The following is a 66,065-nucleotide window of genomic DNA, read 5'->3' on the forward strand; positions in this document are numbered from 1 at the left end:
TGGGCGCTCGCTGCACCCTCTGTATGAAGTCCCACCTCGCGCTCCGCAGCTGTGATAACCGGGGTTATAGAAGGGAAGAGCTCGCGTCGCCGCAGCCATAGTTGAGGCCGCAGTATGGATGACGAGAAGTCGGTCAGCCTGAAGGAGGCCAGGGATCGCCGTAGAAATGGAGACAGCGCGCTGAAGAGACTCAAGAGGAGCCAGCCAGAAAAGCGCAGCCGGGGGTCTGTAGCTATCGCTACTAGACTAGGTTTAACCAGAGCTAAACCACAGCCAAGTTTTATTACCAATAACCAGTCACTAACTACAATTTGTGTCCATTTCGTGTGCCAGAGAAAGTCTGTAATTCCTTTTTTTTTTTTTGTGAGACGTTGGAGCATCAAACAGAAGTGGGATACGTGTGATTCCCGGATTCGAACCCGACCGTGGCGCCCGCGTTTCGATGGAGGCAAAACGCAAGAGGCGCCCGTGTGCTGTGCGATGTCAGTGCACGATAAAGATCCCCAGGTGGTCGAAATTATTCCGGAGGCCTCCACTACGGCACCTCTTTCTCTCTTCTTTCACTCCCACCTTCCTCCCTTCCCTTACGGCGCGGTTCAGGTGTCCGCCGAGAATGTGAGAGAGATTCTGCTCCGTTTCCTTTCCTCAAAAACTAATTTAGCATTTTTTTATACGCGTGATTTTTTTCCGTAAAGTAGAAAATTAGTCATGATTGTTTTCGCAGCCTTAGCAGCGAGAATTAACTACCCAACGCACGATCGAGTCGATTGGCCTTAGATGCCGCCCTCTTAGCATTAAGCCCACGACCGGTGACCCTTCGGTGGATGCCTGGTCACATGGGCATCCCCGGCAATGAGCTGGCTCACCAGCTTGCCTGCGAAACTATACACCGGGCGCCGGGGATCCCATGGACGAGCCCACCGACGGAGCAGGCGGTCAGGGCTTACAAACGTACTGTCGACGAATACTACGCGCAGCAAAAATTAGATTTAGCTGATTTACCACCACCGCACCCATCCTTATCGATCAGTGAAGCTCGCATTCTTCGCCGAATACAGTTTAATCGCCTACATACACCAGCCAAACTTTACCTATACCGGTACACTTCCACACCTCAGTGCCCAAACTGTTCACACACATATGCAGACATAGAACACTGCCTTACACAGTGTAACGCAGCCTTCCAGTCCCCCGCCTATCCTTTCCCCCCACCCCCACCGTGGCCCATCTGGCTCGCCTCCCTGGAACTGAGACTGCAACGTGCCCTCGTCGCCTTGGCCCAGGATGTACTGAACGCCTAACAGAAAGGATGTTCGAATAAAAATGTCACACCACCACCACCCAACGCACGCACAGAAAATACGAAATCGGTTGCAGAAATAATTCTGTGTTACGTCAGATCTATCCCAACCACCAGGTAACAGAAGGAAAGAACACATTTGTTCGTTTAAAGTGAATTAAAAATGGAATGCATTCTTCAGATGCCTCAGTCGGTTATTAGAGCCCTATCCAAAAATCCAGCAGGTTGTAGATGTGCCACGGCTATGCGTAAATTGGGACCTTGTTGGTTTGCTGATCATTGAGCTATTGGCAGTGGACTAGTAGTATTAGTTAATGGTATTAGGCTACTCGTATTGGGCTGCTGGTTTGGTGGCCTACTAGCTTACTTGCACGATGGCGTATTGATTTATCAGCATGAAGCTGCAGGCGTCTGTAAACATACGACCAGCACCTTCACGTTGTTACAGCACACAATCCTGCCAATTTCTGTGCACAAGCTTCAAAGGGCTACCTGAGCTCTTAAAATGTCTGATCTTGAACAAACTAAAATTATTTTTAAATGCGCTGCAAAACAGGGCTGCGGTAAGTTTTTAGACCATTTTAAACCAGAGTTAGAATACTTACAACAAACGTGCATTAAACTGTGCCAATGATGAACGCTTTGCCCTGACGAAGACAAATCCTCTGGTCGAAACGTCGGCAAGCTTCCTGAGGCCGGGTGCTTGAAGCTAGTAGAGAGCGAAGCTGTGGTACTTTCAGGGTGTCTGAGTCATTCAGCAACAGGACAGCGGCAACACGAAAAAGAGGTCGGGATCACTGTGTTGTCGCTGTCACGCCGCATATATTCATGGAAGCCAGAGTGAACGAACTAACCCAGCAGCAGTTGTCATATGGGTAGCCCAGCTCCATAAGGTTCTACAGCGTTTCGAGAGCCGGAGCAACCATTGTCGTGACCAGGCCGCTTCGGCCGCATTTCGTTCATCCGGATACATGATTACAGCCGTCACTTTACGAGTTATGTATTTTTTTATTATTACAAAAGAGCCGCACATTTCAGAAACCGTTTGTATCGAAAGGCGTTCTTGCGTCCAACTGGTATATTCATCAATCGCTGCGTGATTTATGAGTGAAGAAGGCCGCGTGCTCAATGCATAATGCACGGAACACACGAAAACCCACGCCGTTCCGCTATCAGTCTGCGAACAGGTGGCAGCAGTAGCTGTGTCATTTGTGACGGCAGTTTGACGTTACAGTACCATGCAGTTGTAAGTAGTGTGACGTCATGATCCGTGTAAATTATTTGTGACCACCTCTGCGCCACATGGCTTATGACGTCAAGTGGTGCAGGTGGGTGTGACGTCATGGCGTATTCACATTATTAACTTTATTCCTTCACAGCACCACGCAGTACTGCGACTTCACCGCACTGTGAGGCCATTTTGTTTTTTGTTATGATCGCTAGCGATGCCGGAAAGCCTGTCTGGTTGATACAGCTATGTCGCTGTGCAGTGAAAGGTGTTGCGTTGGAGGGAATAGATGGGTGGTGTAGATTGTGATGTCGAATCGTGCGTACCAACTCGTCAGTGACGAGCTCGGTCTCGGCGCATTCTATGTCTCAAGGGCCGTATTGCTGAAAACGCACTCCTCTTGCTCTTTCCCTCCACACGCGACCAGCTGGGGAGACATGCCCGCTCGGATCCTCTGGAAAGAAAATAAGGCGGTATTTGAAGATCTTATCAGACGGTTCGTTATTCTGTGCGACAATTTATGAATTCAGTGCAGCAAAAAAAAAAAAAGGTTTGGTTTGGTTTGGTTTATGGGGGTTTAACGTCCCAAAGCGACTCAGGCTATGCGGGCCGCCGCAGTGAAGGGCTCCGGAAATTTCGACCGCCTCGGGTTCCTTAACGTGCACTGACATCGCATAGTACACAGGCCTCTACAATTTCGCCTCCATAGAAATTCCACCGCCGCGGCCTGGATCGAAGAAAAAAAGCATGTGCATATGCAAATTTGCATCAACCATTTTAGGAGACTTCCATTCGCCCTGGTCCATGCTGTTCCATTTGTGTACAACCGTTACTGTTTGGTATATATATGATTCAAGGAATATTATGACAGTTTATATCTTTTCTGATATTGCCTAGCTAATATATACCAAGAATAAAAGATCGTGTAGTATTGTTGGGAAGGCGAGCAGGTAGGTATAACGCAATTTTCGTTGCCTTGCAGACTTAAAATGTACTCAGTGCCCAAGAGCCTTCTATCGAACACTGGCTAGCACTTGTAAAAAGGCTATGGGAGATCTCGCAGAACGCCTTCCATCTAGGTGCGAAAATGGACGACAGACCGCTCGGCATACTGCGCGGTGTTCGGGGCGTCAGTAGCCTATCCGAACTGTGTGCACATAAGGAGGCAGCAGCCATCTAACCAGACAATTTAATTTGCTAGCGCGGATGACAACAAAAACCATTGCCTGCTGTTGTAATTGTAACCTATAGGGAACCATGCTGTATACTTAGTCCTAAAATCACCGCCCTTGCCAACCATATCCTGCCCGTTGCATGATTAAGGGCTCCTGCTTTAGCCTCGTCTTTTGCATGCCCACGCTGCGCACACCTCCTCCCGGCGCCTTTCGAATGTGCTTATGTCAGATGATATATCTCTCTTCTTTCTTCTTCCGGCGCCACGCAGTACCGATTTCGTTAGCACGTCCACCTGCTCTCGGTTTCACGCTTTACTCGCACACGGAAGCTATTGACGATCAACTTAAGGATCTGTCCTTCTCGTCGGCCGAGTAATAAGCTTCGCGACGTGGTAGTTGCGTCTCACCTGTCGCAGAGTGCCGGGGGTGGTGACAAGGAAGTAGATCATGTACGTGGGAATCATGATCATGGAGACGAGTGCCATGAGCCAGCCCAGCATCTCACCCCACCACGGGTACGTGTACGTCTTGGCGTACACGAGCGGTTGGTACATGACCACAGAGAACAGGAATATGGCCTGCATGAGAGAGAACAGTTGGCGACATCTGATTTCGGTGATCGCCATCTGAAAGCCCCTGGGTGTTGTACCCTTCAGTGATAACAGTCGAGCGAGATGCCGCCGTGATCGTGCAGTTTTAACCTCTTAAGACTACAAACGGTTGTCGCGGTCCTGCGTGCTTTGTTGCCTGGCATCGAAGCGAACCGGCAGGTGACGCGAAGCATCACCTACAATTCCCTATGCGCCTGTGCCACTTTGCTTCAACACGCGGCTGGGCCGGAAGCACTGGCGCTTCGGAGAGCGAGGCTACGCACTCGCGTGTTCACCTTAAGAATGGGCGACCCGGTATGTTCTGTTTCGTGGTTCTTTCTTTTGCCACTCTGGCCTTTTCGCAGAGGGGCCTTCGCGATACTCGTCCAACAGATCCGTATCCGTTTTTACTGCTTCGAGTGCTCGTCTCTTGAGCAGGGTTATTTTTCCGTCTTATTCGTTTACTCGCTGTTTTATGATAATTTAACTTCGCTTATTAGCGATCTTAGTGTTAGGCGACATTGCAGAAGGTGGAGGCAAGAATAAGTTATTATACTGAAATAAACTTATCTGGTTTGTTATCACGGACAAAACGTCCTTCCCTTGTCAGATATAGAAAAAGCGCACTTTGTTATATCGTCGACGAGGTATGAATTTTCTCTGTAAAAATGAAATTGTATTCTTAGTAGCTTCGAGGCCAGTACCCGCAATATTTTTAGTTTAGGATAATGCAACTATTCGCGACAAACTGGCCGTTACACTTATAATTTTAGTTACACTTCGATGAGTGACGTCAGCTAAACGTGGGAAATGTTCAAGGCAACTTCGTGAGATGATGGCAGCTCGCTTTAAGGTGTGATTATAATAATTACTCCTAGACCATGCAATTGCTGCTCACGTACCACGCATACGGCCGGCACAAGCACAGACCAGCAGAACCGGAGCAGGCGTGCTGGCCGGTAGCCGATCATCATTTTGATGTGATCGGATATGTTGTCTGTCCCTGAAAAGATAATCGATTTGACATGGGTTAACTCACGGTATCATCAGAGCAAGGGTACAGTATTCAGGAAAATTCTTAAAAGTTGATTTTCTCTGATTAAAGAAATATAAATTGCATGAAAAGTAAACTTAACATACATATTGGTTCATGTTGTTTAAAGGTCGTTGACGCGACCTCAAAGTTTAACATTGACTAGTGGATTCCAACTGCTACTTTTAAAAACCTTCCGTTCGAGCTGGATTAATATAAGGTGACACGGCACCGCGATTATACATCCGCCGCAGTGGCGCAGTTGCTGAGATGTTCTGCTGCTAAACAGAAGGTTGCGGGATCGAATCCCTCCCGGCAGAGGCGGGAGGAGAAATCGACCGTGTGCGTTGCGGTGTGAGTTTCGAAAATATCTCGTCTACTGACCCGGAGGACTCAAATTCAATCCCGGCCGCTGTGGCTGCGTTTCAAAGGAAGCGAAACGCGAAAGGCGCTCGTGTATTGTGCGACGTCTGTGCAAGTTGTAGGGTCTGCTCGCGGGCAGGTCAAATCTCGCGCCGCTCACCGCGGGTAGCCTCGGACCCCTTCTTCCCGAGTGGCGGGGCGAGGGGAGCGAGGCTAGGAGAAAGCCTTCATAAGGCGAGACCGGGAAGGCTCTCGCTCTTGGACCAGCCCTGCCAAAGGACCACCTGACCCAGCTGCCACGACGACGACCGGCCCCCCCTGATGTGAGAATAAACCTTTTCATACAAAGACCTGCCTCGAGTCACTGCCTGTGCGTCCCCGCGCAGAGGAATTGCCCACAAATAATGGTGCCCCACGTTGGGCGCCATTATTTGTGGGCAATTCCCCTGCCTCGAGTGACTGCCTGTGCGTCCCCGCGCAGAGGAATTGCCCACAAAGTTGAAGGTCCCCAAGGGGTCGACATTAATCCGGGGCCCTCCACTACGTCACCCCTGATGTCCCTCATAAACCACGTGTTGCTTCGGGACGTTAAACCTCACAATTTAAAATTTTCGATCAAGCACTGCAGCACGACATACCATCGTGGCGTAAGGTAGTGAGAGCGGCCTGCTTCTAGTAGTGTAAGAGGAGAGGTCGACTGACTGTGGTTTCCTTCGATTTGAGTGCCAACGTCCCTATTGAAAAAACTCTGCGTGAGTTTGCACGAGAACAGTGATTTTTGTACGATCACGTTCATTTTGCACACAAATGCGCAGAAATTGTGCGTTACCTGTACGCATTCTGTGCGTCCTGTGTGTACATATGCGCGTACTGTGAGCTGATAGACGTTCACGCACACTCTTTGCGTATAAAAAATCGTGGACTCTCGTGGAGAACTCTCTGTACGTGGACATCTGCGTGCTGAGAGGGGGCTTGCCGAAGCTGTGCGTGCTTATGTGCGTACTGAGCAAGCTCAGTGAGGCTGCGTGTGGCCATGTGTGCGTTTGCTTGCTTAGTAGCAACTTGTCGAGACTGTAAAGGCCCATTTAGGGTGAAAGCAAACAAAGTTCGAGCATTCAGTTAATGATTACTTCTCAATAATGAGCAATAAGCTCACGTTTTGCTGTTTTATAATTTTCGTCTTGGCGTAAGTACCCATTAATCATTTTCAACTTCAGCAAACAAATAACCAAAAAATTATCTTTTAGTGCAAAATGGTTTCCTTCGATACTGCAGGGACCTGTACATGACAACATGCACACTGAGCAAGAGCTTGTCAACATTGCAAGTTTATAGTAAAATAATGTAAAAAACAAGCTGCTAATGACTTTTACAGCATCCTTCAGTTCTTCCTTTAACCAATTCTGAAAGTTACAGATATCTTATAGATGCATGATGAAAGCCATCCAGAGCACTTATGTTGTTGCCCGTCATGCAGACAGCCATATTTCGAAATCAGAAGCAACACAACCATTTGTTGCTTGCACTCGAAAGGATCGAGTCAATCAGTGGAATAACTCTGAAAGGGCAACAGTGTTTGTTAGGTGCAACAAACAAGCTTGAGGATATAATCAGGTTCAATCAAACATGACGTGCAGAAAGCGAATTGTGAGCTGTAACAGGAATGTTACGAGGCAATTTCCAAAACCATTTCCAAAGCAATTTCCAAAGTCATTAGCATAAATTTACATACACGTATAAAGGCCATGTAAGCCTACACGAAAAGACAGTTTTGAATTCACAGTTGGTGTCAAAAGTTCAGAAATTAGTGCCCTCTCTCAAATTCAGTGACAAATCACAGATCGATTAATTAATTCCCAGTATGGCTCCAGAACAAATCCAATGAATCTCAAATGTGCGAAGTATATATACCACACATGTTGCCTGATTAGCACCAGCATTGCATGATGCATGACGAAGTATCACTCTCTTCATTGTTCTTCAATCTGTTTTGAAATTTGCACTACCACAAAGACCATCTGGATGCGCTATTATTCCGTCATAATGCTGAGAGTCACATTCGGAGACCAAGAGCAACACAACAGTGTGCTGCACATGAGTGGATATAATGCACTGGGACAACTGTGCACAGTAAGGAACGCTTGTAAGGCGTCAGGTATTTGCTTGGGGAATGTAATCGAGTTCAGTTAGTTAGTTATATTGATTTTAATGGCGCAAAAGCAACTGAGGCTATGATGCGCCAAACACAAGGTTAGAGTAATCGAGTTCAGTCATGTTTCATGTGTAGAAAGGAAGATAAAAGTTGTAGCAGAACTATGAAATCCAACATCCAATACTGAACTTCCCCAGGTGATCTACACACACATAAAAAGCACGAAAGGATAAGCTCAGCGGTACTGTTAAGTTTGATGCCCTTTGAGGTTTGACTTGCGCGTCTGTATGCAACCATCAGATACCATCTTGAAGTTACCAGAATGCCCAAAACAACTTTGTTGAACTGTTCTACTCTAAACTGAAATACTTTTCCTTAAAACATTTTTTTTTTGCGACATGCTGTGTAGCTAATTATAAAATAAAGAAAAGAAGCTGATAAAATTTTCTCATCTCAAACGTACTGATAAGTACACAAATCTGAGTGCTTTCAAGAGAGGTGACGCACCCGGTATTCAGTGTCCAGAAGCATACATAATGCTGCAGAATCCTATAGCAAGAAAATTTCTTTTAGTTGACAGATGGCTATGTCTGGTTACAAAGTCAATACCAAGTAAGGCACATATCCTAACCTGCAATTACAGGAAGCTGCACGTGCTTCATAGGCTGTAACTCCGCCAATAACTACTACATATTTCCCACCTCTAGCACGAGTGCGGAATCAATATACAGCATGGAAACAGCAGTTTTGTTGCTTTAGCTTCTTTACTATGCTGTTTAGGCAAGAGACGAGTTGAAATATTTGCATGGGCAGTTCTCGATTGAAGTAACGGAAAAAACATCCGCACTCCTTTCTGCTGAAGCGACTGGTGGACCACTTTTGCATGTCGCATCTCGTATGACTTGCTAAGGGTCCAGACTGACACACGCACTTCGTCAAACCTTCACACAAAACACTCTTCGCTTTTGCTATAAGCTCCGGCCACAGGCAGTAAGTGTCCCGTCACCGTTCACATCGCAAAAGAAGGCAGCGCTCGCAGGCGGTCAGTTTGAGCTGACAGCGACAGGCGTTGCAGGCACACCGCCGACAAGGAAGCCACACTGTAGAAGGGCGCCGTCTTGTACTCGAAACACACCACAGAAACAATGGCCACTGTCGCTGCTTATGAGCCAGGCATTTTTGCAACGAAGTTAGCAGTGCAATAGGCCGAAAGGTGCGACTCATCAAACGACGGCACCGCACTGCTGACCTCATTATCGTTGTCGACCAGACATCCATAACACATATGCCCCGACGGATCGCTTAATTGGGAGCTGCTACTACTCTTGGATGAGAGCGCGCCCACCGGCAGCACACACCGGTAATCCTTCTTCTTTTGCGATTCCAGCACAGTAACAGCGGCGCGCAAGCATAGCGCAAGACCGCCCAGCAGCAGCACGAGAAAACAAGCGAAGCTCAAGGCGGTGATCTCAGAAACCATGCAGCATGTCGGATAGGCTTTGGATTTGACGCGCTAGACTATGCCCACTCACGCACGCACGCACGCACGCATGTACCGACACGCATATTCATGCGTCCACGCGTCACAAATTTCTCAAGTTTTTAATGCTAATATGTGCACAAGAACTTAATTATTTTTGTAACGAAAGTTTCATTTGGTTTTAGTCCTTTGCTATCGCACTGCCCAAAAGCATAGAGCCCGAAAGAGACGACCTGGAGGAATGCCTGGAGGCGATGCCTTTCTAAACGGGCCGAAGGAAGCCGGAACTGGCCGAAGCGCTAGCCAACGAACGCAGCGTCTGGGGAGGGACAGCATGGCAGTCAGCGGCATGAGCCATCGCTGGCATGAGCATTTGTCACTCTTCCGATATGTGATGTGCCGACAGCAGTGAAATTCGCTGGTGCGATGTACGAAAACGTGGTAAGGTGCTGAGTAAACCTGCGTTTATAGCGTGCGTCAGCGGGCTCGGCGGATAGCGCGTCGTCCTTTGCGCGCCTTCACTGGAAACGCTATGCTGACGGCGGGGCTCATTTCCTCCATGGCGGAGCAGCTGGTGGGAGACCACTACCCGGGTGACATCTCGCATCTTTGGGGTAAGTTAATTTTCTTCGAACCTGTTCATTATTTCAAAGCCTTTGCGCACAACTGGCCACGTCAACACAGCTAGTACAGAGACGCGAAGACGCAGTGCCTATCGCGGCAGCACGCAGTGCCTATCGCGGCAGTACGCAGTGCCTATCGCGGCAGCACGCAGCGCTGAAAGGTTGTTTGCTGGCGGCACACGGGCATGAATGCGCGTGTAGTGTTAGTGGTCACACGGTCATGGTCAGTATGCCACGCAAATATGCACAGCTGATCCGATCGCGGGGTGCACGATATCGGCGCCGTACTGCCGCCGTACTGCCATTCATCTCTCGCCGAGAATGGAATATGTGCCCGCTAATAGATCTTCGGCCCGGGCTTTACATTCTCGCCGCATGTTACGCTGTAATTGAAGTAACAGCGCTCGAGCAGTTTAACTACGTAGACTGCGATTCAGCTGTATGCGTTAGGATTGAGCTTCCTCCTCTTTCACTTGTATTTCACTTGTACTTTTATAAATTGTGTATTTAAGGTGCGAAGCTCCGTATGATCCAGCTGCGTTCGCCAGTGTAGTCGAGCCTTGAATAGCAGAACGGTGAGATAAAAACAAATTGCTCTGAAGTTTTTCGCCTCTATTTTGGCATTCGCTTTTTCATACTTTGGCTCGGAGCTGAAATGGTACAAACAACTGCAAAATGCACACAGGTGCCCTAGCTCCATTTGCCCTAAATCCCGAAGTTGCAGTGAAATTTAAGTGTAATTGAGCCTTTAATATGTACGAAGCATAAACTTGATTGTTTCATGATTATAACCAATGGCGGAAATAAATCTGACTTTGACTTAAATGTGCTGAAGTACCTCTCCAATACCTTATTTGATGTTAAAGGAAAAAGTGTGGTTTTCCTGCAATTGGCACTATTAATTCATCATACCTGTGAGAATGTGAAATCAGTGCTAATCATGCCAGATTTCAAATTGAGGGACGCATGCAGAATTTGAAGCAAACCAGCCTTCTACTGAAAATATCGTTCTGCTGTGGTCTGTTCTTTTGAATGGTGGCATGTATTGTAGAAACGATGCTGGATATCGATATGCAAGTGATGTCTCGTCTGAGGCTAGCTTGTGAATGACTGCCGTGGTTATGAATTTCTTGTTGCATGGCCCACTTCGAAATGTGGTTAAACAGTCGTGTTCCATTCTGCGACCGGCTCCTTTTTGTGCTTTGCATTTTTATTTTTTTGTTTATTTTTATTTAAAAATACTGCAGGCCTATGTGGCCCAGGCAGGAGATTTTGCCTTACATGCTTGATTCTAGTCCATTTTTTGCACTGTGCTGCTGTTAAATGTGTCTTTTTACCTTGCAGCAAGCTCCACATAGCTTTACCAGCAATGCCTCTTCCAAGCTCTCCAGTATAGCTGTGCCAGCCTTTCACTTGGTGCTAGGATGCCCAGCAAGCAAGCAGGCTTTTGAGGTAAGCACTGAAGACATCTTCCGACACAAGTAGCTTTTATTTTCCTAGTCCAGTGCTACTTGTGTGACCCCTCGTTATGTTGATTTTGGCAAGTTAGGTTGCCTATTAAGGGCTCTCTTTTGTTTTTCACCTGCTGCTGTGGCCTACTGCATTGGTGTTCGGCTACTGAGCCCAAAGACGCGGGATTGAATTGTGGTGGCTTCGTTTTGACAAGGTGAAATGCATATTTGCTCGTGTGTTATGCAATGCCAGTGCATGTTAAAGAATCTTTCGTGGTCGAAATTTATGCACAGCCCTCCTCTATGAATGGAGCTATTGTTCAACTTTGAGGCATTAAAGGGACACTGATGGCAAGCTGAAGTTGACCTGTGATGATGAAGTTCCGCATCCTAACCACAAAGACGACACTTTTTCTGAAAGTGGAGCTTTATAAGCCAGAGAAAGCAAAACATACAATTGTCATCAGCACCGGCTGATTTCGGAGGTAAATTGCGATGCGCTGACTCCGTTTTTTTTTTGCACAGATTACAGAGGCTAGGCTGAACTGCCATTCACCTCAGAACGGTTATCATGGAGTCCTTTGTGTAGACTTCATGAGTTCAAATCGAGTGGCGGGAAAATTTTTAAATGTAATTTTTGCGCCAATCATTGTGTTGATGGCCTTTGCGCTGCTGTTAAAAACCGGGATAGCAGTATGGTATCCCATAAAACTAGGTTCAGGACTTGCAAGATGTGGTTTATCACATTCCGCTAGCTTGTGCAAGAAACTACTTCAGGGATATGTGCAGATGTCTTTAATGTGTTCCTGAGTGAGCACTAACTCATTAGGGGGAAGGCAGCTTCTAATCTGGCACTACAGTGCCAATGTCGTGAGTGTAAATCATAAGATGACCCATCAGTGTGCACGCCTGATTTCTGTGACACTTCAGTGGTGTATAGAAGTGGTAAACAAATCTGTAAGGTATTTGATGCATATCTCCAAGGCAACGGCTGTATGAGTAGCGAAGCCATTAGTCAATCTTCAACGGAAAGAATTTTCTCTTTTAGATGGCGTGCTTGTATATCAGTGCCAGTTATTTGTTGTCCTGCCTTTCGCTGGTGTGGGTCATGTGTGGCGCATCTTCATGCGAGCCTTCTTTTCCTTCACAAAAAATTCAATTGATAGTCCAACCTGTTTTCTTCTCTTTTCCTGTGTTGCATCTTTTGGCTGGTTTTAAATCTGTAACTGAGCTCAGACCGTGATAATTACAGCCGGAAAACAGGGCTACTGAATGTGAGATTGGCATACATGCATACTGTATGTGTGAAAGTGCAGTTTACAATATTCAGAATGCTTGATAGCGTTACAAGAATCTAAAATTTTGTTGGAATTCCTATTTGTTCTCTGTTCAAGTGTCGAGAGTTTTTCCGCTTCATCGTGTGATTAGAGCCACTTTGGTACTTAAGCTGAAATCTTTTCTTTAGCCTGCATGTTTCTCACTTTTGGGGCAGAAACGTGGAGGCTAATTAAAAGAGTTCAGCTTAAAAGAGTATAGACACCTAATCTTGGTGGCATGTTTTCTTCTCTATAATGATGTGGAAGACACTACTATGCATGAATCACCATCTGGTATTCGCGTGAGACCGCTAAATAATTTATAATCAACTTTTTCTGCCATCCTGTTTCGGTGAACTATTTGACTATGGCTATGACATCAAAGAGAGGTTATAGGTCACGTGAGGCGTGGAAAAACTGCACTTATAATCGCTGCTTCATCATTTTAATTCGCTACAGTGCTGACGCCAGCATTCCTTAAGAGCCAGAAGTACCAATTGTATTGCAGTTTTTCATGCCTCACGTGGCCAATAACCTCGCTTTGACATCACAGCCATCATTCAGCTGTCGAAACCGAAACAAATACAGCAGGAGAAAGAACTTTGATTATAAATTATTTAGCGGTCATAGGAGGATGCCATGTGGTAATCCGTGTATAATACTTTATGCCTTATTACATAGAAAAAAACACGTGCCAAACGATAAGGACAGCAAAGTGAGCTATGGAAAGAAAAATGATAAGTCTAACATTAAGAGACCAAAAGGGGGCGGAGTGGGTGAGGGAACAAACGCGGGTTAATGACATGCTACTTGAAATTAAGAGGAAGAAATGGGCCTGGGCGGGGCTTGTAATGCGAAGACAACATAACCGCTGGTCCTTAAGGGTAATGGAGTGGATTCCAAAAGAATGCAAGCATAGCAGGGGGCGGCAGAAAGTTAGATGTGCGGATGAGATTAAGAAGTTTGCGGGGATATGGTGGCCACACCTAGCAAAGGACAGGGTTAATGTGGAGACATGGGTGAGTCCTTTGCCCTGCAGTGGGCGTAGTCAGGCTGATGATGATGGTATGTGTCGCACCTGCTGCTTCGTGCTATCAGCTGGCCCATGCTTGGCCGACCAGACTGACCAAATTTGTGATGTGGGTTTTCTATTGCACCTGCATTTGTGTACACAGAGGGCTTGAATGGTAGCAGGTGATCCTGTGCATGTGTTCACGCCACAGCACACATGACCCACACTGAAAGCTTCTCTGCCTTTAGTAAGACAGCTGCATCAGTCTGGGGCATAACGTATCCCAGTGCTAGAGTATGAGTAAATTGCTCTGGAAATTTAATCTGGTATCAGGTAGCATAGCGCAAAAGAAGGCTAGCGCGGCTGCCTAATATTTTCTTGGGCAGCTGTGTTGGATTTTCAGTGCCTGTTAGTGTAATCCGTGAAAGTTCACTGTAACCCATTCGTTTCTATGTAAATTAGGAAGTCCTTAGAGCCCTGTACTTTTTAATGATAATAACAAGGTAATGCAGTAATTCAATTGTACCTGTTCTCTTTCAACACAGTAAAGTGCTGCTGGGTCGAGTTCACAGTTTTACTGTGTAGGTGTGCTCGGGCTGTCATCATCATCATCAGCAGCAGCCTGACTACACCCACTGCAGGGCAAAGCCTCTCCCATGTCTCTCCAATTAACCCTGTCCTTTGCCACTTGCGGCCACTGTATCCCCACAAACTTCTTAATCTCATCCACCCACCATTTTTTCCTGTGTGTGTGTCTTTTTCGCCATTCTGAAATTCAATCATACAAATGGATTGATGCACGTAGTGTCAGGTGCGTAATGTGATACCACCAGCTCACCCCAAGCTGTGCTCAGATTTGCCTCATTGCTGCAGGAGCAATGAGGCAATGAGGACCTTGAGATAGTATGGCTACTTTGTCGCGCTGCGCCCCAAACCGTACTGCTGGGCGTTTGTTATAGAGCGCCAAATACCAACTCCGATTTCTCTCGAATTCTTAACGACGTGATCAGCCAATTAACGAGGAAATACCCAAAAGCGCATATCATTCTTTTTGGAGACTTCAATTTTCCAGAAATCAACTGGCAGACACAGACAGCAGTCGGCAACAGGGAAGCGAATGATTTTATCGAGGTCTGCCTGAACTTCAACTTAACTCAAGTGGTATCTGAACCGACCCGCGTTGCAAACATCCTAGATCTAATCCTGACTACCCACCCGGAAGCCCTCTCATCTATCACTTATCTACGCGAAATCAGTGACCATAAAGTAATCCACGCCACATTTGAATTCCACCCATCACGACGCCAGAATCAAAACAAAACTATTCGCCTCTACGACAAAGGAAACTATGAAGCCTTTAGTCTTGAATTAAACCAATATCTCACAACATTTCAAGCATCTTTTCACGATCATTCAGTAAATGATAATTGGTCCCGTTTTAAGAAAAAGGTTAGCGAACTAACCGATAGATACATCCCCAAAATAAGCTTCCACTCGGACCGCCAGAAGCCATGGTATACCAAAACGATAAAAAGACTCGACAATAAAAAGAAGCGCCTTTTCCGTGCGGCAAAATTAAAGCAATACGACGAGTGCGCATGGGAAAAATACTATACAGCCGAACACACCTACCTATCAGCAATTCGCAACGCAAAATACTCTTTCCTTCACAACGACCTCCCCAAATTGTTGACTTCCAATCCCAGAAAGTTTTGGCAGGTCATAAGTGAACACCCGGCACATACCATCACTTTAACTAAAGAGTCTGGAGAAGAAGCTGATGACATTGAGTGCGCTGACATTTTTAATAACGCCTTCTCATCTGTGTTCACTAATGAAATTCACCCACCAACTGCAACTTTCGCCGTCAATATAGAGTCCAGCATGCCTGCTATCGCGTTTTCTGAAGCCGGCATTTCCTCGCTCATTGAACACCTTAAAACTTCATCATCGGCCGGCGTCGACGAAATTAACTCCAAAATACTGCGCAACACTAAGAATATTTCTGCAATGTTCTTATTGTTATTGTTTTCACAGTCGCTTTCTACAGGTTCCATTCCGGATGACTGGAAAGTGGGAAAGGTCATTCCCGTCTTTAAGTCCGGTAACAAAGATTCTCCTTTAAATTACCGTCCGATATCATTAACCAGCATACCTTGCAAAATCATGGAACACGTCATCTATTCTCAAATCATGGACTTTCTTGACGCTAACAACTTCTTTCATCCCTCACAACACGGGTTTCGCAAGGGTTTGTCACGTGAAACTCAACTGGCCGTCTTTCTTCATGACGTTCACTCTAACCTCGACCTAAATTTACAAACTGACGCTATTTTTCTAGACTTTGCTAAAGCATTTGATAAAGTTCCCCACAGGCGTTTACTGCTAAAACTAACCATGCTAAAACTGCATCCTAACGTCTTATTGTGGATCGAAGAATTCCTTTCTAACCGCTCCCAGTTTGTTCTCGTTAACAGCCAGAGTTCCAACCCTCTTCCAGTAACATCAGGCGTACCCCAAGGTTCTGTACTTGCTCCCCTCCTATTCTTAATCTATATAAACGACTTACCCTCAAACCTGGTTTGCAATGTTCGTCTGTTTGCAGACGACTGCGTTATTTACCACACGATTTCTAACACCTTTGACCAATCACAGCTCCAAAACGACATTGACACAGTGCATGCCTGGTGCGATGACTGGCTAATGTCGCTTAATCCTAATAAATGTAAAATCGTATCTTTTCACCGCCGGCGTAACCCCCATATTTTCCCTTACTCCGTTGCTAACGTTCCACTAGAATCTGTATACTCATACAAGTACCTAGGTGTCACCTTGTGCCAGGATCTCTCCTGGCGCTCTCATGTAACGAACATCGTCGCATCAGCTAACCGGTCATTGGGTTTTTTGAAACGTCATCTACGGCACGCCCCTCAAAGTATTAAACTTCTCGCCTACCAATCACTCATTCGACCAAAACTAGAATACGCATCTGCTATCTGGAGCCCGCAACAAGCATATCTCATCAGTTCACTAGAATCTGTCCAAAATCGCGCCACGAGGTTCATTCATTCTGCCTATTCATACGACATCAGTGTATCGTCACTTAAACGACAATCAGGATTATCAACTCTTGCCCATCATCGTCGCATTGCTTCTCTTAGTCTGTTTCATAAGTTTTTTTACAGTTCCCTCGGACAACCACCCTACATCACACCGCCCGCTCGCATATCTCATCGCACCGGCCATCCACTGCAAGTGTCATGCCAACGCGCCCGCACCGTTACTTTTCCGCATCTTTTTTTCTTCGCACTGCTAAAGACTGGAATGGCCTTCCCCACGACGTTGATGCCATCACCTGCCAATCAAGTTTTGTGAACAATTTAAATATGCATTTCATAAATATCATGTAAGCAATCATATTCAACCTATATTTGTACTCCCACCCCTTATGTAATACCCCCAAAGTGGGGCCTTTAAGGTAATAAAGTGAAGTGAAGTGAAGTGAAGGCAGGCTTGAGGCTGAGTGGTGCAAAAACATGATTTTTCAAGAATGTCTTTGTGGAAATTGCAATTAATCATGTGAATTTGCTTTCATTTTAGGAGCTGCGCACAAGCTGTGCGCCTTTCCATGCTGATCATGCTGGCCAGGTACGCTTATGGTTACATTACTAGGTTGTTTTCATAATGGCAGTTGTGGATTTCTGTGTGGTTTTAAAACATAAATTGTATAAGTATTTGGCCTGCCACAAAAGTATAGTGGTGCATTCAAGGCCAGTGTTACAAAGGGATGTTTTGATTGCTGCAAGAACTTGAAGGCCCCTGTGTGGTCACTGTGGAAGGCCCCCTCCCTACTTAGGAATTGCTTTTTGGGTTACTCAGTCATTTGGCAGAGGAATATTGTATAGAGATAAGGGATGGAAGAATGCTTCCAACTAAAGAAAAAAATCCAGCAAGCAGTCATAAAAGCAGAAGTACAAAAATGGCAAGGCTTTCTCTAATTTACATCGAATCTTTTTCACTTAGACTTCTTATTGCATAGAACGGCTGATGCTTGGCTTACACACATATTTTCTTTAGGTATGCAGTAGGTCTCACATTCTTGTATGATATGGTCACGGTGCCAAAAAGTGATAGTGGTGTTAGAAAACTCGGAATATAGAGGAATGTCTTACAATCAGCAGCGAGACGGGAGGCCAGTGTTCCTCGAACTAAGTTCGTGCACCTTTCATGTCTGGCTGATGCAGCAGCTGTTCTGGTTATACAACTTCAAGTAGAAGTTAGATACAGAGCACCAATAGCACTATCTATACAAGTCGCAGTGTGCTCGACATTGCACTCGTTTCGCTTACATGCTCCCATCTTTCATTTGTTAAAAAGTGGCCAAAAGTGCTCAATAAGTTGAGTAGGCATCAGAAAGGCACTCCGACCTCATATATAGCTGTAGAGTTCTTACAGAATAATATAACTTGTGTAAGTATGGAATGACCACAATTGAAAGGCCACATTTCTTTTAAACTAAAGTGGCTGTTTGGATTTGTTGGTCAGTGATCATGGTTAAAGAATGCAGTGTGAAAAAACAAGGACAAATGAAAAAGTGTACAGGACTGGCGGGTGTCCATTTCTTCGTTTGTTTTTGTCTTTTCGCACTGCATTCTTTAACCGTGATCACATTTCTTTGTCCTTTACATTTTTTTACAAAGCTCGTGCTTGCAAATGTTAGAACATACGAAAAAAAAATGAAGCCTGGCTGATAACCGCCAGAAATTTTGACCTGCCAAATATACTCACGAATGCAACAGTGAGACAGGTGGGCAAAAAACATCAGTACAACTTTTTTAGATTTTTGACAGTAGTGGTGCTTGTACTGCAGCTCTGTTGCCTTCATGCATATATTTTGTAAATGAAAGGTTTTTGTGACTTGTAGCCGGCCTTCAAGGTGCTGGTGTTTTGGCATCTGTTTTAACCTCTGTATGCAAAAGCCTTGCCAAAAATAGCTATCAGGAAATGCGTCTATTGGAAGAAAAGTGACATAGGATTGCGATCATTCCGTACATACACCAGTTATCTCGTTCTTTGAAGAATGCTGGAGCCAGGTGCAAGGTTGTGCGGGCTTTTTGGCCCCTAATAAGCTTGAGCACCTTTGCCCACTCATTGACTAATGGAAGACAGGCATTAGTAAGTGAAAAAAGCACAATGTTAGCACAGCTTAACAAATGTAAACTGTGCTCGGTTGTGTTTTTTCTCATTTCTTTGCTACATGATTGAAGATAAAGGTGCTATCAAAGTAAATGAAAGTAAATGGAAGGCAGTATTAGTGAAAATTTTTGATTTCATAGCCTAATTTAGATTGTCCAAATTATATAGTGCACCAATAAATTTCGCACATTACGGTTTGAAGGCAGGTGTACTTTGTCCAGGCTGGCTGTTGCATCAACCCAATATTAAGGGAGTAGAACTTGCATACCTAGCTGCCTCATCTCCACAATCTTGTGGGTCATTGTAACTTGTCCATCTGGACAGGGGAATGTTTCCAATGCTGCCTTTGTTTTTCGGCACCATGTCTAGCAGATGCAGGGGACTGCCAAGCTCCCGACCGCTCAGCTAAAAACACTGTCATGCACAATGCAAGCATCAACCTTCCTACATGATTACAATTGTAATTACGATTGCAATGAGGTTTCTGGCAGTAAATTCAGTTGTGAGTCATTGCTCGTGCTGTGTACTTCCTTTGCCCCTCATCTCTGGGTCCTATTCCTTCTTGATAGTCTTCCTGGTCTGAGCTTCTGTGATAGCCTGTTGACATACACGAGAGATGGCATCTATGAATTTAGAGTGTTATTGGCTCTGACTGAAAAACATGCACTTTCCAGGACTACTACCTGCAGATGTGCCATATCTGTTTTCATAGCCACTGTTGTGCTGTAGTTTTGCTATCCACTTCCCTATTTTGTAATGGAAGATTTCTAGGCTGTAGCAGGCCAGACACATATAACTGTAATGCATAGACTGCTGTATACATTAGTTAAAATTCATCGTCATCAGCCTGACTACACCCACTGCAGGGCAAAGGCCTCTCCCATGTCTCTGCAATTAACCCTGTCCTCTGCCAATTGTGGCCACCGTATCCCCGCAAACTTCTTAATCTCATCCGCCCACCTAATTTTCTGTCGCCCCCTGCTACATTTACCTTCTCATGGAATCCACTCTGTTACCCTCAAGGACCAGCGGTTGTCTTGCCTTCGCCTTACATTCCCTGCCCGAGCCCATTTCTTTTTCTTGATTTCAAATAGGATTTCATTAACCCGCGTTTTTTCCCTCACCCACTCCGCCCGCTTCCGGTCTCTTAACGTTACACCTATCATTTTTCTTTCCATAGCTCTCTGCGTTGTCCTCGAATTAAGCTGAACCCTCATTGTTAGCCTCCACATTTCTGCCCCATAGGTGAGTATCAGTAAGATACAGCTGTGTTAGACTTTTTTCTTGGGGGATATTGGCAAACTGCCTTTCACGATCTGAGAGAACCTGCCATATGCGCTCCACCCCATTCTTATTTCCCACTCATGATCCGGATCAGCGGTCACTACCTGCCCTAAGTATACATATCCTCTTACTACTTCTAGCACCTTGCTACCAATTGTGAACTGTTTTTCCCTTGCTAGACTGTTGAGCATTACTTTGGTTTTCTGCATGTTCATTTCTAGCCCCGCAATTCTGCTCCGCCTGTCTAACTCATTCATCATGCTTTGCAGTTCATATCCTGAGTGGCTTAGCCAGGCAATGTCATCAGGGAATCGCAAATTACTTAGGTATTCTCCAGTAACTCTTGTCCCCAACTGTTCCCATTTCAGGCCCCGGAACACTTCGTGTAAACAGGCGGTGAATAGCATTGGTGAAATCGTGTCTCCCTGCCTGACACCTTGCCTTATTGGAATTTTACTGCTGACCTTATGGAGAACTATGCTAGCTGTGCAGTCGTTATGAATATCTTCCAATATTTTCACATAACACTCTTCTACATCCTGATTCCACAATGCCTGCATGACAGCTGTGGGTCCACCGAGTCAATTGCTGTCTGGTAGTCAATGGAGGCTATATATTGGGGTTGGTTATATTCTGCCCATTTCTCTTATCACCTGATTGCATGAATCTGGTCTCTTGTTGAGTATCCTTTATGAAAGCCTGCCTGATCATTTGATTGATTGAATTCGAAGGTTGTCCTGAGTCTATTAGTGATTACCTTGGTAAATACCTTGTAGACACTGGATAGTAAGCTGATCGGTCTGTAAATCTTCAAGTCCTTGACATCTTTCTTGTGAATTAAAATAATGTTCGCATTCTTCCAACCTCCTGATACGCTCGTGGTCACGAGGCAAGCGTATACAGGGTGGCTAGTTTCTCTAGCATAATCTCTCCTCCATCCTTCAACAAATCTGCTGTTGCCTGATCCTCACCAGCTGCTTTACCCCTTTGCATTGCTCCTGAGGCTTTCTTTACTTCCTCCCTTGTTACTGGCAGGATGTCCCATTGCTGTTTTCTACTGCCTCTCTCTGTAACGTTCTGATTACATTCACTACTGTAGAGATTTGTGTAGAACTGTTCGGCTACTTTAACTATCTTATCCATATTGCTTATGACATTGCCGTCTTTGTCTTTTAGCGCATACATCTGGTTTTTACCTGTGATTAGTTTTCTCTTCACTGATTTTAGGCTACCTCCATGCTTTAGAGCATGATAGGTTTTCTCCATGTTCTTATGTTGGCTACCTTGCACTTATAAATAACTTCCATAGCTCTCCTAGTTCTATTCTATCTCTGAAGTTAGACGTCCTCATGCTTTGGCGTTTCTTCACCAGATCTTTCGTCTCCTGAGATAGCTTGCAGGTATCCTCTCGAATGATCTGACCACCTACTTTTGCAACACGCTCCAATGAATTTAAATATATATTTAAAGATAACAGTTAAGGTGGGAGATTGAGCTTTGAGATTTGCACTTCAACTCGGGAGTTATGCCGCTGCTACACAGAATACTTTATCGCCGTAGAGGTATTTCATCATCTCGCACCAAACTGCTGTGGCGCCACTGTCACAGTTGATAATTTTGCTGGGAAGCTGTTGTAGCACTCACGCAGTTTTGAAAAGGTGGTATTCATTGTTCTTGTGCTATTGGCAACAGTGATAATATGCTTGCTGCAGTGTTTTGTGGCCAGCCTTCTTTTTTTTTCAGTGAAATAAGTTGTACATTTCATGTTGAGTATTCTTTCAGCGATTAAATTGCTTTGATTTTATTCCTTAGTGTATAGTTGCGAGTGCTCCATGTCTGAGTGCAAATTTCTACCACTGAAAAGCCTTCAAAATCTTGATAGATGTCCACACTGTTCTAGGGACTCTGTGGCTATTGGAAATGCCCATTTAGCTGCATTCAAGTGCCACTGAGTTGATAGCCATTTGAAAGCCTTCAAAATGCCTGTGTGACACGGTTATTAGATTTTGTGCAGGTTTGATGCTGAGCAGCCTGCGTGCTTGAGTTGGGTTTTCCAATGTCTGTATTTCAAACCTGATACTTTTCGAAATCATCATTAGTTCATTAATGGAAGAACTACTTGTGCCCTTTTCTGGAATTTCCAGAAAACAAATTAACTGAATTTTTTTGCATATACTGCTACCTTTTTGCAGGTGCTGCATAGTGAGAACCTGGATCAAGACGCCAACCTGCTGGACTTGGAGAAACTGAAGAAATTTTAGCCACTGAGTGGCACCCATCATGAGGGATGTGGCATTAATAAAGCCAGTTAAGGTGACCTTATCTATGTCCTTTTGCAAGCATGCTACACACATGAGAGCCATCCCACGAAGCACCACTTCTGCAAAGCTTGTTATCTCACAACATGCATGCTGAATGAGGCAGTGACAGACAGATGAGGAGGCCTTAAGGCAGGGCATTGGCGTAACGTGTTGAGCAGTGATGTAGGAGCCTTGCAGCCATGCAAGGTATTATCGGTATCATGATGGTAACTCCATTTGACACTGTCTAGTGCTCTGTGAGCCAGACAAGGCTCTTGAACATTCTGGGGCTCACCCTTGGCTCTCGGACATTCTGGAAGCCTCACCCGGCTTGCGCATATTACGCGAGGATGTCTCCTGCTGTACGAGCCTTACGCGGCTTGCGCACTTTATGTGACAGATGTCTCGCGTTTGCGAGCTTGCTCGGCTTGCGCAAATTATGTGAAATATGTCTCGCGTTCTGCGACCTCGCTCAATCGTCACAATGTGCGTGGCAATAAACACGCAAAGATAGGCACGCAGAATCCACGTTCAATATTTTCAATAGGGGTATCCTCCTGGCTGCAACGCTCCACCGCGACGCCCAACTCTGAAGGTGTGAAAACGATCGACTAGAAGTTTCTGAACCTGCACCCCGATCCATCCTAATTCCCCAACAGTGTGCCGAGTGCCATCCCTCCTTTGCAATAAAGGCTTTATTCATTCATTCAATTGCGAAAAATTAAAACTGGTTTCGAGGAAAGAAAGGGCGCGGAAAACTGTCTCACTTCTCGGTGGACATCTTAACCGCGCCGTGAAGATGAGAAAGGACTGAAATAAGAAAGAGAGAGAGATGCGACGGAGTGGAGGGCTCCAGAATAATCTCGACCATCTTGGGGAACCTTTAACGGGCACTGACATCACGCACCGTTTGCCGATTTACCCAGTGTCAGCTAGGACCTAAGCATCGTTCTGTTCACGGACCTACTCACGGACCTACTTCTTTCACGGGGCTAATGAGAAATTTGACTCGCAAAAAGCCGTCAAAGGCTAAGACAGCTTTTGTGCGTGCTGCTGGCTTTTAGACATTTCACACTGACAGATCAAGAGCTCGACACAGATAGTGTAAGGCAGAGTACCATTGTAGCCAGAGGGATTGTCCGCGAGGAGAGTACTGGAAAAATCACGACGCACCGCCACCACTAGTGAGACTGAGGGCCACCAGGGCGGGCTTTGTTGCCATCCGCATTAAAGGACATTGCTCAACGAAGACGAGAGGTGATGATGCATATTTATAGGTGAAGTTCATACACCGCGTGCTTACAACAAACACGTTGTGCCGTAATTAAAAGTCTACGTTTCGCGCAAATTATTCGCGGGAGCAACTTTTCGAGAGCTGTGCACGATTCGTGACAAACGCAAAATTTAGATCCTCAAGAAAATTGCTTATAGAGTTCAGCTTTAGCCAAAAGTGGCGAGGTCACTGCGCACGTCACACTGGAGCTTTTACTGAGCCCCCGTTGCGCCTCTGATTACCCAAACATGTGGGTGCCGAAGATAAACTGCCCATCTAAATCCCTGGAGATTACGCAAGAGCCACATTACTCAATTGGCTGGGCCACCGCTGCGGCCAGGCTCTATACGGATTGCGTATTTTTGACACGCACTACACTGTGCAGAGAAGAGTCAAGCAGAGACTTACCATAAACCCATGAGAGCGCGATCGCCTGGAAGAACACTATGAATAGCAGCGTCATACCACTGACAGCGTAGTAGTCGACTAATTGGAAAAGGTACATTCCACCCTGTAATAAGTGACAGAGACAGAAGACAAAGACAGCGATCAGGATGAATAACAGTTAGCTAGGTTATAGTTGTTCGTCGCCACGCGAAAAAAAAAAACTGAAGAGGAAATTAAACTATAATACTTTAGCTTCAAGGCACATGGCGCAGCATGTTAAAAAAAAGAGCGGATGGGTTTGACATTTGCGTTGGCAATCAACGTTATAGCAGGCTGCAACGATAATCGATGCACTTTAGGAAAAGAGTTCATTTTGACCGGCCCAATTTCAACCTGTACAAGTAACCTAAGCTGGTCCTGTTCAAACCCTACATAACTGTGTGCTCGCCAAACGGCTCCTGTAGCGACTTCTACTTTCGTGTAAGCCCGATGAAGGCGCCTATAAGCTCCTGTACATTCCTAAATTCCTGCCGGACGCTAACTACAAGAACCTGAACAGACCTGTGCGCTCCCTTAAGCTTCCTTTAAATACCTATATGTACCTTTTTTATACTATATGGGGTTTTTCAATAAGGGAGCCAATTTAGCTTCTCTTCAGTAGAACATCTGAATTGTTTTTAAAGGGGATCTGAAATGGCTTTCTTCTGAGCTGCTGTTTTCTTCGTGGCAACTTACCGCTCGTTTCGGAATGTACTGAAATGTAGCTTAAGAGCAGCACCGAACTAGATCCCCGCGTTCACGTGCGCCACCAGGTGCCACATGCGAAACACTCATATGCTTTATGTGAAGCGCTCTCTAGCGCGACCTTTCTTCTCGTTATTTCTGGCGAAACGTCCTTGGGAGTGCTGTTCCCATTTGCGCAGAACCAGGAAACTGGCGGCGTGCTATAATCGCCGACTAAACAGAAGCGGTGTTAAGCAAAATATGTACAAGCATTTGGATTGAGTGAAATAAACGTGAAAACCGGCGCGGAAGGTGCTTTGGAGCCCCTTTAAGCGAGTTCACTCTCGCAGCCGGTTAAGTCTTCAAGATAATAGCAGCACGTCTCGTTCTAAAACGGATAATTTGCGCTGCACGACGCTTCTGTCCAGAGGTCTGTTAGTTCACAGTTCATCGCTGTGCTTAGTGCGACCCGAAGTTCAAAGCGGCGTCTTCAGATCGACGGTAGAGAAGTGAGAAAAGAGTGCTTGCCTGAGTCACCATTGGGAGACCCATCAGGAACTGGAACACGACCAAGCAGAAAACGACGAGTTTTCTCCGAGGGATAAGCTGCGGCCATTGGTCCATGAGGCCAGCGACAACCGCCTCCGATGGACAGAACTGCAAAAGCAAAAAACAGGCAATTGGCAGGAAGGCGTTGCAATAGCGCGGTGGTTTGGGCTAGTTGGCTCCTATCCATGGTATAGAAAATATCACAGCACAAATGAAACGCAGATACAAAAACAGGAACAAACAAGGGTGGTGTTTTGCTTGTACTGTCTTCTTTGTTCCTGCTCTCTTGTGTCTGTGCTTCGTTTATGTTGTGAATGTTTCTACACCATGGCAGAAAGAAATAAAGAAAGGCAGAAAGAAAGCATGCAAGCAAGCAAGAAAGAAAGAGGGAAAGAAAGGAAGAGAAAAAGAAAGAAGGAAAGAAAGAAACAAAGATAGAAAGAAGTAAAGAGAGAAAGAGAAAGAAAGAAGCACAATTTGCTGATGCTCCCCGAAGACTGCATCTCGTTTGCAGACGCTTGCCCCATACTAGTGAAGCCGTTTATTCAGCCACTGGCAGAATATTCTTTCCTTCAGTCGTTAACTTTTTAAAACAATTTCCACTCAAAATATAATGAACCGCCACGGAGACTGCCAGCAGCTGACGGTGACTATGTGACCCACCAGAGGGTTGTTTGCTCCGTAATCCATATCATTCCTACAATAACTGAAGAGGCCATTGACCACGGACCCTCCAAGTGATCTTTCCACGTTTTCGTATTTAAGGTACTATTTAAACCACGCCAGTAATGAAAGCTTTCCCCGGACGAAGACAAGTACTCTTGTCGAAACATTGGCAAACAACCTAAGGCTTCACTCTCCCTTGTTCACTTTGTATTTGCAAGAAACCTATATCTACTTGCCCTCTCTCTACCACTGACTGTTATGCAGTCACTTCTTTAGTGTATACGGCTGCAAAGAAAAATTCACGTAAGCGTACTTAACTGAACCATACCTGACTGTTGAGTCCCAGGCAGAGAAGCATGATAAAAAATAGTATGGACCAGATCGTCGCACCCGGCAGTCGAGTGACCACCTCTGGATACACAAGGAAGGCCAAGCCTGGTCCTGAGTGAGCCATGCAAGACAGAAGACGGTGACTTCTAAAGAGGGACTCTTGGCATGGGGAGCTTCACACCGCATAGGACGGCATTACACCACATAATAAACCTATTCGTAGCAGTATTGGCTATTTAACAAGCCTACTAACGCTGCTGCGATGTCATACCTGACTACGAGTGGTGCACTGAAGAGGAATCTGAACTCGTCTTTTTGCCGCGGGAACTCGATCTACACGTTCGAAGCATTCTTAGAAGCTTCGACTTATTGCCCTGTGCGGCCAATTTCCCCAATTTAAATCGGATTAACGTCCGGCTCCCCCCCCCCCCCCTTTTTTTTTTAAATTCCCCGCAGACGGTGGGAGGAGTCGACCAACGCATGGAGTGCCTTTTAGGCAGTCGCGTGGCTGCTTTGCTTTCGCTTTTATTTTGTTTTCAGGTTTCCGTGAATAAATAGATCTAGTCAGAGACTACAAAGCTGCAAATTAGGCCCACGGGAATAAAAATACGCATGGACTCTTTGCTTTCGCCGGTCTCTACGTATCACTCCGCCAATGGCAGAGCGGCAAGCCGCCACGGGACTGGTTCGAAGGTTGGCGACTCCTCCAACCGTCTGCGGGGAATTCAAAAAGAAAGGTGGGAGCCGGGACGTTTAATTAATCGAATTTAAATTAGGGAAATCGGCCGCACAGGACAATAATTCAAGACTTCAAAGAACGCTTGGAACGTGTAGATCGTGTTCCAGCGGTAAAAATACGAGTTCAGATTCCTCTTCAGTGCACCTTTAAAGGACCGACCTTGCTGTTGCAGTCAGCAGCAAAGCTTTTGCAAAACTGCAGCCTCGAGAAAGACGTGAGATTCTTTCGGCAGATACGCTACGTGCAATTGAGTGGATGCTTACAGTATAAGCTACAAACAAACCTAGCTTCTTTGCACTGCCAGAGTCCTATGAATAGCATTAAAACGCCCATTATCGCAAAAAGTGTCTGGCGTTGGCAGTGAAGCCTCGGTTGGTAAGAGGCAAATTAGAGAGAGGGAAATCCTCTCTCCACTTTTTTGGGGGCGATGAGGAAGGGAAAGAGTAATCGTGGGATGGAAGAGAAAGAGAGGGTGGGAAGCGATGGGTGGCGATGACGCACCCTGACGCAAAGTAGCACTTAAGCTGATGTGATTTTTCTGATGTTGTGGTAAACGGCATGTGCCTCACACAGCCTTTTCACGCAGATGGTAATGGCTTGGAGCATGATGCGAACCCTCTTGGTACCAAGCCTAATTTATTATGTCACGAAATCAGAGCCAGACATATGAGTTTGGCAGAGGCGTTGAAAAAAATTACGCTCCAGTAAAGAAAAATACTTTTTTACCAAGTTACGTTGTTGTTGTCATCGACTTTTGCAATTTATAATATTTGTGCTGGGTTCCTTTTCTTATTGTCTAGTACTTTGACACTCTGGTGTTTCAATCCTTGCGTTAGACGCATTTTCCTTCTTTGTGCACATTTTTTAAACAAGCTGAACTATCTTGTTTTCTGTAAGCACGAACCGCCATTTACGGCCTTTGTCAAAAACATACTGCACATCGTATTTGCTTCTGGTCCATGCCGTTTGTATCTTTTTCATTATCAGCGTTCCAAATTTTTCGAAGGTCTGAGAAACTTTCGTCCTCACACCTCCTGAGTTTAGGATTTCCAGAGGTGGTATATGAAGCCCCACTACATGAATTAGAAGCAATGCCCGTGAGGTGTCTATTTTTGTAAAAGGGTGTACGATTTCAATTATGAGACTCTGCTCTTTACATGAAATCTGCCCATCAGAGCCCTTGAGGAGTGAGAAATGAATAAAACTTGGAGCCTTTTTAACCACATTACTAAAGAAGAAAAAAATGTGATAGCATTTCAAAGTTTCCAAATATTCTAAAGCACTCCCCAAATTTTGGAATTTGGCTCAGCCTCAGAAAATAAATTAAGGTGGATTAATGTGGATTAGTGGGTGGATTAAGATAGATTACTTTAAATTAGTGTGTGGATTAAAGTGGATCATTGGGTGGGTTAAGGTGGATTAAGGTGAAAGAGTGGGTCGGGTTGGTTCAATCCCATATGATAATCCAGTGGACGGACTCGAACATTCTAGAAAGTCCACAGATATTCAAATTTGGTGGTGTTGATGACGTCACGACCCTTTCGACTAATCAGGGAATTTTGTTGCTGAGAAACCGCGTAGTTTTTGCAAGACGACAACCTAAATGCCATTGAATTAAAACAAGCACTGCTTCCTGTGCTTGAGATTCCTGTTCCATTCACTGTAGTCGAGCGCAGCTCACTTACCCGACTTCACTACGTCGCCTACCGACTTGTCAGCCAAAAAAGCCATGTGACCAAGCACGGAGAATATAACTGTTCCGGCTAGAACGCTTGTCATGGGATTGACGATGCAAACGATTGCCGAGTCCCTGCAATCAGGCAAAAGAAAAAGAAAACTAGCCATTATTCTCGGATAAGAAGCAATGAAGTATATAGCTGGCGTGATATAGGGCGCGTATACTGAGCTTTAGAGGACAAAGCAAAAATTCCGTGGCTTGGTTTGAAATGAACCTGCTCTCGGATCGTGCTTTATTTGCACTCATACTTCACTGAAGAAAAACGGTGTGAAATATTAACGCCGTAAATAGAGCAATAAATACGCGCATATTTTAGAAATAAAACGGCAACAATGTCAGGCATACCGCCCTAGCAAATCAAAAAACACGTTTTTACTGTAATCTTATGAAACAATGAGCGATATAATGCCAAGATGCGATTGTCGTAATCGTCGTAACTGTAAAACACATTCCTGTAAAACACGTGAATTCCGTTTAAAAAAATCTTATTTTTCCTCTTCTACAGTTACTAACCACATAGCCTCACTGGCTGGTTTACAGCGCCGAATCGCTAATATACTCACTAGAAGTCTGGATGTATGGGAAATTCCACGCTTCCGCGCATTTTACAAACACCAGCCATTGGCTCAGAATTTTCAAGTATATTAATCAACAAATTCATGCACATAGTTGGCTTGAATCAAAGAGAGCTCATGTCTTTATTTTTTGAACTCTAATGAGCCTTATGTTGTCTTGAGTGCGTGTACTTTCTTAGGATATAATTACTAGATTTTCGGTCCAATTATGTCCTTTTGTATGCCCAATGTTAATTTCATGATCTGAACTGTTTTTTAATATTTGATTACTGGAGCTATCTAGCAGATGTGCCTTCTATTTTACCGGTGCTGTCATATATAGGTCTCTGGACTTAAGTTAAGCTGCTTGTGCATTGTGATTCGCCTTGAAAAATTGCGAAGTGTCGTTACTGTAAACTCAGAGAATTAAACAAAAATGGCGCGAAGAAAAAGTACAAGGATATGAACGGAGGAAATTAATTTCGACCGTTCGAACCGTGAGTTGTGCCTAAAAATAAAATGGGTGGAAGTCTAACCTCATGAAATTATGGTGGAACTGGTTGTAGCTACCCAGTGTCAGCACCGAGCTGTAGCCGATCCCGTAGGTATAAAACACTTGGGCGCCGGCAGCAACCCAAACCTGGCGGAGGGCGTATTCAGAGGAAGGTGATCCTCGTTGCGATTGGCCAACCGAGAACAGACGTCACTGCTCTACTCTACGTCACTCTGTGGGGACTTTTGGGGAACACTGCGCTTCAACCGACAGGGAAAATCTCAACTCTTCTTGAATATCCTTGCTCAATATCCCAAGGTATCCCAAGGTGCACTTCTTGCTCGCTTGTTTTTTTTTTATTTTTTTGCCTTGAGCATGGAGACGGACACGTGCGATGGCGTTGCTTCAGCGGTTTGCGACAAGGCGTTCTTCAATACTAGTAATTTAAAGACACCCATCGAGGATATTCATGGGGAAGGACGCGGTTGTTGCTGCGACGCGTCTTTTCTTTTTCTCTTTCCTCTGATTTCTCCTCTATCTGCACGCGGCAGCGGTGGTGGCTCGGCTCCAGCCAGTAGGCAGGCCCATGCATCCTTCTCCCAGTCACAACAACATGTAGTAAGGCACGGCCGTTCTTGTGCGACTTACGTCCGAAGCATTTTGTCGCCCTTCGTGACCTGCGACGGCACCACGACTTCGAGGAAGAGGTGGAGAATCTAGTCTTCGACTCTAATAAAGGTAAGAAACGAAGTCTGCATGCACGCACGCTGTGATTAAAGCAATAAAGGGCCAAAGCGGGATGCAGTCGCGCGCTTAGATTACCGATTGAAAAGTTGCAGTTTATTGACTTTTCGAGTGCGCGCATTTTAAGTTTGTAAACACAAAGCGCGTTCTTTTTTTTTATTTACGGGCTTGCACTCACCTGGGGAAACTTGCACGTGGTTTTGTGCACAAAAACTTAGCGATGACATGCACGTTTTTTAAAGAAACCATGAAGATTTCAATGGGCTTGGTCTACTGCGACAGATCTGCAGAGGTAGCCTTTGCGGGCATTCGAGTGAAATGTGAAACGTAACGTACTATAACCTTTGAAAGCCATGACTTGTCATAGTCATTTTGCACTTATTTGTAATGTAAGGTGTATAGTTTGTACAAAGTTTAGGTAGTCATAGTTTTGACTCCTAATCATTCTGAAGTGTTGCATGACTCAGCACTTTACTAGTAACATAAGGTGTGCAGAGTTTGTACAAAGTTGCGTAGTCATGCCTTGCACTCATGACTCGTCATTCTGCAACATAGCATGACTGTGCACTTTAATGCTTTGGCATTCTCGCTGGTAAGCAGTCTTATGTGTGTCTGCAGAATTTTTTTTTGGTGTCCTAGGTCCTCCATAAACAAAGTGACAAGCAGTGCACTCTCTTTCATATTTAAAGTGGCCACTGCAGGAAAAAAACTGGTCCTTGCAGCAGACTCGCTGCTACAGGCCTTGCTTATGCTTTGTTGCAGGCATATGCAATGTCTCGACAGGACACACAACATTGTCGCGGCATGCACTGGCTTAGCAGCGCTGAAGCCATGGCAATCGCCACATGCAGAAGTGTGTAGGAAGAATGCCCAGCATTGTTCTGCCTTTAGAAGTCAACAGCGCTGACCTGAATTTGTGGTCAAAGGACAGGGCCATGTAAAAGGTTGCTGTGCAGGAATGAGTTTTTGCAGGGTGTAGTAAAATTGAAATACTTCCATGTAACAGTCCGTGTAATAACTTAACCTGAACTTAATAATTTTCTCAAAAAATTGTTCCCCATGCGCTATAGCAGGAAAAAACAGTAAGCGAATGACTGATAAATTTTTAACAATAAAAAAGCTGGGAAATGCAGTTTTGCACTGCAGGCAAAAGGCTGAAAATTTGAAGCTAAATCTGTGATTGTCATGCGCACTTGGCAGAGGCAGAGCGCCAGTAGTAGTGCGAGAGTACTGCATATGTGCCCACTCCATAGCACATGCATTTTTCATTAGTGTATGTAAAAAGTACAAACTTTAATTTGGCCTTGCTTTTCAAAAATGAAAGTAGTGTGATACACAAAAAATTGACAGAGAAGTTTTGCCGAAATTTTATAAACGTGCAAAAGCAGAATTTCATGAACATTGCCTTGTCTTGTTACTTTACTGTTGGCTTTCTAAGGATGCCTTATGCCGTTATTCATGTGCTATCATTGTGTACACGTTTTTATCAAAATGGAGCCCACCTTTGTTCACGCCTCAATTTTTAAAAATTTCTTTTTAGTCATGAGTGGTCATGGACTTAACATCACATGTTGGCATCGTGTCATAACTATGTTGCAATGCTGCTGTGAGGCTGTGGTTGCTATGTCGCCGTTGCTATGCTCTTGGCACAAACCCACATACACATCGCAGGATCTTGCTCGGGGTTTACCGTTCGGAATTGTGCTTTCACACTAATAATTAACTAATACTATGTGGAGTGCTTAGTTATGTTTACAATCTTTCCGTTTCAGGATTTTGCGCCTGGAAAGACGGAGAAGAAAGCAAAACTTGCTGCCATTTTATAGCTTCAACAGGAAAGAAGGAATGTGCACCAAGGGTTTTTAAACGCTACCTGCACTGCCACCATTCCGGCTCGTACGAAGAGCTTCCTATAGAACAGCGCCAAAGGCAGGAAAAGGGGCAAGGAAGCTGCAAAATCAGCAAACACTGCTTTGCTACTCTAGAGGTCATGGAGAAAGAGGGCAAGGTATATGTAGTGTTTCAAAACAAACACTACGGACACTTCAATGAGGCCTGCCACCAAAGGCTGTCCCAGGATGATGCCAGAGGGCTTGCAGGTTAGCCACTCCTCTTGTACAAAGCATTTGTGCATGCTGTGTTGACTGTACCGGAATGTGAAAACATTTAGAAGCTACACTCCACCAACCTTTCATAAATGGGAGACGAAAGTGCAATAGAAATGTATTTTAGGGGGAAGATATTGCTCATTAACTCGAGTGATCATTTCAATGATTTTTATTCTTCTGCGATGCATCTATGGCACAAAAGAGGTGGGACAACACGAAAATGCCTATTGTAAAGTGGGAGAAGGCATGTCCCACAAAACGAGGGGGCGGAAGAAGTTATAGTAGGGCACAGCTTAAGAACCCAGTGGCCAATGCCCCTCAAAGGAAGCCTGCCATCCAATGGTGTCGACCGATTCTCATGATGTCATGGTTAATCCTAGGGGGTAGCACTGCAGGAGGGTGGCAGATGAAAGGGGATTAGTTATGGCTTTAATTGGGTTAACTGATGAAAATCAGCTGACGCCATTGACTGGGGAGGGGTCTTCTTTAAGGGCCATTTGCCACTTCGTTCTCGAGTTGTATCTGACTGTAGTGCAATTCACTTGAGCCTACTTGGTCGCATCGAACGGTGAAAAACAATTGATCCACGGCACATTGCATGCACAGCACAGTCTGTACGAACTTCATGCCGTTTAGTTTAGAGATGCTTTGTGGAAGGGGTCCAGTCTTTCGAACTGAACATAATTAGGAATGTCGTCTAGCACTGAACTACTCCAATGTCTGTTCTTTTGTTTTTTTGCTGGTTTCATTGACTATCCTAGGTCTGTCGCTCAATCGGCTGACGTTGAACTTCATCCGTAAGAAGTCGGCTTGAGCTCTATGAAACGTGTCTTGAATGACTGACAGTTGCACTCGATGCTAGCCTCTTTTTTTGGCTGCCTGTCAAAAGCGTAGGCATTTTGTTGCTGATCAAAGCAACGCCACCAGTGTAATGGTTGTATAAGGGCCATGTTTTTTCTCATAAGACAGATCGTCTGCAGTGAACTTTCATTAATTAGAATTATTTGGCTGTTTTGGCACTTCATCAGTAACGCTCGCAGGAACGGCTGTGGTTTGAGTGTTCAGCTACTAAGCTGGAGTACCCGGGTTAGAACCCGGCTGCGGCAGCTGAGTTTCGATGGAGGCAAGAGGTGCCCATGTGCTGCGCAGTGTCAGTGCCCAAAGATCCCCAGGCGGTCGAAATTATTACGGAGCCCTCCACTACAGCACCTCTTTCTCTCTTGCTTCTTTCACTCCTTCTTTCCTTCATGGCATGGTTGAGGCAGTTACTGCACCATTTCCTTTCCTCAAAAACCACTAACATAAAACACAAGCCTGCACAAGAGTTGAAATCGCAAAAAAAAAAAAATGAACAAGCAGCATTTATATTTCAGTTTATGTATGACTGGCATGCCCTCCAATTGTCTCTGACTTAGCAGCAGTCATTCAGGTGTTGAAACTGAAACAGCATGAGAAAAATATTCACTTAGAAATTATTCACCTGGCGTAAGTGAATTCTACATTGTGACTCGTGCACACTATTGTCTTGTGCACAAGTCCAAAGAAACAAAGTTCGCGTTCAAAAATTTGGTGTCTCTACTCCTTTAAAGGTAGCTGTCAGGCGAATCGGTGCATTTTTTGAATATGCAGAATGAAATGGGACAGGATGAGAAGCACATGTCCTTATTCTTTTCTTGTCCACATTTTCAGTGCTGTTATATTCCGCATTTATAACATTGTGGGTCAGCGTGGAAATAATCACAGACTTGCGAGCGGAGGTGGCGAGGAACAACCAATAACCACTTGCGACCATCTGCGCTGTAGTTGCGGCGGTAAAGGAGATTGTCACGAATGGCGAAGTGAAGAGCTTGGCGACGGAGAGCGCGTGATGGAGAAGCCGCCGTAGTGTTAGAGAGGAAATCAAGCAGAGACGCAATCCAAGGGTCCATGCGCTGCGCTGAAGGCATGTCGTTGATGTGAAGCAACGGAGGGGAGTCGTCGAGTGTTGAGAGGCCGGCGAGCTCAACCGGAAGTGGGCAGCGAGAAAGGGCGTCGGCATCTTGGTGCTTGCGTCCGGTGCGATAAACTACACGGGCATCGTATTCCTGCATACGAAGAGCCCATCTTGCGAGGCGGCCGGAGGGGTCTTTCAGGGAGGATAACCAGCAAAGCCCATGGTGGTCCGTCACGACATCAAAGGGACGACCATAGAGATAAGGGCGGAATTTGGTAAGAGCCCAAACGATAGCCAAACACTCTTTTTCCGTCACTGAGTAATTGGACTCTGCCTTCGTCAGGGTGCGGCTTGCATAGGCGACAACGTACTCATGAAAGCCAGGTTTGCGCTGCGCGAGTACAGCTCCGAGACCAACACCACTGGCGTCGGTGTGGACCTCGGTAGGGGCTGTCGGGTCGAAATGGCGCAGGATAGGTGGTGCGGTGAGGATGCGGCGTAAGGTATAAAACGCGTTGTCGCATGCGGGTGACCACTGTGAAAAGTCGGAGCTGCTGGATAGGAGTTGTGTTAAAGGGGCAGCAATCGACGCAAAGTTTCGGATAAATCTACGAAAGTAGGAACACAGGCCAAGGAAGCTGCGCAGTTCTTTGACAGATGTAGGCTTGGGAAAAGCAGCGACCGCTCGAAGTTTGGCTGGGTCGGGAGAAACGCCTTCCTTCGAGACAACGTGCCCTAAGATAGTGAGTTTACGAGCGGCAAAACGGCATTTCTTCAAGTTTAGCTGCAAACCGGCGTCAGAAAGGCAGTTCAAGACGTGCCTCAGGCGATGAAGGTGGGTGTCAAAATCCGCAGAAAAGACGACGATGTCGTCGAGATAGCAGAGGCATACCTTCCATTTTAATCCCCGCAAAATGGTGTCCATCATCCTCTCAAATGTTGCAGGCGCATTACAAAGGCCGAATGGCATAACTGTAAATTCGTATAAGCCGTCGGGGGTTACAAAAGCGGTTTTGGGGCGATCGGCCGCTTCCATGGGGACCTGCCAATATCCGGAACGAAGATCGAGGGAAGAAAATAGTTCGGCCCCTTGCAAACAGTCCAAAGCGTCATCGATGCGCGGAAGAGGGTAGACATCCTTCCGCGTAATCTTATTAAGGCGGCGGTAGTCGACACAAAATCGGATGGAGCCGTCTTTCTTCTTGACCAGCACAACAGGCGAAGCCCAAGGGCTACTGGAGGGCTGGATCACACCGTCTTGGAGCATTTTATCAACTTGCTCTTCGATAACATGGCGCTCGGTGGCAGATACACGATAGGGGCGCTGCCGCACTGGGGCGTGGTTGCCGGTGTCGACACGGTGGGTGACCGTGGAAGTTTGGCCCAAGGAACTCCGATGACAGTCGAAGGAGGAGCGGAACTGGTGAAGGAGGTTAACAAGCTGCGTCCGTTGCGGGGAAGGAAGATCGGTGTCGATAGAGCGAAGGAAGAGGTCTGTAGCGGAGGAATCAGGCGCAGAAGATGGAGGGCTGAGCGCAGTCATGGCTAGATGAGGTGAATCGGCGGGGTCCTCACAGGTGAGAATGGACGCAATAGATTGTAAACTGCCGAGACATTCGCCATGGCGCAAAGCAGTAGGGAAGGAAAACGGGTTAGAGACCCATAGCACGGAAAGGCCTGCAGAAATAGTGAGCACAGCGTAGGGCAGCGGGAGGGACTTGCGGCGCAGGAAAGTGCAGGCTGGCGTGAAGAGAACAACGTCATCACAAACAGAGTCACAAGAGATGCTTACAAGCGCAGTGGAGCTGGGAGGAAGGATGATGTCTTCAGTGACGACGGCTTTAGCGCACGGAACAGAAGGAGCAGCGTCTGGCGAGACATTAGGCAAAGCGGAGAAGCCAACTTCTGCGCGAGCGCAGTCGATGACAGCTTCGTGACGCGACAGGAAATCCCACCCTAAAATTAAAGCGTGTGAGCAAGAAGGCAGCACGACGAACTCGATGGAGTATAGTGTGTCCTGGATTCGAACTCGAGCGGTGCATGCTGCTAACGGCGTAATCGGCTGTGCGCTGGCCGTGTGCAGCGTGAGTCCCGAAACTGGCGTCTTAACTTTCTTTAAAGAAGTACATAACTTTTCGTCCATTACCGAAATTGCTGCACCGGTGTCTATCAGAGCCATCACAGACACGCCCTCAACAAAAACATCAATAAGGTTTGCAGGTGATCGATGAGGTCTTCGAAATTTCGACGGGGGCGCAGTTCTTGCCTCCGGAACTGCGGCGCCTAGTTTTCCTGCTGAGGAGAATCAGGGCGACGTCGCATGGGGGAGATAGAGCGGCGTCGAGGCGAAGGGGAGCGGCGGCTGGAGAGGGCTGAACGATCAGGGGAGTAAGGACGACTTGGCGTTTGGTCGACAGGCTCAGAATACTGACGGGTTGAAGGCCAGTACCCCGAAGATTGCGCACGTGGGGCTGGCGCTTGGAGATGGCGACGACAGTAGCGCGCGACGTGGCCAGGCACTCCGCAAGTGTAGCATACAGGACGGTTGTCTCTGGTGCGCCACGGATTGCTTGCTCTTCGAGCTGGTCGCAGGGCAGGTGCCGACGCTTGCACAGGCACGTACATTGTAGGATAGGACGACGGCGGGGGCTGTACTAGAACGTCGGCATAAGTCCGAGGACCGGCTACATGTCTTGGGGCGACGTCGGCGCAAGGCATGGGACTGGTGACAGACCTAGGAGCAGCATCGGCGTAAATCAAGGGTGCGGCGACAGGTGGCGGAGGATGGAAGGATGGAAGCGCCTCAGTAACCTGGTCTTGTATAGCCTGTCGAAGAGCCGGGGCCAAATAAGGCGGCGCCTGTTGAGGGCTAGGCAGAAGAGAAAGTTGCCGAGCTACCTCTTCACGGACGAAATCTTTGATTTGTTGCAGCATAGAGGTGGTGTTGTCAGCTGCAGGCGCCAGTCCAGAAAGCGATTCAACCTGGGCTTGTTGGTGTTTCCGAGTCAATAACCGCTGTTTGCGCAGCTCCTCGAAGCTTTGGCAGAGCGTGAACACTTCCTTAACGGTGCGCAAGTCACGGGCTAATAGCATCTGATAGGCATCATCGTCGATACCTTTCAAGATGTGTTTTATCTTGTCGGCTTCGGACATGTTCGCATTGACACGTTTGCATAAGTCAATGACTTCTTCTATATAGCTGGTGAAGCTTTCGCCGACGTGCTGCGAGCGTTCACGCAAACGCTGTTCAGCCCGAAGTTTCCGGACAGTGGGGCGACCAAAGACTTCGGCAAGCTTCGTTTTGAAGGCTGTCCATGTTCGGATGTCTCCCTCGTGGTTCCGATACCAGAGGTTAGCGACCCCCGTTAGATAAAAAATTGCGTTGTTCAGCTTCGCATCGTCGTCCCATCTATTGTACAGGCTCACCCGTTCGTATGACGCGAGCCAGTCTTCCACGTCATTCTCATCGGCTCCGCTGAAGATTGCCGGATCTCGCTGGCGAAGGGAGCCGGCGCAGATGAGAGCTGGTCCCGTTTGCACAGATTGATTTTGGGCGTCTTCTGGCATTTCAAGCGTGGGAAGAGTGCGGCTACGCAGCTCCACGATGGAGATTTCTACCCAGCACCTCCACCAAATGTAAGATGGGTACTGGGACGGTTAGAGGAGCAGGGCGCCGGTGGTAGACGCAGAGACACAGGCCTCGTAGACACACAGGTCGAGCACCGAGAGCTCACACACAAAGCGATGGCAATGCCGCTCAACACAACGGTCAGAAGTTCGTCGTCGTCTTCGCCGGAACAAGAACTTCTTCGTCGTTACACACGCTGTATATAACTTCCCTGTTTTGCATTGTAGTATGCAAGTTTAAACACTCAAGCTCATAAAAATAAAGTCCATCTGGCTTTGACACAACCATTTTGTTGTGTGCTTTGCAGTGCCACAAAAGTGAAATGAAAGTAAGATGAACTGTTTGTCACCTGTGAAAAGGAACAAAGTGGAAGACGAAGGAATCCGACCAGAAGTATTTGTCACTTTATTACATGGCTGTAGGCAGATGAACCAGAGATGTTAACAGTTTTTTTCTGTACCATTTTCAGGCCGGTTAGCAGGAGTGCCAGAAAAAACCATTGTGCACAACATCCGAGCAGGTACAAGTGGATCAAGCCCACGGATGCAACTTGTGACCACTAAGGACCTCCGTAACATTGCAGATAAGTTTAGGATTGGAAAAACAGAGCAGAGAGATCCAGACGATTTTAAGAGTGTTGAATTATGGGTCGAAGAAATGAGGGCAAAAAATGAGTCGCCACTGTTGTATTACAGGAAGAAGGGTGACCCCAACAGTCATGATGGTGACTTTGAGCTAGCATTAATGACGTTCCCACAACGAGAGCTCCTTTATGAATTGGGGGCAGCGAAACTGTGCACTGACTCCACCCATGGCATAAATAAGTACTAACTCCAACTGACAACCCTGCTCACAATTTCTCAAGATGCCTTTGGTATCCCGTGTGCCTACTTGATTTCAAAAAGGGTGAACACGGGCACTGTGGTGAGGTTTTTCGAGGCCATCAAAGAAAAAAACACAATACCATGTCAGGCATTTATGTCTGATGATGCCCCTGTTTATGGCAGTGCATGGGAGCAGGTGATGGGTCCCTTGAAGAGTCGACTGCTTTGCAGCTGGCAGGTGCTACACAACTGGAGCACGCACCTGAATACAGTCACAAACAAGGACTGCAGGAGTACAACAAGGGACATGCTGCACACTCTGATGAAGTGGACAGATGAGACTGAGTCTCAACAGTTGCTCCCTGCACTTCTTGGTATCCACTCCAAAGAGCATCAGCCTAATTGCCTTTGGCTTTGTCAGAAATTTTGAGAAAACATACGCAAAGAGGGCATGTCAGTGGGCTTACTGCTATCGGCAGTACATTGGATTAACAACAAATAATCACTTGGAGTCGAGGCACTGAAGTACTCTCACTTTGGTGGCAAGGTAAATGGGTGATTGGATACATTAATCAAAGTACTCTTCAATTTCACATCCGAAAAACTTTACAACAGGTGTCAAAGGAGGAGCAGACCACCGCAAATCTGCCCTATTTAGGAAGCATAAAGTGGGGATTGAGCTTTCTAAGTCCAGTACTGAGAGAGTGGGAGATGGCCAGTGGCATGTAAAGTCACCAAGTTTGGTGAACTCCAAGCACACAGTGGAAAGAACTAGCAAATCGTGCAGTGGCTGTGAGCTTCATTGTGAGCAGTGCGAGGCTTGCCACAACATGTACACGAGTACGTGTTGACCATGCAACGCATGTGCACATGTGCAAGCACGTGCATGCTGTTGCTATAATGGAGCTACACTCGTGCCAGATGCGGAGCAGCCAGAAAGTAGCATTTGACTGTGCTGGCATTTGTAGGCCCTGCCAGCTGAAGATGGCAGATTTAAGGTGAGGGATTAGGATTATGTTATGAGCTAGTTGGCAGGATATTCTGACAAAGTGCTTTAGCATAGCAAGCTCAAGACACAACAGGGAAGAGGAGTGTCATTTGCTAATTTTCTTGAAGCCCACATGGTCATGAGAAAGGTGCGCCATCATATCCCATATCAAGCAGCACCATTGATGGTACACTACAGGCCTCTGGTATTTCTTTTCTAGTCATTCCTTTTTCCCAAAACTTTCCTCCTAGGAATGGAGAACTCATCCCGCCACGGCACCTCAGTGGCTCTGGCGTTCTTAGACTGCTTACACGAAGGCTGTGGGTTTGATCCGGCCATAGTGGCCACATTTCAGTGGAGGCAAAATACAAAGATGGCCATGTGCTGTGCAAAGTCAGCGTGCATTAAAGGGCCCCAGGTGGTGTAAATTAATCCAGAGACCTCCATTATGGTGTCCCTCATAGCCCATGTGCCGCTCCCGAATGTTAAACCCGACAATTAAGAAATTGAGATATTTCAGGCCCCTCATTCCCTACTCAGAATCTGCTTGTGTGAGTACGCCCTCTCTGGCACTGCTCAACAGAGAACTTCTGACAATTGGCAAACATTTTTCATCTTTGGGAAATTAGTGCACTCATTTTCTTGTTCATACCTGCCTTGCATTCACTATAATTTTATTTCTTCGTCATCCCTGCTTGATTTCATTTTGTCTGCATGTGATGCACTCATAGAGGCATGCGCTCTTCAATAAAATTAGTATGAAGTGTCGCTCCATGCTGCATTCCTCTTTGTTGCGTCGTGCTGTCACAGTGCACCGCCCTTTTAGGACATCTTGAGAAAAACAGCGCTTGCAGACAAAGGACCAGAACAAGAAGGACACACACAAAAAAAACAGCGCAGTTGTGTGTCCTTCTCGTTTCCTTTGTCTGCAAGTGCTGTTTTTCTCAAGATGTACCCCAACCAACTCGCCCAGCAACACACCTTGCCTTTTAGGACAGTTGACAATATGTGGTTCTACAGTTCTGCAATGCATATGAGAAAAAGTATTCTTGACAAAAGGCTAAGCCGTAGCTGTCATCTTGCACACTGAAAGCTGCAGCGCAAAACTACTATTCATCTTATTTTGCAAAGAGAATGCTGCAACAGAAAAACAGTATTACTCATTTTTCAGAACATTGCTGGTGCAATTTGTGACACGAACTTATATTGCCATGGTAGAAACAGCCGTGAATAGCCTTCCCTCACATGATAAAGCACTTCATAAATGAACTTGCTTGGCTCTTACACAGTGTCTCTCCACCAGCCTTCCAAGCAATGAGCCTTCTGTTGTGTGATGGGAACACTGTGCCAACTTTGTTGCCTAGAAATTCTAACATGCCCCTATTTGTCGAGAAGGCAGCTTAGATGAAACATATAGTGCCCAGTTAATGTCATTTCCTTTTTACTCATTAATGAAAAATGCTTCAAAGCCCAACTGCAACGAAATTATAATTCGGCTAGAATGCCTGTTAATGTGCTGGGTGTGTCATAAAACTAATCGTAACAAAGTTTCATGCTTCTGAGAAAATTGACACTGTTGCTACAAGTGTTTAAAAAGCTGTGTAGTAGACAACGTGGCATGTCCATATAGGCAGATACGGATACCCGAGTGCCATACGGCCTCATGTCTGGCCCATTGGGAATGAACAGATTAAGGACAGTGTAGAGTGAAAGGCTAGGGGCTAAAATGTGGCTTGGCAGTCATGGGTATGGTGCTGCGCCAAAGTTGTTAGGAATTTGTTTCAATCCTGCAGATGCTGATTTCTGTTTCCATTCCAGGTTTTTGTACACCATATTTACTTAAATAATGGATGCATTTGCATAATAAATGCTTTCCCTACATCAATCATCAAAATCTGGGGAAAGTTCAACTGACCACACCATGTTTTACACCATGTAATAAATGCACCAAACTTACCATTCTAATTTTTTCCCACAAGAAACTGCATCCATGATGCAAGTAACTGCAGTATTACAGGTTACAGAATGAAGCACTGTCAGCTGTATTATGTGGCTGCAAGACTGCCTGGCGCCATGTGAAGAGGAATGCTCCCAAGGCTCATCACATCACATTTACTCCAGTATCCACATATGGCACCCGTTTCATCCTGCACGTCACATTCACCTCGGGCTGGTGATAGCCTGCCAGCTAGATTAAGAATGTCACAAATAAAATGTCTACCTAACTGAAAACTGCGGTTGTATATATCGGAGATTTTTATTGACTTGTGGCAGTCTACCTGGACAGGTTATGGTAATGCAAGGCAGCCCATTATGCACAGCATATGAGTGCATAGGCGCCACAACTTCGCATCTTTTCCAAGGGTTCATGTTTTGCACTATTGGGTGTGACCCGACCCATCTTTCCACAATCCTCGCGTAGTTAATAATAAAGTGCTCCTAATCCTTTTTTGACAGTCAAAATGTATTTTCCTAGGCATATTGGAAATCTTCAATTTGTATTTCTCCACAGATTTGGTACTTCTGAGAAGTTGGACGGTCATTTTATAAATGATATATTTTTAATAAGCTAGCAGATACTATTCTTGATTTAAACATTTGCAGGCATATATACGCTGCCATTGTTTGCCTTGATAAATACTGTGTCCATTGTGTAATCATAGTACAAACACGTTAATTGATTCTAAAGGATGTTAATGCTGCTTAATTACGCTGTACAAGCCCAGCTGTGGCTTTGGAAAGCTGCCCTTCCTTGGACTCTGACATTAAATACAACTTGTACTTGGGAAAGACTAATCTTACTGTGAGTGTAACGACAAAATTAAACAAATTCCATTAGACGCTGGTATGACCCCGCCTGCGGCAGTTGTATTCCGATGGTGACACACAACAGGCCCAGATGCTGTGCGATGTCGGAGCACGTTAGGGACCACTGTTGGTCGAAATTACTGGATCCCTCCACTGTGGCGCCCCTCATAGCCCGAGTCGCTTTGGGACGTTAAACCCCATAAGCCAAAGTTAGCATTATGTTCCTGCCGGACCGAGCAGCCGCTGACAGGGTCAGACTGTACGAATGGGTACCATCAATCACTACGTGACACCCCCACTCCATTCACCCGATGAAATCCCATCCATCAGTGACACATCCACTCCACCCTTCGACTCAGATTTGCAACCGCTTGCCAACCGCCTCCTCCCGCCCTCTCTTCTTCCCTCTTCCCTGCAATTTCGTGAAGGTGGATTTCACTCCCTCCACTCTGTCACCTGAGGCTTCAGACCGACGGATTATTCCAACATGGGGGGTTCTGATGCTGATGCACTAAAATGATATTTTTGAAAGACAGCTACAGTTTGTTACATGTTAAGGAAAAGAGTACTCGCTGTACGATGCAAAATGCGAGATCATTCCCTGGTGTGCACACACTGCATCACAAGGAAGTATATTTGGCACCTAAATTGAAATGTGCAGTATAGCGAGCAGTTAGCACCAGGTGCTGTACACAGACACGAGCACAAAATGAACACGCTTATTACCAGGCCCTCTCTGTGCACCCTCCCTATACATAGTGCGAAGACTGCTTTTGAAGCTAAGGTTGGTCACATTGCAAAGAAATAAAGACAGCATGAACATGAGAACCGGACACACAGCACTGACAGAAATCTCGACAGTCGGTGCTGTGTGTCTGGTTCCCGTGTCGTCCCTTTCTGTTCGGCGACCAACCTTAACTAGAACAAACAACTTGCTCGAACCCTTGCTTTTGAAGCATTGCATGCAGTAAGTAGCACGCAGTACAATGCACAGACTGAGCCATGTGTGTTATTGTATTAGCAGTAAACCACGTGCAAAAAAAAAAATCAACAGCCAATAACTACAGTCAGTAAAGCGAAATTTGAGCACAGCTCTTCACATATTTTAGTTTTGCAGTATGCTGAAGTAAAGAATTCCAGAGAGCCACCTGCCCCAGCGAGAGGCAGTGATAGGTGACATTTGGCCCTGAGCACTTGGCTATCACATACTTTGTATAGACAAGTTCTGTCCCGCCTCATACGAACACCAAAACACTTTCTTGAATATCTTTTTCAATGAAGGCAAATACACTGGCTTACACAAACATCGAAATTACTTGCTATTACATCTTAATAAAGTGTTCAGTGTCACACTATTACGATGCTATATATCAATTTATGCATGCCAGCACATCATCTCTGGCTGAGAAAGATCTGACAAATCTTGCTTTTTGACAGTATGTGGGCACAGAGTCATTGATTGCAAAGACCAAATATGACTATACCAGCAGAACGAGAACTCAGAGGATTACCTTAGAACTCATGTGCCTTTGAAAACATGCAGTGAACATGGAAACAATTTTATTTTTAAGGTGCGCCGCCCAGCGTATGCACATGCGTTCAGAGCACTCTTTCTGCGCCATGAAGGACGACTCGGCCCCAAGAGCAGAAGTACACACTGCCAGTGCATTCCAGAACATTTAATTCAGATAGGTACTACATGAGACGTAAGCAACGTATCTATAGCGTTCGCACCGTGCAGCTTTATTGCTTCGCTCTGTCCCGAGCATTTTTCAGTCCACTGAGGTGGTTGCGAGCCACAGGTGGGTTAGTCTTGCGATTATTCTGCCGGCAATTGCTTCTCTCTGTGATCTAGCAGATCTACGCCACCTCGCACCCACAACAGTCGTCAACTGGTACTGTCACTATTCGGTGTCCAGATCAGTCTTGAAGGATCGAAGGCGGGCTGGAAACGACATGCTGCAATGTTCTCCAACCCTTGCATCACGAGAAAGTCAATGTGACGACATATCACAGCCCACGCACTGCATCATGATGATTATAACAAGAGTTATATGCACAGATATTTTCCAGAATGAGCTGGAAACACCCAGATTAGGGACGCCAGTACTGGACGGCGCGGGCTTGCGTCCTGCTCACTCACCTTTAGGGACGCATGGGAGGTAAACACGCATTCCATAGGCGGTCTACTGGTCACAAACAAAAAAGGGGCAAATTTAAAGAACTACACACGCCACAAAGACGAGACACCGACGAATACTTCACTCGCAACAGCCGCCGACCGCGATTCGAACGTACGTAAACAACCGCCATGTTGTTGTTTTTTTCTTATTTGCTAACTGACTGTAGGGGGCGCTGTAAGAGCGCTAGCATCATCATCATCATCGCGCGTTCCCTCAAAGAAAAGTAAATATGTATAGATAGCCGAAACCAGCAATAAACTAGAAAAAAAAAGCATTAAACGTTAAAAATTGCAACATAAATAAGAAAGTCATTTATGCAGTTGACGAAAATCAACACACTCATTCAAAGGAAACGCCAATAAAATTGATTCATAAAAATAAAACGAAAATATAAATATGCATGTTTTCTTCTCCTTGGTTTTGACTAAAGCTAGGACGTGCGACTATTTTTTGGCAGTTTTCTAAATCGGGTAGCTCAGTGCGACCATAAGAAAATTAAGGCAACAAAACTGAAAACGTAACAGGGGCACTTAAGGGTCAACATTGCATCGTCAACAATATGTACGCTTTCTCTCTTGTTGCTCATCCCAAGCTTATTAATTGAATGCATGTCAATTTGCTGTTTCAAAGCAGAACGGTCTTCTATCATTGTAGCGGATTGAACCGAACCAAATGTACTGTCATGAACAAAGCGGTCACATAACTTTCACTTATGCAGCTCAAACTCACATTATTTATTATTTGAGTGTAGTTTTAATGACATGAAACCACAAGTACCATTATAAAAGGTATTTTTCATCAGAGCACTTTGGATGGACTAGAAGCCTTACTCCCAACAGTGTACAATAAAGCCATTCACACAAATCATGTTGGCAGCAATGCTGAAACTGTGTGCGTCCACCTTACTTGAAACTGCAACGGATGCAAGACAGACAAAATTTTACCATTCAAAATCATAATGTGCCGAGATATTGCTGCAATCTTGAACGTAACCACGCTTGCCATTACAATCAAAATGACTCAACAGCACATGCAACATGAGAATTTTTTCTTCACAGACATTTTGACACTACATTTAGTTCACTATTTATGCAACTTCCGTTTATTTACACGATGGACACGAATATTCACATGCACGCCAGTCTTAGCATGAGTGCCATGCGTACGTAATTGTCGATATGCACCCCGTCACACATTGTGCATTTGCACATAAAAATACTCATGAAAACTCAACAAGTGCTCAGCAATTACTGCAGCTTAAATGGTAAAGCACACAGAACACGTCAAAGTTATGGTATGGTATAGAATATGGGGTTTAACGTCCGAAGGCAACATGGGTTATGAGGAATGCCATAGTGCAGCGCTACGGATTAATTTTGACCACATGGGGCTCTTTATCGAGCACTGATGTCACTCAGTACACAGGCGCCTAGCATTTCGCCTCCACTGATAGGCAGCTGCCGCAACTGGGATCGAACCCGTCCTTGGGAACAGCAGCGGGCACCCTAACCACTCAGCTATTGCGGCGGGGCAACGGCTAACCACATTATAAGCAACCAAAAGTCCAGGTCTCTGCTTTATGTCTTACATGTTGCCTAGGTATCGTCTACTTTTACTATATCTGCAATCTAAAAATTAACGATAGACAACTTCCCCACTCCATCTAAATTACTATAATTGTCCCATGCCCTTCTTGGTTTGCTACACACTTTTTTTTTTTTTATTCGAGTAGTCTGCCGTGAGGCATAAGTTGAGAAAAGGGGGAGTGGAATGTAGGTTACAGAAAGTTAGAAGAAGGAGTGGAGACCAGTTTCGGCGAGGTATTCGCATAGGCTGCTGGTGAAGTGATTGTCCATAGTCCACTTCACATAGTCCCCGTCGCGGTTCCACCACAGGCCGACCTGATAATTTTTGGCTAGTTTTATCAAGGTGTCATACAAGTGTAACAGCTGCCACAGTATGAATTGTGGATTCTAAGAGAAAAAAGAACTCACAAATTTTGCACTAATTTGAACAAAAATATTCAGCCAATATATGCACAACAGGCATACACCAATAACATTTCTACCGCAAAACCGTGAACCCACCGTACCGAGGGCCAGTAATAGAAAATCACTGGCCGCCGCAGTGCCTCAGAGGTTATGGTGCTTGGCTGCTGACCTGAAAGACGTGGGTTCGATCCCGGCTGTGGCGGTCGCATTTCGATGGAGGCAAAATTCTATAGACCCCTACAAAAATTCTATTAGTCACCCCTTGTCGTGCTAATATGCAGGTACCAATTATTTCTGTAACATACCTCTTATCATTTCTGTAATACCCATTACTAGGTCTTCAAGAAAACAATAACCTGAAATGTAGCAAAGAGCTGATGGTTGTCTTTTCATAGAACATTCTTCACAGCAGCTCTGCTTCTGAAAGGAGCACCTCATTCTTTGTGGACTCAACTAGTTTTCTTCTATTTTAATCACCATGAGGTCAGAGTACTCCAGTAACACTCTGACTCCTGATATGCTACACTCTAGTGAGCCAGTTTCACAACTCATAAAAGAATGATGAACTCAAAGGTCTGCCACAAACATGTCATGGGCTACATCTTTAATGGAGTAGAGAAACCAAATTTTTGGATGCACATTTCTCTTTACGCTGATGCACTAGGCAATGCTATACACAAGCCACCATGTGGATTTTAACTTTGTCAGCTAAATAATTTACAATTTAATTTTTTTTCTCGTGTCATCTGGTTTCGGTTTTTAACAGCCGAATGACTGCTCTGAAGTCAGATACATGTTCAGGTCACATGAGGCATGCAAAAAGAGATATAATCGCTGCCTGTTCACTTTATGTGACTCCAACTCTTAGACAGGTTTGTGTACGAGTTGATGCAAATAACAGTGAACAAAGCTGCAACAATACTGCTGTCTTTGTATGCCTCACATGACCTGAACACATCCCTGACATCACAGTCGTCGTTCGGTTGTTTAAGCTAAAGCAGTGCGAGAGAAAAAATGCAATTATATATATATTGCCTCTTGTTGCAATCCATGCAGCTGTCTAGTCTTTCTAAAGTACTGCGCATCATTCTAACCGAAAGAAACAACTAAAATTTTGTTGTCTCTACTCCTTTAATACCTACTGGGCCTTGACAATATAAAAAGCACCTAAACATATCAGCGAACTGAGCTGCCAACCTTCAAAAATGTATCCACAAGCTCTTTTCACATTGTGCTTTTAAATATGTTGCCTCATACTCGTGATATACATATGTTCTGACTGTGCACATATACAAAAACAGTAATTCAGGAACCAGCAGACCCACCCATTCAGCAGCATGGCAAGCGAAGAATGAAAATTAGAATGCAGCTAGAAAGAAAAGGCACACAGCTTTTTCAGACCTTCTAATTTGAATACTTCAAACTTATGTGGCCAACTGTAAATGTTTCCTTACTGAAATCCCACACTCCTTTAGACGTTTACATAAACCAGAGAAAAATTTGTCAAAATGCTTCCCTCTAAAAGGAACAACCAAATATAAGCAGACAAGCCATGTTTACATTTCATGCATTTTTAAGCTCTTCACTGTATGCAGAGAAGCATGTCACATGCATGGCGTGTTGATGTTTGGTTTATGCTGCTTCTTAACTTTATATTGAAAGGTCATGGCTACTCTTTTTTTGTGTGTGTGTCCACTGCCCCACAGAGCTGCCATCTATGGAGCAAGCTTATTTGCATTTAAAGGTCGCTTGCCTAGTCACTGCCGAGTCCACACAAAACAGATTTTCCCCTCAAAACTGGCAACGTGCAGTAAAAGCAGGCGTGCAATTAATGTGACACCTCATACACTTCATAATGATGCAGTGGCCTACAAGGCCAAGCCAGCATGCTATTCATGTATGCGCACAAATTATATTCACTTATACAATGCTAATGTCAAAAAGAAACCCTTCTAGCTACAAATGCTAGCACAAAGTTAACGCAGCGCATTACGGCATGCATGGCATCCAACGTCCCTGTACAACATACTTTTACTAATAAGGCTAAAACAGTGCACCTGCACAAGGATGAAGGAAGATGAGACAAAACGCAGCATCTTCCTTATGCAGGTGTGCTGTTTTTGCCTTATTATGTCATACCAACTTGCCCATCAGTCTGTGTTTTCACTAACTGGTGCAGCAGAAAAAACAGCTAGCTGTGAAATTTGGAATGCATTCATGGCGTCTAGAAATTGAAGCTCAGAAAATGTAACACACAGAAAGTGCAAGAAACTGATCATCCCGAGTGTTTACGTTTCTCTCTGTGTTGTGTTTTACTTACCCCGCAATAACCCAACATCGTTCCCAAACAAACCCAAGGGCCACACTGGCTACGCGGATGCTGAAAGCCTAAGTCAAGCCTCCCACTTCATCACAAACCATTACAGAAATGACAGAGGCAGCAAAACAAGTTTCGGCCTTGTCTGGCTTTATTCCAATGCTGAACGTTCCAAGAAATACACCAAGAACCACACGTTCTACTTAATGAGTATAAAAACACTTCACCAAATAGATAAAAGAAAAGCAGCTTTCTACATATTCAAAGGTTCGGTGGTGTGACCATACTACGACATTCGCTAAATGCCTATCAGCGAAGAAAGAGGCGTACGGATCATAGTTCATGTGGCACGATGCGTCGCGTTAAGTCTCTCCGTGGGCAACGTTACGGCGTCGTACAAAGCAGCTGTGGCCTACCGTGTGCTTTGCGCAACATGGGTGTCAACGCGAAGTAATCCATTACAGCTTGGCTAGTTGGTGGGTAGACACTGCAGGCATATTAAACATTAAGACGGAAGATGTGTTGTCCTTTCAAAGGCTAGCGTGTAGTACGTCCAGTCCATCTTCCTTCCGCATTTTAATTTTTTTTTTTTAGCATAGCTTGTCGCCGGTGAGCATACATGCAGGACTCCAGGAACATAGTTTATATGTACCGCAACTGCCAAATGGCTCGCAGTATCCACCATTTTTATGCATACGAGCTCATCCTATCAGTACGTATACAGGTCAGAATCAGTTACGCGCAACCTAGGAAACATAATTTTCGACACTCATCCAATGCTTCAAACCATTGCCTCCTTCTAGAGGAGGCAATGTTCAAACACGAGATACAATACCGAAAGGTGCCGAAGAGAATTGAAGTGACCTCAAATTCAGTCAAGCACCGCCTTGCTAAACGTCTCTAGGGGCTTCCGATATCATACCACGGCTGGAACAGGTCGCACTGCAAACTTGCATAATAAAGACAACACTAGGGCACTGGGGTACAAGTCCGGACGTTAGCGCGGTCAATATTACTCGTCATTGCACCAACCTTTGATGACTTTCACGGCAGCACTTACTCCACACGTCAATGCACCGCGCGGTAAACAGCCATCGCAGCCATGTCAACAAACCACCGTGGCGTTGGCGATGACAACGATGGTCACCGTGGCAACCGTGGAGACGCCAGCGACCTAGAAACTATGGCTAGGGACGTTTCAAAATTTTGCAACGCCATTTTTACCTAATTTTGCAACAAAAAGTACCCAGAAATGTACCTAAACAAACGCCATTTTGGAATGACGTCATTAAAAGTCACGTGACACGAGGATCGTCTTCCTCCATTTAGCCTTACGCCAAACCTGGGAGTGAAATATGAGACAGAAAATTTCAGGGTTGCCTGCAGTTTGCACGTTATAGCCAGAAGTGGCACTAGATGACAGCTTACTCCCTTTTTACTCCTTTCTGTTCATAGCGCACAATTGAGGAAATCTGAGGGGAACTGTAGAGCTAAAACGTATTATAGAGATGTGAATGAGCGATATAGCTTTAGGGTGTTAACCAGCGCCACCTCTAACATAGCTGTGGTTGTGAGCCGGCCTGAGGGAAGGCAGGTGGATCGAGGTCAAAAGTATCGGCGAAAACATGCTTATGCTACTTGCAGCACCAGTATCAAAATCTGGAGCTCTCACTATGTGGGCGCAGGTAGAATGGGTTAACAGAAATCCTTAGATGAGTGAAACAGCGTAATACTAGCGCATGTTATTTTAAAGACAAAAAAAAAACGCAGAAAGTTCGAGAGCCTTTCGTGCAAACGTTCACTGAAAAGCTAACGGCGCGTTTCTATAGAACCGGGCTCACCTTTGGCATTAGCAGTTGACTCCAGTCCGGCGTGATATAAAACAAAAGACCGTCGATAGAACCGTTAAGCGTGACGCCCCGTACGAGGAGAATGAAGAGACAGAAGTACGGAAACATGGCCGACACCCAGACGATCTGGAAAGCGCAGAAAAGTACTCTTTTTCCTTTCATTTTGTTATAGTTTTATTTTATAGTTTAAATGATCCTTCTGAAGATAAACCACCTGAGTGTTTTATCTTCCCTGGCGCCTTTTAATAATTATAAAGTGTACTCACCCTTATATAAATGGTCTATAGACAGTCTATAGACTTCTTATAGACTCTATTGCCTTCCTATAGGTATTTCTTTTTGTCTGTTCGTAGTCTATACACTGTCTATAGACAAAAGTCAACTAAAAGTGTATGGCCATGAATCTATAGATTGTCTATAGAATGTCTATAGCATTTGTATTGTAGACTGTTCTCTAGGATTTGTCTATAGAAAGCCTATAGATTTTACAGACAGAAGTCTGTGTACAGTCTATAGACTGTCTAAAAAAATTTTTGTAAGGGCAGACAGATCGAGAAGAAGCCCACGTGACTTACCTTGCCGCTTTGGTGGAGGCCTCTGCAGATGACGAAGTACACAAGGACCCACGCAAGCAACAGGTAGATGGCCAGCTCCAGGCGCATGCCCCCCATCTCGTGCAGTCCGGACGTGATGCCCAACACGTTGTTCCTGAGGACCGTCAGAGGGCGTTAGGAGCACGGACGGAAGCTTAGGGACACGTGAAGGCGTCCCTCTTTTCTACATTCCCTGATTTTACTAAAACTTTCACAATCCGTTCCCTGCACTCTTCTAATCTCTTTTGCTAAATTTTGCAGCCGGGCGGCATTTTGCTGCAGTACAAATGAATTTTGAATTTCCCCATTTCGTGGCCTAAATCGAGGTGACTTCTACGGGAAATCTGTGCGTGACGTCAGAGTTCGCGCTCGTCGGTATTCGCTCTGTGTTTGCTAAACGACAGAATTTCAAGCTTGTTTTTGGTCATTTCAGACAAATAATGACCCACACACTCATTTATAGTCTCCAGTCTAGCCAGTCAACGCGCATACATTAGGTTTTGTGACAGTATCCATGACGTCATAGGTTGGTGTGTCTCAACGCTAATTTTGTCAAAACTCAGCTGTAGTTTCGATTTCCTATAGTTTTCGCTGTCTTAAAATACTCCAACTCGATATTTTGAAAAGCGGTTTTTTGTGCCAGATAGAGGCGTCATTAAGTAATGTGATGTCATTATCAACTCCGCACTCACTCCCAAAACTCAACGATGGGCGTGACGGATCCGTTGTGCGGCGGCTTCGGGTGCGTCTCGTTGTACTCCCAGCACTTGTCGGTGTTCCAGTGGTTGTCGCAGTGCTGCCAGGGCAGCGTGTGAGTGAAGGAGGAGACCAGGTAGAAGAGGATCCACGCCACGATCACCATGTAGTAGATGTTACACATGCACATCATAGTCAGTGATCCGATGCCGATGCCTGCGGCGAATACAGCGCACACTGCTTATCGCCGTTCTTTGCGCAATGTTGCAATAATTGTTTTTTCCCGACAGCTGTCTGCGTTGTGCTGAAAGAGTTTGCCCGCTTATCATTTTTTTTAGAAAGCCGCTCCTGTGCGGTTTACAGCTTCATCTCCCAACGCAAGTGCACCGTAGGAATGGTTCGAATCAATCAATCAATCAATCAATCAATCAATCAATCAATCAATCAATCAATCAATCAATCAATCAATCAATCAATCAATTTGTTTTTTCTTTTGCTGACAAATAATGGATGATGGTTATATGTTTTGGTAGTGTCGCAGGAGGCTTTTCCTAGAAAATTCGACAACATTGAGGTCATCATCCTGTAGTTGTCATGTACTATCGGGGACAAAAGTGGTATACTCCACGCGGAGAGAGCCGGGGCAACGGCAAACGGCACTGCAATGCCATCTACAGGTGGCATCTGGGATAGAGACAGCCAATGAGTGACGTTTATTATCAGCACACATGTCGCTTGGCTCGTTTCAATGTTTCGTGCTTTAGCTCTCCAAAATGCCGCACTTTTCCGTTGCTCCGGCTCTTTCCGCGTGGCGTATACCACTTTTGTCCCCGATCGTACATTCCTGATGCAATGCCCATATCTGGACTGTTTGAAGGAATCAGTTTAGTGACCCTATGAGAGGGTACGAATGATTTTATTGCCTTATGTCAATTCGTGCCGCACTTAACAACCGAGTATTTACGGGAGCAACATATGAGTGCTCGTTATCGAGGAACGGTTACCTATTCAGGTAGTAAACAACCGAAGATTGGTTAGCGTACCTTTAAACATGGGCGCAATCGCCCAGACTCCTATGCCACCTTTGCTCAGGTACTGGCCCATGGCCACTTCTAGGTAGAACATGGGAACCGCTGTTGTGAGCAGACAGACCACGTATGGCAAGATGAATGCGCCTGCGTCGAAGGGGGAAGAAAGGTTAAGTGGCCGCAGCGGTGGCTCAGGGGTTATGGCGCTCCCGAAAGACGCGGGTTCGATCCCAGTCGAGGCGGTCGAATTTCGATGTAGGCGAAGTTCTAGAGGCCCGTGTGCTGTGCGATGTCAGTGCACATTAAAAAACCGCAGGTGGTCGAAATTTCCGGAGCCCTACACTACGGCACCCCCATATACCATAAATATCCAGACTGGCCAACGTATCCCCACCGTTACACACATACTTCATTCTGTACCCGATAAACTTCAAGAACTCGCGAATACCCTACATCGAAATTTAAGGTGCGATAATTAGAGACACCGTTTTCGTTTCTTGACGGTACTGCGTGGCTTTTACACTTTGAACAAGATATTCCCGGAAAGCGTTAATTTTTATACATCATATCCATAAACACGCAGACTTCATATGTGTACAGACCATCCCAAACCCTTCGTATCAAACATCAGGGCAACTGCTAAAGCGATTCGACTGCTCACCGCCTCCGTTCTCGAAGCAGAGGTAGGGAAAGCGCCAGACATTTCCCAGGCCTACAGCGAAGCTGATGCAACTGAAGATGAAGTCTGCCTGGCCAGCAAACTTGCCCCTTTCCGGGGTCACGGACAGGTCATGATGGCTGCCCAGCCCACCGGCGGCAAGCGAGCACTCCTCGTTGTCCTCGGCCTGCGTGCGTAGTACCAGAAGTTGTCGGAACGTTTCTGCATGAAACTTCGGACCTTCTTTCGTTCGAGATCATGAAGCGAAAGGCGCTGAAAGACTCTTTGTCGAGTACTTTCTTCCTGCTATTCATTCTACAGCGAAAGCTGTTAAGGCCACTTTCTCGCTTAAGCGCTGTTGGCGTCGCTGGAGTAATGCATCAGGTTCAACGCGTAAAGCTGAATTGTCAGTGACGTCATGAGTGGCGCCATGGCAATGCGCCACTATGATTGGCCAAAAAAAGATAACAACTGCTCCTTAAGAGTAACGGACTGCATTCCAAGAGAAAGCAGGGGTAGCAGGGGGCGGCAGAAAGTTAGGTGGTCGGATGAGATTAAGAAGTTTGCTGGAATAGTGTGGCCACAACTGATACAGGGCAGTGTTAATTGGAGAGATATGGGAGAGACCTTTGCCCTGAAGTGGGCGCACGTGCTCCGGCTGATGATGATGAATGGTCCGAGCATAGTGACGTCACGGGGCACTCACTGGAGCTTGCTCTTGGTGCTAACGTGAGTGTCGCAGAAAAAAGGAAAACGACAATCTACTCCTGTACCCACGGTTACTAAACGCTCCGACTGGTATCGGAATTTCACAGCCCCTGAGCTCTCGATGAAGTTTGCATACCACAGCGGCAAACGAGCGGTAAATATTTTATGTGCCTTGAGACTTTTCCCCTTTTTCTCCGTGCCTACTTTTGCCTACTGAAGGCAGGTCTTATCTGTCAGTGAATGAGCCCATGCGACGATTGTAACGGTTGCAAAGAAAATGCGCAGCCTTCCTTTAAATCATTTCGAGCGTGGATGCCAATCACACGAAATGTGGTTTGGATGTTACAGCACATTCGTAAATTTGTTTTCTACGTGTGCTTTCTGTACTTATGTATTGCACCTTGGCGCTTGCTCAATCTTATTTTGCGTTGTGTGTCATTGCTCCCCCCTATGTAATACCCTCGATTGAGGGCCTTTAGGAGTTTATTGAATAAATAAATAAATAAATAAAGTGCGACGTAAGAGGATGATGAACTCTTAGAGGTGCACTGAAGAGGACTCTGAACTCGTCTTTTTGCCGCGGGAACTCGATCTACACGTTCCCAGCATTCTTAGAAATTTCGATTTATTGCCCTGTGCGGCCGATTTACGTAATTAAATCGGATTAACGTCGGGCTCCCGCCTTTTTTTTTTTTTTTAATTCTCCGCATAAGGTGGGAGAAGTCGACCAACGTATGGAGTGCCCTACAGGCAGTCGCGTGGCGACTTTGCTTTCGCTTTTATTTTGTTTCTTTTAGGTTTCCGTGAATAAATAGGTCTAGTCAGAGACTACATAGATGCAAATTAGGCACACGGATATAAAAATACGCATGGACTCTTTTCATTCGCGGATCACCACGTATCACTCCGCCGATGGAGAGCGGCAAGCCACCACGGGACTGGTTGAAAGGTTCGTCGACTCCTCCCACCGTTTGCGGGGAATTCAAAAAAAAAAAAAAAAGCGGGAGCCCGACGTTCATCCGATTTAAATTAGGGAAATTGGCCGCACAGGGAAATAATTCGAAGTTTCCAAAAACGCTCGGAACGTGTAGATTGATGTCCCGCGGTAAAAACACGAGTTCAGATTCCTCTTCAGTGCACCTTTAAGGCTGGTTCACATTCAAGCGACTGAACGATTGAGCGGCGCGTCGCAGCGAAAATCTCCAACTTGTTGGAACCTCGTCGCTCTTCGCAGCGACGTCTGAAAACAGGCTTTTCGGACGCGGCGGCAGGATTCGCTAGCATTTTCGATTGCATGTAACAGGCTTTAGAAAATGTAGGGTTATTGTGAAAATCCACCGAGACACCTCCACACAAAAGATGGACCTGCAAATAAAAACAGAGAATCAAACACTTCAGACAAGAACCAGCCTCGAGTACTGAGAGTGAAAGGTTTGCCCAAAAGCACTTAGACGTTGTCCCGCGTAGCGCTGAAGGCGATACGTGACCGCAGCGACAGAGTTTGATGCGCCGCGTTCTCGTCTGTTTGACTAGCATGTCAATGCATTGTGGTCGAAACCAAGCCATATGATAGGTCGGGTACTTCTAGCGTGCCGCGACCTCTACTTGAACCCCAGAAAGTTCGACAAAGCGGAGTACCTTGACGAAGCAATATATTTGCTTCCACGCGATCCTGTAAACCATGCATATAGGTACAGGGTTGGTCAAAAGTTCCCAGGCCACATGGTCCGCTTTTCATTGGTATATCCTGGCACCTAAGATTCCGATAAAGCTATCAAGGCTCTCATATGGTAGAACGATCCTTCTTCTATTCTCTAGAGAAATTTTGAGTTTCGAGGGTACCTCAACTGCCCGACTACGCTGGTCAAAAGCAAACCCTGTGGCCTTGGAACTTTTGACTGACCCTGTACATGGATAACGGAACGATGTGAACTGATAACATGGAAATGAATAATGGAATCACTTCGTTGTGTAGAGGCCTTTTCCCTGCAGTGGGTATGGTCACGCTGGTGATGATGGACGCGAGAGACTGTAAGTGCGCCTCATCTCAGTGATAAGCTTACTGCGAGGCAGAAGGCACGCTCGTTAAGACCGGGAGCGCCCACGAGACGGCAAGCGCCGCGGGTGGCATTGACCGAGCTGGTATAGGTGACACATTTGGCAGTTCTATTATCTTAACTTCACTGCATTGCACTTTACGCCACCGCAGAAAGTGAGTAGCAAATCGGAATTCCTACACGCATTTACAAATCGTCTGCAGCCTAGTATTTAACAGAGAGAGGCAAATATCAGGATGGCGTTAAAATCATCATAATCATCATATTTTGTTGTCACTGTAGCATTCCAAATTACAAAAGACTTCCCGGACCAATAGCCAAAGGCTAGTGATGAATATGTGAAGTTATGGTGTATTTTTTTCTTTTTGTGAGGATGTGTGTATTATGTACGCTTACTTTTATTTCTAAATTGTTGAGAATGCGACTTTTATTTTATGAATGCAATGTGTCGTCTTCACGTGCCGCATTTGTAATGTACAGTATTGTGATGGACCCGAAACTAGCCTCTTGCTATGGGTCCTAGAGCATTGTGCGTATTGTACCCTTGTAAATGATTTTTCTTTTGAAATAAAAAAAAGGTACGACAGAAAAAATGCAATGGAGGCAACAATAATAAGGCAAAAGACATGACAATTATTAAGATTCAAACTAAAGCAATTGGTACGTTTTTAGCACCACACTAAGGCTTTAGTGCAACAGGACAAAGCAAAGGAAAAAAAAATTGGCAAAGGTCTTTTTTTTTCCTTTTTCTTTTACCGTTATTTGAAACTGCGACTTCTAGTTGCGGTTTAAAGAAACGATAATTGACTTCAGCTTGTAATCCAGTTTCACTATTGTAGGAAGTCTAAGAATCACGCTTTGAACCCACGAAACTGGTATCTCGAAATGGACGTCTCAGAACAGGCATCAAGAAAAGCAAACGCGTCACCAACTTTTGGTTGGCATAAAATGAGGGAAACTGGCGGCTGAGCAGAGGAAGAGGAGTAACGTAACGGACAGAAGCGGGGTAGCGAATGCCACTGCCACAGCCTGTCGTAAAAGTCTGACGCCGTTCCCTGGCCGAAAAGTGTGTGGCAGGCCTTGTCAAGGCGATGAACCGCACCGCTTGTCTCTCTAAACTAAACTACTTGCCAACGCCCCCCCCCCCCCCCCCCCTCCCTCAATGGCGTGCACTTTGACGCGGCCCTTTGATGCGTTTCTGTCAACGAACCCTGGCTTCAGCCACAAAGAAGATCGCAGTAGTTGGGCTCGGGATTAATTTGTACCGCCACTTGGGGTTAATAGCCTGCACCAATAGCTAAGAACACGCGCGCTTTCGGCATTTCGCCGTGGTCGAAATACTGCCACCGCTGAGCCATCACGACGGGTCGGCGATCTGCTCAGCAGAATAAACATCCGGCCACTGCTTAGTGATCAAAATTCGAATAATTTGCATCGCCACTTCCTAACACGGCACAGTCCGCTCTCTGTTCGAAGACAGTGTGAAGTCCTCACCTCTCTGCAGATCGGCACCTCCTGTTGCGATGTCAAATGTGAACCATTGCTCCTCAATGAACTGCGGCGCAGGACCTTCATGGCGAAGACGTCCGGCAATGATTTTCTCCTCACCATGTTGCCAACCTGTGGACGCTCTTTGCAGGTGGTGTCCTTCAACAATTACAGAACAAAAAACGCACGTGATCAGCAACCTATAACCAAATGTATGCATTCCTCCCTAAGAGCCATTAATTCATACTGTAGGAAGGTGTAGATGTTCTCCTGAGAAATGTGCTCATAGAGGTCTAAATATGGTTTGATTTAGACCACCCACGTTTATTCGTAACGTAACCAAAGGCCAATATATACGTCATTTAAAATTTAGCGCTTCATCAGGAAACTGCGACCGCGACTATGTGTAGAACTCGCGACATAGTGCTCTTTGCCAGTATGCCATGATCTCTAGACGCAGGGGCCCCATGAGACAGCGATTAAATTAATAAATGACAGTACGCTGCGAGAAGCTATATGTAGAAACGCTGTTGCCACGTCAGGCAAGTATGTGTAGGACCCGTGATACTATTCTGGCGTTTGGTTTATGGCCGGTCGCTGTCTGGAGGACGACGCACGGTCTGCTTGAGAACTTTTATACATGATAAACGGTGCAAAAAAAAAAGGTACTTTCAAGACGAACCAATGTCAACAGACCAGCCTCCCAGTGGACCAGAAACTTCCTGAAAACGCCTTAAGTGGCAGCTTCATATAGAAGAGCTGCTTCTTAGGTCTAGCTGCTTTTGAAGACAGTCCATGGAAGAACCAGAGACTATTCATGGCGCTTAAGCGGAACATGCGAGGCACGGTCCTGTACTCGGTGGCAATATATTTTTTAGCAATGAAGAGGAAGGTGCGGGGACGGAGCGTCTATAACTGTGTCACTCCGCCATTAGTTCTTCCACAAGACGGCTGCCCGGCTCGTTGCTCGCGTTGCTGGCGGTTACTACAACCTCACAGAAGCACGACAGAAAGAATCGCCAGTAGTGGGATAATGGTACGAATGAAGCGCCCTCGCTTGCATATGGACACAGTGGGGCCAACGGGAACTAAACGCAGAGGTCGCTATCTCAGAGAAGAGTGAAGCAATGAAGCGAGGTCCATATTGGTGCGAAAGCACTCTTCGATGCATAGGTAAACCCCGAGCAAGAGCTTGCTATATTTGTCGGTTTTGTGCCAAGTGAATTAAATAAATAAAAACGAACCAAATAAATATCCGCGACTGGTATTCGAATCTGCGACGGCGCGAACAGACCAGCTTCGCTGGCCACCGCGTGAGCGAAGTATGCTATCGCCGCAACCGAACACGCCTCATCAACCACTGCAAGGCACTCTTGCGCCGTGCATTGCACATCATGTTCTTCATCAACTAATGCTAATGTCAAACTCATATCTGTGCTTGGGGCGGTAGTGACAGAGATAGGCGCTGCATGCGTAGGCGTGGACAGCGCTGTGGCAGAAACACGGCACCAGAGCAATACGCGTTGGCGTTGACAACATTGCTGAAGAAATGCTGCACTGGAACATAAGCCGCCGGCGTTCATTGGGTAAATTGTCACTGACGATGAAAAACTTGAAGATTTGCATGACTGGCTCCCCGGGTCAGTGGACACACCAATCGCGCTTTCAGGTACGTGGCGGTGGTGTCCACAGCAAATAACTGCTTTCGCACGATATTTCGGGCTTAGCAACGGTAAACGGCCAGCCATTTTTTAAAGGACTGAACGGGACAGTGAAGATAACAAAAATGTATTATTGCCGCAGCATTTCAGTCTATAGCTTAGTAGAGTCGGGGACAAAATTCTGTGGACCGCGTGTTCCACAAACGAAGCCAATAGCTCTATCGTTAGCCAGCGGCTGGAGGCGACACTTATGGAGATGAAAGAAAAAAAATTTGCCTTTTACCTCCACGAATGCAGTCTCCAGCAGCCTGCTAACAGCATACCTATCGGCTTCGTTTGAGCAACACGCAATCCACAGACTTTTGTCCTCGAATGTACAAACGATGTTTAAGGGGCCATCATTGTAAAGCACGATCTCGTGTACGGCGAATGCTACTAACGACACTTCTGTAATTTGGTTTATAGGACCATAATAATTTCATGCTTAAAATAATCTGTGCAGATGACGCACCAACTTTCGCTACAAGCGAAAATTATTCTGAACATGACAAACCCGAGCACAGAAAATAGACCGCGTCTTTAGGTTTGGCTTGATTTACGGCTGCGTTCAAGAATCCAAAACTCAGTACATGAGAAATGGTACCCAGATAGCTTTAGTGAGCTCACTATAAGTTGATAAATCGATGTACATATCAGCATACCGAAACGGAGCGTGTTTCTTTCGCTTATCACGAGTAGAAAAGAAAATAATTTTCGCTGAATTCAAATTAATGCGATGAAGACACACTTGCCAATGAAGGTGCAAAAAAAGGGAGGAATGGGAAGGAGCTGCAAGGGCTGTTGTTCTCTAAAAAGTTTTCACGCGTGAAAAAAATGGCTTTACCTTGTGATCTGTGTACAGCAGGCCTTGATTCCTCGATCTACTCCGTGAAAATGCGGGGAAAAGCGAGGGAATTCGTTCGTGGCGATAGAAGTCATGCAAATGTCTGGAACTGAAGAACTCAATGCTCGTCGATGGTTGGAAAGGAGTCTGAAAGCAGGAGGTGCTTATGAGACCGCTGAAAAAGGTAAAATCCATTCAGACGCCTCTCCACGGGGGGCTTTTGTAAGCATTCCAAGAAAGGCGGCAGCTTCGCAGTTCTCTATATTTTTTTTCCCCTCCGAGGAATCGGGCTTTGCCTTTCTCCGTTCGTTAGCAGTGCGCTGTTCACGTCAAAATTGCTTTGTGTAGCCACCGTGATGGATATGTCGCAGTCGGGGCGGCGCGCCTACTTCGTCACAGGTCACATGGGATCTGTACGTAATGATTCGGTCTATGACTGGCAGACAGGTCACATGTGATGTGGATTCGGACTATGGCTGGCAGGTCGCGCGCATGTCGAGGTGTTTTGAGCTTGAGGTGATTGCATGCAGATTACGCTACCTGCAGCACTTTTCCTAGCACTTTTCTTTTTTTCCTAGCACTCGCGTACAAGAAGCTACAGGCAGTAAACGCACAAGTACTGCTTTGCACTGCGACGTACTTATAAGGTGCCTGACCTCTGTTCTTTGTACAGCGTGGGGAAATGTGTACACTGCCCTACGCTGCAACTGTGGCAGTTTTGTAATAAACCTGTCATGTACAAACGAGGATTTAAAATCCAGATATTTCAGAAACCAAAATTACGGAGAGCACTTAAGTACGCGGGGTGTTCGGCTGCGGTGAAGGTATACTACTCTAATGCAGTGGCCAGGGAAGCTGATCTGCTCGCGCCGCCCTAATGGAAGTTGATGAAGACGACAATATCAAAACCAAGCGCGATAGACTTGGAGTTCAGCGCGCGGGGTGTTGTGCTGCGGTGATAGCGTATATATACAAGTGCTCTAATGAAATGGCCAGCGAAGCTTATCTGTTCGCATCGGTCTGGGTTCGAAACCCTCTTCGGGAGAAATTGCATTGAATAAATTTTCTTTTTCTTTCCTTCCTGACGATATATACGCACTGCCGACGACGTCACGAGGTCACGTGGGTTTTCGGACCATCTGGCGTGGAGAACGACAACGCCGGATTTTCGTGCTCATGAGCCATATAATGTTTTCTTGCGAGTTGTTCAGAGAGTGTTGCCTATTTCAAGACACCCCAGCTCCGTTTCGTGTGCACTTCACCACACCAAAACAGCCTGATGGGCGCACCAGAACCACCAACTAAATCTGATGGGAACACTACGACGAGCAAACACAGGGATGTGCACATCAATATGCACGAGCCCACTCTGATGTGCACACTAGAACACACTAAAATGTCCGTTGTTGACACCAGGACACACTACGAAACCTGGTGTCCACTCTAGGATAAAACAGAAACACCTAGTGCATTTTTTTTTTTACTTAACAGGGTGATTGTTAAGAAGTCCCGCCGACAGAAGTTTTGCTATGTCTACTGAAAGAGTGCGGCTACGAGCTGGCCTGGAATTTGTAGCACCTTTCCTGCAATCCGTTTCTCGAAGACGACTGTTATGTAGGATTAGGTGGAATGAAAGTTTTTTCTTACGGGAGGAAATTCAAACGGAAGAGTGAAAGAAAATGAGAAGAAAGGACGATGGCACAAAAAGAAAATGCCACTACGAGGCATATCACGTAATCTTTGCTGCTAATCCATCATGTTTGGCTTCGGCTGGCATCGGCATTGCTGCAAGTGGAAGTGAAAGCGCGCGGATACGTGCCCGTCTTTTCGCAACGTCGCTGTGGGAAATGAATGAGACGGTGAAGGTGCCGAGGCGGCGAACAAGATTTCGAAAGTCTCCGCAGGTTACGCGCGTGCCAGGCGCGAGTCAACGCCACCTTACGGGTTCTGTTGAACGAACTGCTTTCGAAACCGAACAGCATAGCCTACACAGCGTTGGAACTCAAACTGAGCCTCTCGACTTCACTCCTCTCTTGGGCCTGTCGACAGCATATGTTGCTGCAGGAGAACTGGAGTTTCGCCAGCAGCGTGACAAGTGTCTGTATTGCAGCCTCGTTCTCAGGGACTGTCGTCTGTATTGACTTAAGCTTCCGTTGGACCCACCGGAGGAACGATTACATATAGGTAAGTTGTTACACATTACATTTCAGTATTTTTTGTTTATTTCACAAAATATTGTCGCAGTGCGTATTAGGAAGGTGTTATGCACGTTCTGCGTCAGCGACTTGCAGTAATTTTTGTTTGTACCAAAGTTCAGCTATTTTTTTGCTTGTACAGCCACTCCTTTGTACTGGATCCCGTTAGTTCTTGGGCATATTAACAGTAGATGGCAAGCATTCGCCGCAGAAGTAGTCGTACAGCGCTTTGTAGATTGCCTTTTCTCGCCTTTAGTTGACAACGGGGGACGGGCAACTGAGGCAGGCTTTGAAGTCGTTGTTTTAAGCCGCGTTTCCGCCTCGTGTCAACATACGAAGCTCCCTGTTAGCTGAATATCGCCTACAGGTTCTCCTCACTTTGAGCACTTTAGTACAAGTTTGTTATTTTGTCCTCTGGCTTTATTTATTGATCTTGCAGCTTTTTTGGTACTACACTGGCCGTGGATGAACAGTTTCGCGTGAGCGTGTATGAGCCAAACTGCGCATGCGCAAGGAGCGAGTGACGTCACAGCTGCGCAGCCGGTGTGCCGGAGCCGACAAGAAAAATGAGAGGATGATGAGGAACGACAACCAGGCTACAGCCATTAAGCCTGAGGACATCATCATCATCAGCCATGGAAAAGGAAAGCAAAACCGCTGCTGAGCGGAAAAGTTGAATCCGCCGGATCCCGAAGTGGTTACCTGGCAGTTAGTGATTATGCAGAGGAAGAACGAACAGGCTAAGGCCAAGCGCGCAGCGGAGACGCCAGAGCAACGAGAGGAACGCCTAGCAAAGCGGCGTCGCCAGGAGGCTGAGCGGCGTGCCGGGGCCTCTCAGCAGCAGCCTCAAGACGATGTCAAGACTCGCCGATCGACGGACTATACGGTGAAACTCAGTGAAAGTGCCAGTGCGACTCGAGCCTTTTAGGCCGACTTAGTGAACAATCCGTTTGGGTATGTGTGCGACGTGTGTGAAAGGCTATGGCACTTAAAAGACTTGACGCCGGTAAGTAGCAACATGCGCGAAACGTTGAGTTTGGCGGCGTCAGAGTGGGACGAAGAGGTGGAGCCGTGACGAGGGTTTGTACGACGTGCAAGAACTGTCTCGTTAAGCAACGAACCTGTCAGTGGCTGTATGTGGACGCCATGCCCTCACCGCACGCTGGCATAGCAGAACACACTGCCAATTTTTTCTTGCCATCACTGAGATTTTCCTTGCCATCTTCGAGTATACACTCACAACGCTGCTGGCTTTTCTCGTAATGTGACTAGGAATGCTTTCGCATTAAAATGCATTTTAAGTTTTGTCTGGATACGTGATTGGCATATCCTATGCCTGTTATGGACACCACCATGCTGGACATTCGCCTTGCCGATGGTTTGTACGACGTTCAAGAACTGTCTCGTTAAGCAACGAACCTATCACTACCGCCACTTAGTTTAAAGCAACCTTTCCTCTGGTTCAGGTTTGCTCTGTAAACGCTGAGCCTAAAAAACTTTTTACAGCTTCACGCGAGACTATTATTCTTAAGCTAATCCATTGTGCATTAAAGAAAACAAAATTTAAACTCGAAATTACATAATGACCAGGAAAAGAAAGGGAGAGGGGAGATTGAGGAGTGAATGGGCTGTTGAAAAATTCAACGACTATAGCTAAAGCTCATTTCTTTTTTCTTTTTCTTGCAATTTGTATGGAGACCGGTAGAATAGAAAGAAAGAGGGAATGTAAAATGTAGGAGAATTGTTGAAAACTTCAGTCTATATGGGAACAGAGCACAGAACACTGTTGACGACATTGTGCTTGGACGTCATAGACCTTCGTTTGTACACTGCGCGTGCGCAGTTTACAGGCTGGCCTTGTAATTGCTTCAGTGAGCCATAACAGGGGTCACCTTTTCTCCTCATTGGTTTTGAAGGCACGGGCCTTGGGGCGTTGAACGCCGGCAGTATGCGGAAAAAAACTGTCTTGTTTTGACATCCGCGACACAAAAGCAATTTTGATAACAATACCCGAAAAAAAAAAAAAGAAGCAAACACTGCGCCTCAGGCACAAATGTCAGGGCAGCATCTGTCGACTTCGTTATTGTTAAAGCAAACGTTACATTTTAAGGACCAAAGGGGCAAGCATTCTTCTGTGAGGCTAAAGATCCGTGCTATTATGCTGCGAGTTATTAAGCTTTCGTTAAACTTCAGCGCTTTTTGCTTTTAAAAGGAATGCTCTTTATTTTCTGGTATTAGCCCAGCTAACACGCGGATACTTTTTTTTTTCGTAAAAATCTCGCTCACTGAAGAGCTCTATTCGCTTGCGTTTAAATAGCTTGCCGTGACGTGCGAAATCGCTGCTGCGGCGGCCATGCATGTTTACGAACGGCTCGGCTGCGTCGCGTGCATTGAGACACGGATGAACAAAGGTGTTTCTTGCTGCGACCAGATTCTTCGCGCTTTTTGCGTAGAAATTTCATCTCTGACGGGTACGGAGTCCTTTCAAGCTTCGGCAGTGCGGGAACATAGGCCCTGCAGCAGAGAAGAGCACGGGCACTAGCCTGATCCTGAGCATTACATGGTAACATAATCAGCTACTTTGTGACCCTCGAAAAAATTCGCATACAGAAGAATGCGCATTACTAAAACTACCGATTTCCTTCGGTAGTGCCTGGGTGAGAGCCTGTCAGCAACGCAGCTCGATAAGGATGCAGTGCTCTTAGATTGAAGGGTCAGCGAAAAAGTCTTACTTTTAAGCCCTAGCTTTCAGCTTGGTGAACTCACATC

The 66,065-nt window shown here is 45.8% G+C and overlaps 1 protein-coding gene and 2 long non-coding RNA genes across 5 annotated transcripts; 1 reads left to right on the plus strand and 2 right to left on the minus strand.

The window, feature by feature from the left end:
* Nucleotides 1–2,298: 2,298 nt before the first annotated feature.
* LOC149358610 (sodium- and chloride-dependent GABA transporter 1-like) lies at nucleotides 2,299–58,851 on the minus strand. Its single transcript, XM_089570734.1, has 14 exons — nucleotides 58,564–58,851; nucleotides 54,308–54,491; nucleotides 53,662–53,793; nucleotides 52,615–52,834; nucleotides 51,905–52,037; nucleotides 51,321–51,455; nucleotides 29,999–30,102; nucleotides 28,856–28,980; nucleotides 26,430–26,542; nucleotides 25,415–25,543; nucleotides 24,185–24,287; nucleotides 5,196–5,296; nucleotides 4,111–4,281; nucleotides 2,299–2,982 (listed from the first exon to the last, which is right to left on the minus strand). Exons 1-14 carry the CDS (start codon nucleotides 58,678–58,680, stop codon nucleotides 2,890–2,892), a joined length of 1,860 nt encoding a protein of 619 aa, XP_089426860.1. The 5' UTR covers nucleotides 58,681–58,851; the 3' UTR covers nucleotides 2,299–2,889.
* LOC149358611 (uncharacterized) lies at nucleotides 30,290–42,136 on the plus strand. 3 transcript variants are annotated; one of them, XR_016288698.1, is made up of 4 exons: nucleotides 30,290–30,693; nucleotides 32,472–32,798; nucleotides 38,676–38,761; nucleotides 38,838–42,136. It is a non-coding gene; the product is annotated as an uncharacterized LOC149358611 (long non-coding RNA). The 3 variants fall into 3 exon arrangements; XR_016288696.1 differs by having other exon boundaries at nucleotides 30,292–30,693; nucleotides 38,676–42,136; XR_016288697.1 differs by lacking the exon at nucleotides 38,676–38,761 and having other exon boundaries at nucleotides 30,292–30,693.
* On the minus strand, nucleotides 41,081–50,819 carry LOC149358612 (uncharacterized). The gene is made up of 2 exons (XR_016288699.1): nucleotides 45,132–50,819; nucleotides 41,081–43,400 (listed from the first exon to the last, which is right to left on the minus strand). It is a non-coding gene; the product is annotated as an uncharacterized LOC149358612 (long non-coding RNA).
* Nucleotides 58,852–66,065: the final 7,214 nt, after the last annotated feature.

The sequence above is a fragment of the Amblyomma mixtum genome, chromosome 2, assembly GCF_055824585.1.
Source record: "Amblyomma mixtum isolate Tamu chromosome 2, ASM5582458v1, whole genome shotgun sequence".
In the NCBI taxonomy this organism is placed as follows: Eukaryota; Metazoa; Arthropoda; class Arachnida; order Ixodida; family Ixodidae; genus Amblyomma; species Amblyomma mixtum.

Coding starts and splice junctions, on each gene's coding strand:
- LOC149358610 (XM_089570734.1), bottom strand. CDS start 58,680: ATGGTGAGGAGAAAATCATTGCCGGACGTCTTCGCCATGAAGGTCCTG. Junction 52,038..52,614: donor CCCATCGTTGAGTTTTGGGA/GTGAGTGCGGAG, acceptor GACGGTCCTCAG/GAACAACGTGTTGGGCATCA. Junction 5,297..24,184: donor CGCGCTCTCATGGGTTTATG/GTAAGTCTCTGC, acceptor TTATCTTTTCAG/GGACAGACAACATATCCGAT.